Source organism: Megachile rotundata, chromosome 13, assembly GCF_050947335.1.
Source record: "Megachile rotundata isolate GNS110a chromosome 13, iyMegRotu1, whole genome shotgun sequence".
Lineage (NCBI taxonomy): Eukaryota > Metazoa > Arthropoda > Insecta > Hymenoptera > Megachilidae > Megachile > Megachile rotundata.
The window spans coordinates 2,664,408-2,736,496 of NC_134995.1; the positions used below are offsets into that span (position 1 = coordinate 2,664,408).

At 38.3% G+C, this 72,089-nt stretch overlaps 2 protein-coding genes, 2 long non-coding RNA genes and 1 other non-coding gene across 18 annotated transcripts; 3 read left to right on the plus strand and 2 right to left on the minus strand.

Moving 5' to 3' along the window:
- The first annotated feature begins 7,669 nt into the window (after positions 1-7,669).
- On the plus strand, positions 7,670-9,092 carry LOC143265707 (uncharacterized). Of its 2 annotated transcripts, none has more exons than XR_013040388.1 (4): positions 7,670-7,893; positions 7,979-8,361; positions 8,463-8,702; positions 8,831-9,092. It is a non-coding gene; the product is annotated as an uncharacterized LOC143265707 (long non-coding RNA). The 2 variants fall into 2 exon arrangements; XR_013040387.1 differs by having other exon boundaries at positions 7,675-7,903.
- Positions 9,093-11,935: 2,843 nt separating this feature from the next.
- On the minus strand, positions 11,936-17,367 carry LOC143265706 (uncharacterized). 10 transcript variants are annotated; one of them, XM_076539301.1, is made up of 7 exons: positions 16,218-17,218; positions 13,382-16,136; positions 13,194-13,318; positions 12,831-12,872; positions 12,518-12,717; positions 12,197-12,397; positions 11,936-12,086 (listed from the first exon to the last, which is right to left on the minus strand). In XM_076539301.1, the coding sequence occupies exons 1-2, from the start codon at positions 16,287-16,289 to the stop codon at positions 15,786-15,788; spliced, it is 423 nt and encodes a 140-aa protein (XP_076395416.1). In that variant the 5' UTR covers positions 16,290-17,218; the 3' UTR covers positions 11,936-12,086; positions 12,197-12,397; positions 12,518-12,717; positions 12,831-12,872; positions 13,194-13,318; positions 13,382-15,785. The 10 variants fall into 10 exon arrangements, 9 of the variants coding, with proteins under 9 accessions (XP_076395416.1, XP_076395419.1, XP_076395417.1 ...); XM_076539304.1 differs by lacking the exon at positions 13,194-13,318; XM_076539302.1 differs by lacking the exon at positions 12,831-12,872.
- A 4,913-nt stretch (positions 17,368-22,280) lies between these two features.
- Positions 22,281-47,777, plus strand: LOC143265588 (uncharacterized). 4 transcript variants are annotated; one of them, XM_076538627.1, is made up of 4 exons: positions 22,281-22,983; positions 46,792-47,009; positions 47,119-47,253; positions 47,590-47,777. In XM_076538627.1, the coding sequence occupies exons 2-4, from the start codon at positions 46,965-46,967 to the stop codon at positions 47,761-47,763; spliced, it is 354 nt and encodes a 117-aa protein (XP_076394742.1). In that variant the 5' UTR covers positions 22,281-22,983; positions 46,792-46,964; the 3' UTR covers positions 47,764-47,777. The 4 variants fall into 4 exon arrangements, with proteins under 4 accessions (XP_076394742.1, XP_076394740.1, XP_076394741.1 ...); XM_076538625.1 differs by lacking the exon at positions 22,281-22,983 and adding an exon at positions 44,977-45,110 and having other exon boundaries at positions 46,748-47,009; XM_076538626.1 differs by lacking the exon at positions 22,281-22,983 and adding an exon at positions 45,688-46,680 and having other exon boundaries at positions 46,748-47,009.
- LOC143265718 (5.8S ribosomal RNA) lies at positions 25,545-25,699 on the plus strand. Its single transcript, XR_013040400.1, has one exon. It is a non-coding gene; the product is annotated as a 5.8S ribosomal RNA (ribosomal RNA).
- On the minus strand, positions 32,414-33,525 carry LOC143265582 (uncharacterized). The gene is made up of 2 exons (XR_013040196.1): positions 33,178-33,525; positions 32,414-33,022 (listed from the first exon to the last, which is right to left on the minus strand). It is a non-coding gene; the product is annotated as an uncharacterized LOC143265582 (long non-coding RNA).
- Positions 47,778-72,089: the final 24,312 nt, after the last annotated feature.

A 72,089-nucleotide genomic window follows, 5' to 3' on the forward strand; every position in this document is an offset into this window, starting at 1 on the left:
CAAATCGAACCACATTGAGCGAGACCCTGTTCTCCTCCAATCGAACAACATTGAGCGAGACCTTGTTCTCCTCATTCAATACGCAATCAACATAACGTACACATACTCGTACACATTTTCACCGTAGAATCATTAACGAACACATATTTTTGTAAGGGGTTTTTTATGCCGCAAGGCTTTTTCCCCTAATTCGAATCGCTAGAGCCAATAAACGATCACGATTTGTCAGGCTCAATTGTATCTAAACAATTTTTATTTACCCTCTTCCTCAATCGAATTCATCTATTCCTTGAAACACGAAATTTCTCCATGTTGGACAGATTTCGACGATACATTTTTTGGTGCCTCCTGTGAGGTATGAGCGGTAAAACGGTGAAAATGTGTAAACGAGTGGGAAAAAGGGTAACTTTCCCGATTTCCTAATCGACGGCCATCAGGCCCAAACCGTTACACGGTTAATCGTTCGGCTCTCAGCCTTCAACAAATTACCATATATTAATAGACCTCAGGGTCGCATCATCCAAATAGTCCATACGCGGACTCTCACGCAACCCAATCGGGTAAGACCTAGCAATTAATGGTTCTTAACCTTTTTTGCCACGATGGTCGAACTTCAATATTTTGAAGTAACAATCCGCATCAGCACGCGGAGTGTTATCGTGACAAGCTACACATCAGTGGTCAGCTACACGTCGCACTCTTAAAACATCACCACGCCGGTGAAATCCAACACGATCATGGACAATCATCACCTGGGAATTCTCTCGCATCTGCTACCCGCTGCTGAAGACGTCCGTCAGTGAAGCTAAGTATTCTCTGCTATATTTTCCAATAGCTGTTTCAACTAGTTTCACGCGAATAGTTACGGACGCGATCGTTTACAAATTCAAATTACAAATCAGAGACGCGCATCGCTTGAGAGACGGCTACTTCGAAAACTGTCGGGCGGATAGAAAATCCGATCAAACAAGTTTAAATTCACGATTAACTCACGTTACCGAATAGTTACAAGAATTTGAAAAATTGCACGACGAGCTCGCGATTATCGACCAACCGGACGATTAAATCGAACGATTAAATGATATTGTTGAGATCGAGAATCGGTATTATACTTCATTAGATAAAAACGGATCAATGACAACCGCCGGGACGTCATCAACGTAAATTAACGATACATTCCGCAACGCGCTATTAAACACAACAATTACCGGTAATTGAATTGCCTGAATTCGACGGAAACATCGATAAATGGATTTCTTACAAAAATTCGTTCACGACTATAACCAGCGAGTATACGGATCTCTCCGATTTAGAGAAACTTTTGTATTTTACGAGCTCTCTCCAAGGCGATGCGCTAAACAAAATTTTGCCTTTTAACGCGAGCGCGGAAAACTGTCATAACGCGTGACGGCTTTAGTCGAGCCATACGAGAAACGATGTGTTCTCGTAGTTAATCATTACGACACAATCCTCAAATACAAGGATTTAACATTACTCGTTTGCGACACAAATGAGGTAATAACGTCAAGCATGTTTCGTTACACATGAGCAACCTTTGGCGATTACGACAATTCACATCATCACGATGTATCATGTTTCTCCTGCAACACATGTATCTGATTTAAGTATTCGATCTTTTCAACAAACGTCAATTCTAATTGTTCCATGGATCTAAACAAACACGCAGTTTCAAAATACAGGATAATTCGTATATCGTTGTAGGCAAAGTTATATTATTACTCTAAAAGAGTGTCCGACGGGTCCTTCGACCGCCGCTTTAGCGCACTACCTGCTTCGCACTTACCTACCCTAATGGTCATAGAACCATTGCAAATGCGTTTACACGTATTTTTCCGTAAAATGGGCTTATTATCCATTCTTCTTCTTCAACAATTGATCGTAGCAAGAATTTATCTCTGGTTTAAAGGTCATAATTTCCGGAATTAATTCTTTTTAACTGTATAACCATCGTATACATTCAAGTTAAATATTGTTTGCACGAATCACATCAGAGCATTCGCACTATCGTTATAGAATTTGGTCACATCTGTTATATCATTTTAAGATATTTCAACAAGTTATTGAGGATTCAATAATTCAAGAAAGAGTCTGCGGAAATACTCAATCTCTCGTAACTTCATGAACCAATATTCTTGCACAGGAACGAAGTGGTAGTTTAACTTCTTAGAACTGAACATAACGTTAACGTTCATTATTTTTGAAAATGAAATTAAACTCCGCATGTCTCCAAAGACAATCACGGAAGACGTTATCTTACATTCATCTTCTTACATTTATTCAGAATCCTACAATTTGCATATTACACAAATCTTCAAAAACCATTCTCACATATGGTTGAGCAATCGGATGACCGTCCATCAATCTACAGATCTTAACATCATTGGTCGTAATTACGGATTTGTACCACGAAATATGACTAATTTCATCAGACTGTCAAAACGAAAAACCTCATCTCAAAGTACATCTCATTGATACTATCTCATGTCTAACAAGAAGTTGCCGTCTTTACAATTGTAAAGATTCTGTTCAGGTCACCTCTTTAATAGAAAATGAACATTGTAAGATACTCCTTGTATCTAGTTTGCTTGGAAATTTATACTCTAGTATTTGTATAAATGAATTTCCGACATTGACTATCAATGACGTCACAATTGCTATTCTGTAAAGGATCAGCTTTGAATTCGCAAGATCTAATTTCTTATTAATAGCTTTTTCTATTTCATTACAAACGCATCGACAAATGCATTTCGATCAAGTTTCACATAATTAGGATATGTTGACATTTCAAGAGAATCTAAAATTAATGTCTTCATCATCTATGTAATAACAGATAAACCTGTTATGATTGCTCAAAAACATCTGTTCAGCGAAATCGAAGCCCTTTTACTCTTAAACGTTAACTGACAATAGTACTTTGACAGATGTTGTCATAAAATGCTCGTATCAAGGATCGCAGCATCTTACAAACAAATATTCTAATCGAATACCGTCCATATAATTCCAGTCTAATAATGTTTCAGTTTTATTAGAATCTTCAAATTCAATGTATATGACGTCACATATTCAATTTTCATGTACTTTCAAGCGAACTTCAGTGAACATCAGCACACATTGAACTCTATGACCATTCTAAGGTTTCATCTAATCTCTAAAATCAACGTATAAATATTCTATTCTTGTTATTCTTAAATATCTAAGGTTAACGAAATCTAAAAAGTTCATCTTATGTTGATCTAAATTCGTATTCCTAAACAACCAATTTGAATTGGTTCATTGGGGGGAGCTCGTCAATTCCCCAATTCATGCAAATATGTTGTACCACGTGTAATTCAATTTACTTTCTTCTGTAATGTAAACATGCTTCAATTTGAAAGGTGAAGGACGAACTAAGAGTTTAGCATTTCTAAAAGGTTTCATTTGTCCATCACGTCAAAGACTCCACGAATTCCCACTGAGATTATATTTCAAAAATCGTAATCCGATTCAACGAAACTTAATCGTTTAAATATTTCTCGAACTATTAGGGATTTTCAGTAACGTGAAATCGATTGTAAAACTCATTTGTGATTTTCTATTAAGAAAATCCAATAACGTTTCTCAAAACACGTGGAACAACTATTCATGCTGGTAAAAAGAACAAGACCGATGTCAGGTATACAGATGGTCATAAACGAACTTTTACTCAGTAAAAACTCGGTGTCGACCTACTGTCGGCTGGAGTCAAATACAGAACATGGTCGTCAATGGTACACTATTGTCATCAGGTTTCGACCCTCGATTCGAAAATTACCTGATGAGACCCTACCTATTTTAATGGGCACAGAGTCCTATTTTTCATCAATCGTACATTCTTTTGTCACGAGATTTACTTTCGTTTAGTTTCATGGAACAAAACATCAGAAATACCACTATAACGTTATTATCGAAATCTATAATACAGATTGACTTTGGTCATTGTTCATGATCAAACCTCATAGAATATTCCAATTCTGAAGATTTACGGACTTCTCGAATTGGAGATTCTATGTAACATGAAACCAATTTACAAGTACACGGAGTTTACTTGAAAGATATCAAAGCATCACAAATTCATGTTAGCAAAACATTTCAACCGATCACAGCGAAGAACTGTGCGCGCAGGAGAAACTAAACGCAGAACGTGTTATTTTACGAGCAAGTCAAAAGAGCAATTTATCGAGGAATTGCAAACGCACTTCGGCATCGGGGGGAGCAAAGGGCAGTCGACTTGCTTCTTTGAATCCTTCCCTCAATGAACACGGATTACTTCGCATCGGTGGACGGCTTCAAAATGCCGAAAACTCATTCGCAAAACCACACAATTCTTTCAACGTCATACCATTATATTAAAGATTCAATTATTCGTAAAACGCATGAACGTACGTATCATGCTGTTATTCAGTCGAAAATTTATATCATAAGACATCGTTTCTGGTTCCTCGACGGACAAAATCAAGTTCTGAAAACTGTAAGTCGGTGCGTTCGTTGCGTTCGTTTTCGACCATCTCCGTTGCAAGGCAAAATAGCAAATTGCCTAAACCGCGCGTTGAATAAACGTCAATTTTCACACACACACGAGTGTTGATTTTTTTCGGTCCGCTCTTCGTCAAAGAGAACACATCGAAATCGAAATAATATAAAGGCGTACGGTCACGTCGTCATTCGCATGTCCGTTAGAGGAGTGCACATTGAAATCGTGAATGATCTTACAACCGAAGGGTTTCTCGACGCCTTCAGACGTTTCATTGGATGTCGAGTTATACCGATTCATGTGTACTCCGATAGCGGTACAAATTTTGTAGCGAACTTCTTTGAAAAAGTTAGCACCTGCGCATATACTAGTCGCTCATCCGCTCACAATGCTGCCGAAATATAATCATCTTTTAGTTCCAGAAAATCGTCTAACTTCCTGCAAGTTATCAGTAAGGTACGACAAAATTTCTGGAACCGGTGGTATCAACACTTAACGAGTAACAAAAGCGCCAGAAATGGCACAAATCCAGCGGACAAATCAACATCGACGCAGTCGTCATCCTGATGGATGAAAATCAGTGAAGCATACGATGGAGATTGGGCAAAATAGCGGAGATACATGTCAATGACGACGGAGAGGTCGGAGTCGTCATATCCAAGACTGCCAATGGCATCACACAACTATGTTCATTAGTTGAAAACATTCGAAATCATTGTACCGTTTTATAACTAAGTAACCATGCGTACAACATTCAAATCACTACTCACCCATACACAAAAAAAACATTGCTCGCTGCACTCGCAACGGGGGGAGTATGTTCGGCCGCGAACCGAAGACTTTGTCGCGATTAAAGAACTTACAACAGGGTTCAAGTGGTTCGGCGCGCGGACCGCCGTGAACCGTTCATACCTCGAAATACGGGTCATCGAGGACCCTTTTGTCTCTCAGATCCGGCCCGAACGAATCTTACCGTAGACATGCACGTGTCATAAACCAGCTACAGCTGTACCTCTCGCTTAAACAGTTTTTGACGAACAAAAGCATAGAGTTCTTCCTAACCGTTACCTTCGGAAACGCGAGGGTATTTAGGCGATTTTTCGTACAACGAAAAACACAGTCGAACGTTGAAGCTTGCACGGTTCGGATCGAGAATCGAAGAAGTCAATCGTGACTTAGAAGTTTCCGCGTAACGCGACGTAGCATAGCCAATGCAGGGTGGTTCGGAAATCATTCACAACACCATTCGAGCGAGACCCTGCACTCCTCGAATGGGCCACGGTAGGGTGGTTAAATCATACATCGCACACTGTTCGGGGAGTCCTACACTCCTCGAATGGGCCACGGTAGGGTGGTTAAATCGTACATTACACACTGTTCGGGTGAGTCCTACACTCCTCGAACAGGCCACGGTAGGGTGGTTAAATCATACATGATTCGAGTGAGTCCTACACTCCTCGAATCGATCATCGTGAATAATCTCACGCAACGTGAATTATCACGCGAATCGAACAACGCTGAGCGAGACTCTGTTCTCCTCAAATCGAACCACATTGAGCGAGACCCTGTTCTCCTCCAATCGAACAACATTGAGCGAGACCTTGTTCTCCTCATTCAATACGCAATCAACATAACGTACACATACTCGTACACATTTTCACCGTAGAATCATTAACGAACACATATTTTTGTAAGGGGTTTTTTATGCCGCAAGGCTTTTTCCCCTAATTCGAATCGCTAGAGCCAATAAACGATCACGATTTGTCAGGCTCAATTGTGTCTAAACAATTTTTATTTACCCTCTTCCTCAATCGAATTCATCTATTCCTTGAAACACGAAATTTCTCCATGTTGGACAGATTTCGACGATACAAGATTATTATTATAAACGTCGTTGACGCGCACCACAGCAAACCGCCTCTTCATCGTGACCGTACGACACACACACACACACACATGCGCACGCAGACGCACATGCACACACACTCATTCACTCACTCCCGCGTAGCACACAAAATTACATATACAGGGCGTATAAAAAAGGTCGGAACCCTTGAATATTTTAAAAATATAAGTTTTATCAAAAAATGGTTCAGACAAAAGTTGTAGAGTTTAAAAAGTCCTATTTATTGGCAATATCATTTTGACCTTGAAGGGTCACTGGAAGGTCATGTGAAAGTCACTTCTTTTTTTTTAATGGAACACCCTTTATATTTTTGCATATTCTTGTAGCTTACCTCGAGATCTTTCTATAACACTATGATAAAGTATTTTTTGATTAAAAACTTTTTGAGTTACTAAGGTTTGTAAGTTCCAATAATTTTGACAAATTACAAAGTATCTTACAAAATATTCATTTTTCAATAATCTTACCCTAATACTTTTATGCACAGAATAATGAGATAAATTGACTGACGTAAAGAAAATATACAATTGTTTAAAAAAACATAAGTAAATAAATTTTCAAACAATTTTTTTTAAACAATTGTATATTTTCTTTACGTCAGTCAATTTATCTCATTATTCTGTGCATAAAAGTATTAGGGTAAGATTATTGAAAAATGAATATTTTGTAAGATACTTTGTAATTTGTCAAAATGATTTAAAATTTCCAACCTTAGTAACTCAAAAAGCTAATAATCAAAAAATACGTTAACCTAGTGTTTTAGAAAGCTCTCGAGGTAAGCTACAAAAATATGGAAAAATATATAGGGTGTTCCATTTAAAAAAAAAGAAGTAACTTTCACATGACCTTCCAGTGACCCTTCAAGGTCAAAATGATATTGCCAGTAAATAGAACTTTTTAAACCCTACAACTTTTGTCCGACGCATTTTTTAATAAAACTTATATTTTTAAAATATTCAAGGGTTCTGACCTTTTATATACGTCCTGTATATGTAATTTTGTGTGCTACGTGGGAGTGAGTGAATGAGTGTGTGTGCATGTGCGTGGGCGTGTGCATGTGTGTGCGTGTGCATGTGTGTGTGTGTGTGTGTGTCGTACGGTCACGATGAAGAGGCGGTTTGCTGTGGTGCGCGTCAACGACGTTTATAATAATAATCTTGAGTTATAATTAAATAAACTTCTATTATTCTTGTTCATAAAGTATTTAAGAGTTCATTAGTGTGTTTATTTCTATTGTAAAAAGAACCATTTATTTAGCAGTCTAGTCGTAAATATATGATACCGGGATAAGCCTTTAAGCGAAAATCATCCTTCACGTGTGGACGCACCCTTACGCACGACGACGCTGTGCCGCCATGCGGACACGCGTCCGGTAAACATCGTAAAAATTGTGAGATGGTATTATGTGTCGTTAGCGATAGTTTTTAATTGTTTAGTTCTGCGAATTCCGTGTTACTTCTGTGCGTATTAATTAGAAGTGAGTTAAGGTGCGCATAGTTTTTCGGTGTGTCTCAATTTTGACGTGATTCGTATTTAACTGTACTTTGTATTTCGCATTGTAGGTTATAGCGCATCGGATCTTTTTCACGGATCCTGTTCCGTATAAATGAATAGATAAACCTATCAATAAAGAAAGAGTGAAAAGTATTTTCATTATTCCGATGTGTTTCCAGAGTATTAAGTGAAATCGCGTTGTATATTATATCGTACCATGTTGACGAATTTCGCACTGCTGGTTATTTATAAATAAAGAGTGACTCCTGTTACGTGAAACTACTGCCTTAGGCCGTGTTTAACCAGTGCATGTCCAACTTCTGTGAATACTGATATATTATTTTATATTATATATTACTAATGTTTTACAAACTATTCCCATTCGCTGTTGGTTTTAGATTTTTGTGATTTTAGCATTGTAGTAACCAGCTACTGAGTTCTTTCATGTAAGGTAAGTTACATGAAAATATGTTAATGCGCACAAGCAATATAAATACATAATATGTTACCATAAAATGAGATACATTGATCCAATGCACCAATAATCAACAGAGAGATGAAGAACAGCACCGTAATCAAGATAGCCAAGGCTTTGTACACTGCTGGAATTGCCAAATAGGGACTACTTCTGTGAACAATCTCCAGTGCCAGTCCGTTCCTGTGTACGTAGCTGTCAATGGATGCCTTGATCTTGGAAGAAACAAGGATCGTTTTAATATGAACCATTGCTGCAATGTCTTGTCAATGCATTTTATCCTAATTACCATCCATTACTGAAAAAAATGAATTAAGGTAATTGATTGTCTGTTGTTGAAAACTATGATGACCTGTCAGATCCTTGTTTAACCTAATATTGTGCTTTCTTTCCTTATTTAACAACTAATTTACTCTAACAAACCCGTTTTTTTTTATAATTCCAGCTTTAAAGTGACTTGTAGCTGTTATGAGTATTCTAGTAGACACGACTATAGAGCTTCTAAGAAAAAACTCAATAAACAATAGGGTGAGTGACCAAGGTACAAGGTAAATACGTGGTATAGTATATAGTGAAAAATACATTCTGTTATGGGAATATTTAAATATACAATATGTGTAATTGAATACAATATAATTTAAAATTATAACAATGTGTAATATGTGAAAAATAGTATAATGTAATATAAATATAATATATGAAAGTAATTTTGAATTGCAATAAGATCATGATACCCAGATACTTGTATTCTAAGAACAATTCCTTCAACCTAATATAATTCTATAGAATATGAAACAATGAAAAACCATTTATTAAGCTATGAATACTTCTAGTAGAAGAATTTATATTTTCAATGAGTATTGCGACATGTTATATAGCTTACAGTATTCCTCGATATACGGATTATCTACAGAAAAATATTTTTTCATATCCGATTGAAAATTAACTCGTTTAAACAAACTTCTCTGCTTTATTATACTAGTATAGATTAATTGTATGTTATTGTTTATCGTAAATCTGTAAGTATTAAGTACGTGATATAATAAATAAATAAGTGGGAAGGTAGGCAATATGTTATTAATTTAATAAAACGGAATAAAAATGAAATGATATGTAAATACGACAAATTTGCCGCTGCATATCATACGTCGATATATCGCTGCCCTTGTCCTACTTTACCTATTGTTGATTAATTCTTTCGACTGCCGATTTAGGTGGAAAACCATAAATGGAGTTATTGACGTCAGCGTCATCACTGGGTGCTAGAAATACAGTAAATATTCGATATGTGCACCATTCTCGGGTCTGAACTGGTGCAGATATCGTACAGTTCCTACATTGATTGATGTTTTGCCGAACGTAGAAAAGGACAGCGAGCGAAGGATACCGAATGTAAACAAACGGAAACATAGTGAGGGATAATACTAATGCAAGAGTAAAACTTCTTTATTTTCCATTTTTTCGTTATCCAACTTTTACTAATAGATTCTTCATATTTTTCTGATTAAAATAAGACTAAACACTAAATAATTTAGACTATGTATAGTACATGCTCGATATGTGCACCATTCTCGGGACCGAACTGGTGCAGATATCGTACACTTCCTACATTGATTGATGTTTTGCCGAACGTCGAACTGGTGTAGATATCGTACAGTTCCTACATTTCGAGCGAAGGAGACTGAACGTAAACAAACAGTGACCTACCAGAAGGACACTCCTAATGCAAGAATGAAACTTTTATTTTGTATTTTTTTTTTTTTGTGAAATTTTTTCCATCATATTTGTAACATTTTTCTCATTAAAATGAGACCAAACACGGTATACTTCGGGACATATTTACTTGTAACTTCAAGTGTTACGCGTATATCGATGACTTTACTCTAATAAGACATTGCAAGTAAATATAACTCAAATTACGTCATGTTTGGTCTCATTTTAATCAGAAAAATGTCGCGAATATGATGGAGAAAGTTATATAAAGAAATGGATGAAAAATAAAAAAAATTAGCAATGCTCAAGTATTGCAAACAATCGAACAGACTTTTGATCTTTGCCGACTGCTACGATCGTAGCGTCTCTCTCTTTTTGACTCGCTATCCTCTTCGACGTGAGAAACTTTTATCGTCAATTACACCAGTAAATATAGTCCAAATTATGTCGTGTTTGGTCTTATTTTAATCAGAAAAATGTAAAGAATCTATTGGTAAAAGTTGGATCTCGGAAAAATCAAAAATAAACAAGTTTTATATTTGCATTGGTATTGTCTCACGGATATACTAAGGCCCGGATCACGTTACATTTCTCGGCGATCAAGCTTCTTGGCGTCTGAAGGGGTTTTCCCCCCAGTGGTGGGGATAACTTTGATGCACATATCGTACAGATCATTTGTGCACATATCGAATATTTACTGTACCGATATTTGTTCCTGTAAGAAATAAACAATATTAATCGCAGGTATATTCGCCATCTGCAAAGAAGGATTATCGACTGAATAACTGCCTACTGCCGATATTCTAAGTTACTAAACTCACATTAAGGTGAGTTTTCCTGTTATTGTTTTTCAACAATCGGTGTATGTGTGTCGAACCTTGGCTTTATATTATGATTTTTAATATCCTTCGTTTAACTAATCGCGTCATCTTTAACCAATTTCCATTTCAGGAGCCGCAATTGGAAACATTTGTAGTGGAGGTTATGGTGCCCCGAATTTGACAGCTGGAGTAACACAATATTCTACCTGCTGTATATCTCTTCTACAACTGCCTCCAGGGAATAAGCGTCTTTCATTCCTGTACACAACTTCGAGTATTCTTAAATGTAAGCAGTATCCAATATACTAATATAAATAATATACTATTTTGTAGCAAGCAACACTTATTCTGCTGCATTTCTTGATCAATGGAGAACGAGAAGAAGAAACTGAGAGCACCAGTGGATATAGAGGTACAAATTTTCTATGGAAGGTAAACATGACAGGTTGAGATTGTGTTGTGATCCTCCAGGTATGATGGTATGTCATACCTTTATCGATGATAACAATACTATCACTATAATAATATCATTTAGAATTAACAGATTGAGCAGCGCTAAGCATGCATGAAATAATAGTAGACTCTAGTTACTGTGTTTTCATATAATGTAAGTTTATATAATAATTTATCTGTCATGATAAGCACTTTTTTTTGTCAAAAAATTGAAAAGTATTTGCGCTTACATGTAAGAAGAGATGTTAAGCACGAAAATGCGTGGATCGGTAGAGTCAATTATTGATTTTTCTGCCCTTTTTTGTCTTATTCATCTTAAAAATGGAATATTCTAATGGGACTGTTGTACTGGGATGAGATGATTCTAAGTGTAAACACAGTACAAGTGATACGAAATAGATGAAAGTGAATAGTGAAATAACCATGCCTTTGTTGCACACAACTTTTTTTTACTTCTGATATTTTACTCGATAAAAGTGTTTGTTTGCAGATAGGAAAAGAATATGGGAACCATAATATTAAGTGTATATCAAGGAACTTGGAACAGGAAATTACAATTTAAGTATCTTATTTCTCTGTATCAATTTATTTACTTAAAGTATGTTAGGGTTATATTGTTTTTCAAGTTTATGATTGATGCAAGACAAATTTATTTAATTTTATAATACTCCCAACTTCTTTGTTATAATTTCTTCATCGGTGCTGGAACATGTGCTGGAAATAAAGAAAAGAAATATTATTATATATTGATACAATGTATTCAACAGCTTTAATTATAAAATAAAGGATATATTGAGAAAAATAAAGTTTAATATATCTTTTACCTTAAACATATTTCCTGATGTACCTCGACAGAAAGTAATTGCATTTGCGCTTTCACAGAATGCCTGAGTTATTTGTTCAAAATATTTCATTGAAAATTATACATTCTGTCTCAACATTGGTTCATTTCTTTATTGTATGTATTCAACTTTTTTTCCTCTATAACTTCTTTTGTAATTTCTACATCAATGTCTGAACAAATACTAAAAATGAATGGACAGAACAAAAGATCATATTATTATATATTGATACAATGTATTCAACAGCATTAATTATAAAATAAAGGATATATTGAGAAAAATAAAGTTTAATATTTCTTTTACCTTAAACATATTTCCTGATGTACCTCGACAGAAAATAATTGCATTTGCGCTTTCAGACAATGCCTGAGTTATTTGTTCAAATATTTCATTAAAAATTATACATTCTGTCTCAACATTGGTTCATTTCTTTATTGTATGTCTTCAATTTTTTTTCCTCTATAACTTCTTTTGTAATTTCTATATCAATGTCTGAACAAATGCTAAAAATGAATGGACAGAACAAAAGATCATATTATTCTATATTGATATATTGTATTTAACAGCACTTTCATTTTATTTCATGGAATATGCAGGTTCATTTTCATTGTTTTACCTTAATAAGTACTTTCAAGAAGCGATTCGCTGTAGCCTATACCTGTCAAAAATTAGATACAATTTTATCGATCAAATTTCTTTCACGAAATAAGCAATACACGAAATTAGCATGACTTTGGCCATGTTGGACCATCAGAATGTACGAAAAGAGGAAACATGCTTGAGTTCACAGCTATAGTACTTATACATGTAACGCGCAAAAGAAATTGATAAATAATAATAAACCCTTTAACACATGATTTAACTTATCCATTTATAGAGTGTTCTCTATCATATTCTACACTTCTTTATGAGAAAAAATAAATCAGTTCTACATCGCACACTTCAAAATTCCATATAGTTTTAATAAATCCAAACTAACCTATACATATGGATTACTGGACAATAATATTCTACGTGATACCATATTTCTTGCAATAACTGACATGCAGCTTCCTGCACTGTCTTAATAATCAGCTTGCAAATATTCCCCATTATAACCTGTACCTGTCAAACAATAAATACAACATTCAAACATCGCTTCTACATACAATGGACAAAATTACTTACCAATCAATGACAAATATTTACTGCTGCTGATTTTCTTCAAAATGAACATTAGCGTACATTTGCATTATGAAATCCGACGAAAAACCACTATTATATACAGGTTTAAATACGATGCTACGAAAGATGTTAAATTTCATCTATACATTGCTAAACACATATTATGTACTTCAACACACGAAACAGAAAAAAATCACCAATTTAATTTAATTCACAGCCGAATTTAATATATTCCATCACATATTTTATCACATAACGCATAATATATACGAAACTTCATACACCGAATTGCGTATACCGCTACACGAACTAAACCAGAGCGAGTTCCAATCTCTACGCAGTCCGAAAGATTCGGAGTCCAAAAGAAACCTGTCCAATCGGCACGACGTCCAATCGGCACCGCGTCGAATTGGGACGAGTCCAATCGACACCGCGTCGAATTGGAACGCGTCCAATCGGCACCGCGTCGAATTGGAACGCGTCCAATCGGCACCGCTTCGAATCGGAACGCGTCGAATCGGGACCGTCCAATCGGTCGACGTCCAAGTGGGACACCCCCACGGAAATAAAGAGTGAGGACGAAATGGCCATGGTGCAAAAGCAACAAATCGAAAAGGAAAGGCGCCTTCGAGAGGAAGCCCGAATGCTTGACAGCGAGAGACGAGAGCTGGAGGAAGCTCGCCTGCGGAACGAAGCAGTGTTAGCAAAAATCCGGAAAGCTGAAAAGAGCCAAGGGGCGATACCGAGAAAAAGTGATATTCCCGAAGAATTACCCACGGAGATGGAGGTGCCAAGTGTTGCCGTTGCCAGTGAATCCGTCAGTTATACCCTTAACGAAGCGGTAAAAATGGTGCCCGTTTTCAATGGTTCCTCACCGACTTTATTAACATTTACACGGGCGTGTAAAAGAGCCAAGCAGTTAATTCCCGCTCACGCCGAGGGAACACTGGTTAAGCTCATTATTGGACACTTGAGTGGGCACGCCGCTGCCGCTGTGGAGGACGAAGAGATCTACACCGTCGCTGAGCTGTGCAACACCCTAAAGGACATCTTCGGACCACAACGCACCGTCGACTACTACCGCGGCGAATTAGCCAGTATCTACATGAAGAACGGTGAGCACGTTCTAGATTTTATAACCCGGGTAAAAGACTTGCGTGATGCGATCCTCGATTGCGACCGAGGCGCGCCTAATATCGATGAAATTAACAATTTCGCGAAAAGCTGTTTTATTGATGGGTTGATGTCACCCATGCGCTTGGAAGTGAAAGTGGTCGCGGCCGAACCTTTAAAATGCGTATTTCGAGAAGCCATCTCGGTGTTCAAGAGACTAGAGTTGGAAAAGTCGAGACAGGGCCGTACCGAAGTGCGCCGCGTGAATTTCGAACAGCGTGACGGAACTCTCGACTGGCGATCAAGTAGAGACTTTAGAAGAAACGAATCTCCGCGTCGCGTTGATTTCGGAAGGCGTGATCAAAACTCGGAATGGCGCGAACGCCGTTTTGACAGTCCGCCGCGTCGCGACTCGTGGAAACCAACGTCGCCCGTTCCGCCGCGGAACTACCAGGCGAATCGGGGATTCACGCGATACCCCCGCGGAGATGATAGGAGAGATCCGCCGCTGCCTGATAGATTCTGCCGATACTGCAACATTCCAGGTCACGACCTGCACGAATGCAGAAAGCGTCGATATAACGAACAAATGCGAAATTCGGGAAACGAGCAAGCCCTCCCGCCCGCGACGAACAAAGGACGGGAGGGCCCAAGCACGAAAACAGTGCACGCGGTAACGTTGGATCACGCAGAATCAACTGTGTCGATTGCTGGGGAGGAACAACAATCCCCCAAATTAGAATAAGCGCGCCGGAGTTAAAATCAATATCAGTCATGATGGTCGACACTGGTGCCGAACCGAATTTAATAAAACTCGGCGCTCTGAAACCTCACACGCAAGTAAACGCCAAGGAGGAAACAAAATTTTCGGGAGTCACATCGGACACTATCACGACCCTTGGCACAACAAACGTTACATTATTCGGGGAACGATTCGAATTCTACGTAGTCCCCGATTCCTTCCCTATACCCATGTGCGGAATACTGGGACGCCCTTTCCTAGAAGATGCTGACGTTTCGATGAGGGACCGATGCGTCCGGTGGAGGAACTTAGTTCTGCGATTTGACCAGACTAAACCCGATTCGAGGCCGGCACGTCTAAGGGAGATGTTCAGTAAAATAAAACTAGAAAAGACTGCTGAGCCGGCCACCAAAGGCAGCAGTGGCCCCACTCTAGAAATCGGTCGTACTCTTCCCGTGCATTCAGGCGCGACAGAACCAGACGCAAGAAGTTCACGCGATCAGTCCCCACTGCCATCAACGTCCGCGCAAATACCAGATCGGGATGATAGAATTAACGACTCTGACACGGACTTATCGGAGTCTGAGACCGAACAGAATAATAACCGCAGAATTCGTCTACCGAGGGCGGACACGACCACTCGTTCTCGCGGAACGCCCGGAAAAGGTCCACCAATACTTTGTCTGGCACTTCCCTGTGGTTATACACTTTTATGGCACTTCTTGTGTCCAAAATGTCGTAGCTGAGTAACGGCACTTCGCGTGACGTCGTCCCAGTGTCCGATTCACTATCCAAGGTCACAATTTCTGGCCCAAACACTTGTTGTAGAAACTTCTCTTCGAGGAGCTTGAGCTTCCTCGCCTTTACTCGCCGGCCCGCACGGCAGCTACGCTTCCTTTTCCCCTATTTTCAAACGATGATTACTAAAAATTTATTATTTACGAAAGAAAAGTACAATTCCTGTACTCAGTCTCAATGACTTACCGGCATGCTGTTGGCTCGCGTATTCAGCAGCGTTCGTGGACGCGCAAAAATCCGATTACCAACAGCGGTCATCGGCTCGTAATTGAGCTACTCACTTAATCGTACGCGAAGAATTCGCAGTCTCTTTCGATACTGTGGCAACACCTTCGCTTTTACGCGCAAGTGTGACACGAATATCTACGGAAAACTAGCGAATCTTGTAGACAGAATGCCCTAAGCCTCTTCCAGGCAAGAGGTAGTACAGCCCTGAAGCGCACGTACCGCTTGCAAAGTCAAGAACGTTAGGGATCTGCTCTTGTCGAAAAACTCTGTAGCGCGAACTCGACGTCTTCACTGTATCAAGGAGCGTAACTGAATGAGCGCGTTACTGCGGCGGCAGTGGATGCGTCACCCGCGCTGGTGTGAGACCCGGCGCGTCGTGGGAACTGGCGCGCTCAGGAATGCAGCGCGCTTATCTCCCGCTCGGTACGGTCGAGCGTCCGGCCGGTGTCGTCTAACGTCTGGCGCGCTTCTTATCTCGAGACCTCCTTGTCCGCTTTGTTCTTTCACACGCTTCGTAATCTTGACTTGCTGAATGTCACGTAGGCAGCTATCTCTCCACGGTGCTGAGTCAATCCCACCGCTGTCACCAATTTTGTTACGGCCAGGGGTGTCCAGTGAAATAATACGCTATTTCACTCGCCTCGCTGACTGTATCTTTTAATTATTTCGCTCAGCTTTCGGGTTAGCGTAGCTCGCCGGCTTACGTCGTGGCCCTGGGTCCCGTGGAAGCAGCTGTCGTTGGAGACGTTGAAGTATTTCTATGTCCTCGTCGTAGCCGTTAGGCTCGTCTTGCGTGATTTATCACGGAAGCTCGGAGGTTGCGATAGTATAATTCAAGTCGTGGAGGTATTAAAGATTGAAGACAACAGTATAATTATATAATTGTATATTCTCCAATAATAAATCCTCGATTGTATATAGGTAGATATGTGTATTGTTCCTTTATAATATATTCTTATGCTTACTCGCTCGACGAAATGGGTAGTCGTTTACGACTCCCTAGGAATCAGGCTGGGCTGATGTGATACTGGATGACTGGACGGGCCTCAGGCAGGATTACCTAGCACTGAGGTTACCGGTATGCAGACTAGGGCGGACTGGCGCCAACTGACTCTGGGTGATAAGGAATGAGCTGGGTTTTATAGTGGTTGAGGACAAAGGAAATCATTCTAGAAGGTTCTGGCTGATGTAAGAGGATGTTATGGCTAGGTGTCGATAAGGATATTCTGATTAGTTTATCTTGAAGGATGTTTGTAAGACGAGATGTAGGAGTTGTCGTGAGAGGATGTTATGGTCTGTTGTCGATAAGGGTATCATGATTAATTTAGAGGATGTTTATGAGTTGGATTATCGGGAGGATGTTTATGGGATTGAGTTCGAGGAAAGGACTTATCTTGTGGGAAAGGAATGTCGAGCGGTTCCTACGCTACTTGCTTACATATTGTTCCCTATCTCTATATGATTAACTATGGTTAAACATGGCGTGAATAATGTCTTACGGCTAAGGTTACATACATGTCTTACACTCTATGGTTACATTCATATCTTATATTCTATGGCTACATACGTGTCTTATATTCTATGTCAACGTCGGAGGCCCGACGTCACACGGACTCGGCACCGAACCGACTATGCGGAGAGATTTTTGCTCAATTTTTTGAAAAAATATAAATATTTTCTCGATTCTTGTATGTTATTTGGACGTATATTGTTGTTTGTTACTCGTTTATTACGTTAGAAATTCGTTTTTAATCGAAAATTTTTTTTCGATTAATTTTGTCATTAAATTTCGTAAAATAATTGTTAAAACATCGTCCGTATACTTTTTAGCGTGTTTGACAACTTTTTGAAAAATCGATTTTTTCGCGCTGTTTTACCGCACTTTCGAATTGGCACGTTCGGATCGCGCGTTAGCATCGTAAGCGCCCGTGCGTAACGGCCGGCGTCGCCGACCATCCGGCCGGCCGTTCGGTACCTATAAGGAGACGTTCGGTCCGATCGTACCAGACGGAACAGAGTCGGGCGCGTGGCTATTCTATGACCTCGGTTGAGAACTAGTCCACCGCTCCTCGTGCGTAACTTCGTGTTGCCTCGACTGTTCGTGTTCTCGGTATCGATGCAGGATTTTCTCCACACTGCATTGTCGCGTGTCGGCGTCTAAGACCAAATGGCACATATGCGACGAACCTTTAACATGAGGCTGGTGACTCGTATGCACTTTGGTGTGTACGTTGTACTGACTCAAGCGGCACAGGCTACTAAAAATAAAAAGGGATAGAAAAAAACCGACCGTTCTAAAACGGGCCAAAAAAGGTTTTATAAAATTTATTTTAAAAATGAATTAGATAGTGGTGTTGAACGAACTTGTTCGTTACAACGCCTTCAGTCGAGAGGCTAAAAAATTTTGAAACGGAATATTTATTCCGAAATTCAGAAATGATATTACGTCCCCTTAATGTTTTGTGCGTCTCGAACGCCTAAATATTTTCTCGATGCGCGAGAAAACTTCTTCTTCGCGGAGAGTTTTTCGGTACGATGAAGTAAAATATTAAATAAATGCTTCACTATACGTACAGCGCAGAGATATTGAAACGAAATAATATGTAACTATGACTCGTAAAAACGGTTTCTGAAATGGAAACTTCTTCCAAAGTGAAGAGTTTTCGGTACGGGTGATTTCTCGATATTACATCGAGTTTTCGCTTATACGTACAAAAAATATTATTACGGTGTATCGTAACTATGACACGAAATTTTGAGAGAGAGAAAATAAAAATTTGGGTGGATTTGTAAGAATCGATGTGCCCAGCGCGAGCTAAAATTCTCTGTGTACGTGCTTGCTCCGATTTGTTTTTTTCGAACAGCTATCACGGTACGTTCAGCACGCCACTGTACGCGCTAACCTTTATCGGTGTGTCTTAAATAAAATACCAAAGAGAGTTGAAAGGAGAGAATAGAGAGAGTTTGGAGGAACAAAAATTTAATATGACTGAAAAACACATGAGAGAAGAACCAAATAAAAAAAGGGAACGTTTAAGCCGATATTGGTTCATCACAAAAAAATGGTATTTATGAAAAAGGCGAAAGAACACCGATATTGTGGAGGTTCAATACGAGCGTGTGTGGTTTACGTGCTTATACCGTTTCGATGCAAAGCGTGAAAGCGGGTGTTACGTGCTTCTAAAACTTTTCAACGAGAAATCTTTCTGGCACGAAAGGATTTGCATTTTTTTACGCGCTTTATCGATACAAAATAAGAGAAAGAGACCCCCGTGGAGGAACGAAACGTTTATATCGACACGGTTTCGATTCGTTTCGACGAACAGCATGTCCGCTGTACGCGCCATTAGCGTATTGTCCAGCGTGCTCCGCTATACGCGCTATTTCGGTGTTGTGTCGTTAAACGAAATATTGTATATCAAAGACTTATATAACTTCACGTAATATAAATAATATTACGAACCAGAAAAGGAAACGGGCAAAAAGAGAGCTGCAAATTGGTTCGTGTACAAAAAGTTGTACAAAAATAATCATAAAAGAAAAGGGAACGTTTAAGCTGAAAAACTGAAATAAACGAACACAACGTCCAGCGTGCTTGTTACGCGCTTACACCGAATGGGGATCGATTAATTCGTTCCGAGCGTGTGCGGTTTACGCGCTTCTTACGTTTCGACGAACGGCGTGAAAGCGGTGTGTACGTGCTTTCAAAACTTTTTTGAACCGGAGAATATTATTCTTCGGCATTACTACGTCGATATGCGTTTCTTCGAATCTCCGGCATTGAGGTTGTGGAGGATTCGTAATAAAATCGAAACGAGAGAGAGAGAGAGAAAAGGAGGAGGAGAATTGTGAGTCTTAACGTCGATCGGTCGTTGTTAAATTGTAAAGGCGCCGTCGAACGTAGAAAGACCCAATTTTAATGTTAAATAAAATTGGCTTAAGAAAATGAAATAATTCTTTAAGCTCCCTGGTTGATCCTGCCAGTAGTCATATGCTTGTCTCAAAGATTAAGCCATGCATGTCTAAGTACATACCGAATTAAGGTGAAACCGCGAATGGCTCATTAAATCAGTTTTGGTTTCTTAGATCGTACAACAATTTACTTGGATAACTGTGGTAATTCTAGAGCTAATGCATGCAAACCAGAATTCCACCCAGAGATGGGAGGAATGCTTTTATTAGATCAAAACCAATCGATGCGGCGGACGGTTCGTCCGTCTTCCCATCGGCGGCTATGATGACTCTGAATAACTTTGTGCTGATCGTACGGTCTTCTACGGACAGATGGGGGCATTCGTATTGCGACGTTAGAGGTGAAATTCTTGGATCGTCACAAGACGGACAGAAGCGAAAGCATTTGCCAAAAATGTTTTCATTAATCAAGAACGAAAGTTAGAGGTTCGAAGGCGATCAGATACCGCCCTAGTTCTAACCATTAACGATGCCAGCTAGCGATCCGCCGAAGTTCCTCCGATGACTCGGCGGGCAGCTTCCGGGAAACCAAAGCTTTTGGGTTCCGGGAGAAGTATGGTTGCAAAGCTGAAACTTAAAGGAATTGACGGAAGGGCACCACCAGGAGTGGAGCCTGCGGTTTAATTTGACTCAACACGGGAAACCTCACCAGGCCCGGACACCGGAAGGATTGACAGATTGATAGCTTTTTCTTGATTCGGTGGGTGGTGGTGTATGGCCGTTCTTAGTTGGTGGAGCGATTTGTCTGGTTAATTCCGATAACGAACGAGACTCTAGCCTGTTAAATAGACGTAAATTATGGTATCTCGAAGGCCCCCGGCTTCGGTCGGTGTGGTTTTTACTACCAACGTACAAACAAATCTTCTTAGAGGGACAAGCGGCTTCTAGTCGCACGAGATTGAGCAATAACAGGTCTGTGATGCCCTTAGATGTTCTGGGCCGCACGCACGCTACACTGAAGGAATCAACGTGTTTTCCCTGGCCGAAAGGTCCGGGTAACCCGCTGAACCTCCTTCGTGCTAGGGATTGGGGCTTGAAATTATTCCCCATGAACGAGGAATTCCCAGTAAACGCGAGTCATAAGCTCGCGTTGATTACGTCCCTGCCCTTTGTACACACCGCCCGTCGCTACTACCGATTGAATGATTTAGTGAGGTCTTCGGACTGGTGCGCGGCAATGTCTAGGCATTGCCGATGTTACCGGAAAGATGACCAAACTTGATTATTTAGAGGAAGTAAAAGTCGTAACAAGGTTTCCGTAGGTGAACCTGCGGAAGGATCATTAACGAAAGTTTTAAACAAACTTACAAAGTTTGAAAGAGAGAAAACTCTATCACTACGTGAGCTCTTGACATTAAAACACATGATACGCAAAGACACTAAACACATGATAATAATATACAGGGTGTTCGGCTACTGGTGGGCATAATTTTAGGGGGTGGTAGCTGGGGTGATTCTGAACAACTTTTTCCTTTACCAAAATGTTGGTTAAAGCTTAGTTTTTGAATTATTAATGAAAAACATTGACCAATCAGAGCGCGAGAATAGCGCGCGCTCAGATGCGAGAGCGACGGGTGCAAGCGTGACGATTGACCCTGGTCGTGAACAAACAAGGCGCGCGATATCGGTAACATAGTTACCATCATCGGTAATACGTCAGCCGGTAAGTAGTTATAAAATTCACAACTATTAATAAGTATAAATTTATTAACGGAACTAATTGTACGGATTAAGCGAAAATAAAGGTAAAGATCAAGCGCAGTTTCTTTAGGTAATTCAAAAAAATGATTATTTGTTTAACGACATAAAATGAAAGAATACTCGGACGCTTACCTCATGAGTGAATTTACGATGCGAGAATTCCTCATTAATTTTGAAGTACATCGTCGTATGACAAGAAACCTATTTACTCGCTAAAATCCACAAGAGCATATCGATACCCGCTCTATGGGATTGTCAAGTAAAAAGGGTGACTGTCATATTTGATGTTTTCCGTATAATAATAGTTCAATTTTCGGAACCCACACTAAACAAACACACAATCACACAAGCACCACGATTGTCCAGTCCTTAGTATCGAAACGTTAAAAATATCCACCTTTTTTCCACATCAATTCGTTTACGAAAGTTCCTCACCATGTACACATGACACATTATGCGCGATGAGTAATTCAAAGAAAAGAATCAGTTATTGCAAGATGTATTATTGCGATCGCACAACACGTATTACCGACAATATTAAATTTACTTTATTTATTTTTATGCGTCGCAAAATTTATCTTTACGACACGAATTACTTTTAACGAATATGCACAGATGCGTATTTTGACCGAACGTTTTACAATAGTCTCAGAACGAACAAACATCAACAAAAGAAAAGCGAAACAGTGACCCCCTCTCAACGGGAAAAAGATTCCACAATAACCTAAGAAGCTCGCTCGTCGAGAAATGTAACATGATCAGCCTGAGGGGGGTGCGGGGTATAGTGGGAAGACAATACCAATGCAAGTTCTTTGTTTCTAAAATTCTGCACAAAACGTCAGTTGGTTGTCGATAATCGAACGGGTGCGCTTAGAAGAGAATGGTGCACATTTCAAACATTATAGTAAATTTAATATTATCGATACGTGTTGTGCGATCGCAATAATACATCTTGCAATAACTGATTCTTTTCTTTGAATTACTCATCGCGCATAATGTGTCATGTGTACATGGTGAGGAACTTTCGTAAACGAATTGATGTGGAAAAAAGGTAGATATTTTTAACGTTTCGATACTAAGGACTGGACAATCGTGGTGCTTGTGTGATTGTGTGTTTGTTTAGTGTGGGTTCCGAAAATTGAACTATTATTATACGGAAAACATCAAATATGACAGTCACCCTTTTTACTTGACAATCCCATAGAGCGGGTATCGATATGCTCTTGTGGATTTTAGCGAGTAAATAGGTTTCTTGTCATACGACGATGTACTTCAAAATTAATGAGGAATTCTCGCATCGTAAATTCACTCATGAGGTAAGCGTCCGAGTATTCTTTCATTTTATGTCGTTAAACAAATAATCATTTTTTTGAATTACCTAAAGAAACTGCGCTTGATCTTTACCTTTATTTTCGCTTAATCCGTACAATTAGTTTCGTTAATAAATTTATACTTATTAATAGTTGTGAATTTTATAACTACTTACTGGCTGACGTATTACCGATGATGGTAACTATGTTACCGATATCGCGCGCCTTGTTTGTTCACGACCAGGGTCAATCGTCACGCTTGCACCCGTCGCTCTCGCATCTGAGCGCGCGCTATTCTCGCGCTCTGATTGGTCAATGTTTTTCATTAATAATTCAAAAACTAAGCTTTAACCAACATTTTGGTAAAGGAAAAAGTTGTTCAGAATCACCCCAGCTACCACCCCCTAAAATTATGCCCACCAGTAGCCGAACACCCTGTATACAGTACGTGCCAAAGAAAAACTTAACAAAATCTATGACTCTCAATATGAATACACGCAAAAACTGTGAAAAGCAGCCAAAAGTATATGACTATAACACATGATACGCAAAAATGAGGATGAAAAGTGCAGCGCCTCGCGTATAATAAACAAATAATAAATATATTGGCCGTACACAACAAAAATGCGTATAAACGAGCCACGATAGATGATTGAGAGAGAAAGGGAGAGAAATATTTGGAGGTAGTAGCAAACAAACGAAAGAAAAAACAGATACCAAAAATGTTAAATGACAATTCGTCGTTACGGCAGTCGTGATGCGGAGAGATATTACGGTTACGTGTAGGAGGTCGCTTTGGTTCTCATCGTCGATACTCCCGTCCGTATTTCGTATCCGCCGACGCGTTTCGTACGAACAAGCGCTAACGTTAAATAAAGTTTAAAAAATGAGAGAGCAACGCCGTTTCATGTCGAACGCTGTAAATAGAAAGAACGAAAGTTTACCGACGAAAGAAAATCGAGAGTTTCCTCTCTATCTTCTCGGCTCTTCTTTCCGTAGCGTATAAGAAAGGTTTTCGACTCTCCCGGGACGTCGTTTACATCTTATTAACGGGTACCGCACGATCCTTCGATAAATACAAAAAGTCGTCGTAACAAGAATGTTCAACTTGAACACGAAGGAAAATCCGAACATTGTCATATAAAAATATATCTATACATAAATGAATCTGTCGCGAATTTTACCGGCAGAAGGTTCGTTATGTAAAAATGGATCGTATGCATGGTGTACCCGTTCGTTGCGACGTCTGAGTTAAAAGGAGGAGAGAATCGAAATTGTTAAATAGATACGCGCCAGGAAAGCGAGAGATTTCGGAGAAGTAAGAAGAGGTGAAGGTTATAAGAATCTCGAAATATTCTTATCGGACTTTCCTTTCTATAATTTTTATTCTTGATTCGTGTTGCGTACTCTCTCGACCCCGTGTGAAAACACGAGAGAGAATATAAAGAAATATTTTGGGACGTTTGGTAACGAAATGCATGGGTTTGCGAAAAAAAATTGTTAAATTTCTTGTTTTTTTTTTTTTCGCCCGCTTCGTGAGAGACTCTCATTTTATTTTCTTTCTCTCTATAAATTTTGTCTTTGGACAAAGGGAACACCCCCTTTTAGCCTCTCTCTATTTCGTGTTAAACGAGAAACGAAATTTAGAGTGTGACACGGAGGCTTTCACGCGGGGGGTGTCCGGGTAACCGATGGAAATCGAACCACGAAACCGCTTCGACGAACGAAGTCGCAACTTCACGAGAGTCCGCCTGCTTACGACGGACGATATGGTAACGTATCGCTTTACGGACCGGCTGAGAAGCGAAAACGATAGCGTAGTCTCCTTCGTTGGTAGACCGATCTGACGCCGGCCATGGAGTCCGTATCGAATCTCGCGATACCGCCAAGACGTCCAATATATGTAAGCAGCGAACAGGAGACTCTGTGTTACGCGCGACAGCGCGTTTCGTATTTTCCACGGTTTTTGAATGACTTTACCACCCGGAACGGACTGAAAACTCGCCGCACGAAGAGAAATGCGCCACAGAGCGTTGTTTCATCGGCGGTTCTGTAGTTTTATACGGTCCTTTACCCGTCCATGGACATTATCGTGTTGTCTTAATCATCAATCAGCTCGGGTAAATCTGTGAACAGAGCTATGACGGGACGACGTCCGAATACCGATACTCGATCTTGCGCTTGGATTGGAGTTAGTATTCTATGGACAATCGAACGAATTTATAAACCAGGTTAAATCACGTACATAATACTGGTTTTCAGACGCTGAGTTGTTAAATATGAACAAAAATTTTTATACGATTACCCTGAACGGTGGATCACTTGGCTCGTGGGTCGATGAAGAACGCAGCTAATTGCGCGTCAACGTGTGAACTGCAGGACACATGAACATTGACATTTCGAACGCACATTGCGGTCCACGGATACAATTCCTGGACCACGCCTGGCTGAGGGTCGTTTATATAACTAAAGACTGCTTGCGTTTGCCTTTAGCAGCAAAAGGTTTTCTCTTCATTGTTAAATTTTTTTCGGTCCCGCTCGTCGTTCGACTAGATAAAACGAAACTGTTAAACGCCGAAAAGTCGAACGTTTCGGAGCGGGATCCGATGGTCGAACGCGAGAGAGAGAACAACTTGCGAAATTGGCGAAAACGTACGAGCGATGGTTGGACATTTCGTCGGCGTTTGACGCGGAGAATGTTAAATGGAACGTTCGTGTCTCGCCCTCTCTTTGCTAGTGTTCATTTTTTTCACAGGCGACAGAAGAACATTTTCGTATATCTCGCAATTCCTAGTTTTAGGATCTTCTCGGCGGAATGCGCTTATCTCGGCTTGCGTGAGTCGTGGTTTCTAGTTAAACCCCTAAAAGAGACCATATACGACCGCCCGTGAAAGAGCGCTCCCGAGTCGAAAACACCTAACTACAGAAGGATATTTAGACGAGAGAGAAAATGATTCTTCGCCCTGCGAGAGAATTGTTAGACACCAATTGAAGGAAGCAAGCCGAGAGTAGAGCGTGTTTACGGCGTTTCTCCGCGCTCCCGACGTTGTTTGAAATGATTGTCGAATTTTTTTTTCGACGGTGCGAAAGTTTATACAACGAGGAAAAAAGTTAAAAATAAACGTGCGACGGAAGCTCTTTCACGGTTAAATTATTACGAGATCGTAGCTTCGCCACGTTTTTTTAACATTTACAAGCGCAGATCGCTTCGTTGTCGTTGATTAGAAGCGGAAGACCGCGCGATCCCAATACGGGTTCCGGTCGTCCAGTCCTCGAAGTGCATAATTGTGCCGGACGGACGTTGAAAAACCCGGACCGATCGAACGATAAACGCTTATTTGGTGATCGTCTTGCGAGAGTCTCCCTTCATTGTTGTTCGTGTGTTAAATTTCTTTTATCGAACAACGGTCGAACGCAAATGAACAATAACATTTACACCGAAGATCGATCTCGAAACGCTTTTGTTCCTCCTTTTGTGCGCTCGTGGTTTCATCGAACGATATATACACGACGAAGGTGTACCACGCACGTTAAAAATGGGATTTTTTTTTTCCTTTAACCCTTTATTCTCTGGACCATGATAAGTCACCGATGGTTTACATGGCTGTCTCTGGCATTCTCGCACCTTTTCTTTGGGATTTTGCGTCGGAACGCGACAGCAAAAGAAAAAACGTATCGGACGATGCGTCTTTACGGTTTATCGACCGTCGAGTGTATATTCGAACGTAAATATGTAACGGTATATGTATCCTTTAGGGGACAAAAGAAACATGAAACGATCGTGTGCGAGAGCGCGCCGAGGGTAAGAAGAAAAGGTCCGACCTTTATCTCCTCGTTGTCGTAGTCTCTCCTCGTCGTTTGTTTTAACGCGCTCTGGATAGATAAAAAGATATATCCGATTATACAGGGTGTCCCGTAACTAGTGTTACTCCCTGAAAGGGGTGGTAGAGGACGTCATTCTGAACAAGATTTTCCTTTGCGAAAATGGGGTTTGAAGCTTCGTTTTTGAATTATTAAGGAAAAACACGGACCAATCAGAGCGCGAGGATTTCGCGCGTCGAGAAGCGGGAGCGACAGCTTGAAGTCCAGCGGCTAAACGCGAACGCGATCAAGAGTCTTTGCCTCGGAACAGTCTAAACATCCAACGCGAAGTCTTTACATCGAAACTCAGTTAAATAACGAACAGAATAATTAAAAGTATTGTTTATTTATTCATTCATCATGAGGGAGGAACGAAATTAATTATGCGTAATTAATGCAAGTTATGCAAATGAAATTTATTGAATATTGCCATTCGTTATCGATGAAGAATGTGAAATTAAATATTGAAAATTTTTTATTTTACTTCTAACAATAATATTAGTCAATGAATTTACTCATTTTAATGAAAAATAATTATTCAGTTCGCAAAAAAAGAGTTTCAATTTAATATCTAATAAATGTATTAACCGGTCTACCTTACATTCACAGGAAATTTATTAAAATAGCACTCACCCATTGTTTGAAAATAATCCTGTTTGAAAATAATCCTTCAATGAAAGCGTTGGGGGTCCTGAGTCGTCCCGCTGATCATGACCTGCCGTAACATCGGCACCGTATACCACAGCTGACAGCACTCAGAGGTCACTGCACTGACTTCAGTTCACAATACGATCATTTTCACTGTCATTTTTCAGCAAATCTTTTCAGCTACTTTCTTCACGCCGCGGTTCGCGTTTGTAAAGCGAAAATTCACTCACGGTTCCCGAGTCAGTCTATCGAAACAACCCATTTTTTAATAAACGAGAAACATTATCCGCGTTATATCGCGTTTGGTCTCATTTTAATCGGGAAAACGTCACCAATATGTTTAAAAGATTTTAACACGCTTCTGCCCAAACGGTAAAGCGGCACTACTTTTCGCGACCATTCTCGTGCGGAACGCGAAACACAACTGCCGAACAGAATATGCAGGCGTTTTTCTAAAACAGTTGAACGTTCTTGACGCGGCGACGAGCCGTGCTATTGCGAACGTTTCTGGAAAAATACTACACAACTGAATATCTACGACACGATATTACCGATGTATTGTTATGGGTGTAGTATTTTTCCCGAAACGATCGCAATAGCACGGCTCATCGCCGCGTCAAGAACGTTCAACTGTTTTAGAAAAACGCCTGCATATTCTGTTCGGCAGTTGTGTTTCGCGTTCCGCACGAGAATGGTCGCGAAAAGTAGTGCCGCTTTACCGTTTGGGCAGAAGCGTGTTAAAATCTTTTAAACATATTGGTGACGTTTTCCCGATTAAAATGAGACCAAACGCGATATAACGCGGATAATGTTTCTCGTTTATTAAAAAATGGGTTGTTTCGATAGACTGACTCGGGAACCGTGAGTGAATTTTCGCTTTACAAACGCGAACCGCGGCGTGAAGAAAGTAGCTGAAAAGATTTGCTGAAAAATGACAGTGAAAATGATCGTATTGTGAACTGAAGTCAGTGCAGTGACCTCTGAGTGCTGTCAGCTGTGGTATACGGTGCCGATGTTACGGCAGGTCATGATCAGCGGGACGACTCAGGACCCCCAACGCTTTCATTGAAGGATTATTTTCAAACAGGATTATTTTCAAACAATGGGTGAGTGCTATTTTAATAAATTTCCTGTGAATGTAAGGTAGACCGGTTAATACATTTATTAGATATTAAATTGAAACTCTTTTTTTGCGAACTGAATAATTATTTTTCATTAAAATGAGTAAATTCATTGACTAATATTATTGTTAGAAGTAAAATAAAAAATTTTCAATATTTAATTTCACATTCTTCATCGATAACGAATGGCAATATTCAATAAATTTCATTTGCATAACTTGCATTAATTACGCATAATTAATTTCGTTCCTCCCTCATGATGAATGAATAAATAAACAATACTTTTAATTATTCTGTTCGTTATTTAACTGAGTTTCGATGTAAAGACTTCGCGTTGGATGTTTAGACTGTTCCGAGGCAAAGACTCTTGATCGCGTTCGCGTTTAGCCGCTGGACTTCAAGCTGTCGCTCCCGCTTCTCGACGCGCGAAATCCTCGCGCTCTGATTGGTCCGTGTTTTTCCTTAATAATTCAAAAACGAAGCTTCAAACCCCATTTTCGCAAAGGAAAATCTTGTTCAGAATGACGTCCTCTACCACCCCTTTCAGGGAGTAACACTAGTTACGGGACACCCTGTATATATACATATATACTCCGACGCGAGTCGAGAACAACCGGACGTCGTCGTCGTCGTTTTTTTTTTGTCGTTGTCCCGCCTGCCCGAATATGCGGCGTTTTAAATGCCTTTTTTCTTTTGTCGAACAAAAGAGAGAGAGGAGACACCGAGCTTTCATTTTGGCTCGTACGTACCTTCGAGTAGTTGACGATCGTGTTGATCCGAAAAGAGAAAAATAGTTGGTTATCGAACGATACAAGGAAAAAATCGAACGACATAATCCCTGTGCGTCGTTGGTATTAATATACCTTTCGTATTACGTGTCGAAACCCCGAAAAGAGCGTACAGTTTATGGTATAACTTTGAAAAGAAATAATAAAATTTCGACGACCTCAGAGCAGGCGAGATTACCCGCTGAATTTAAGCATATTAATAAGCGGAGGAAAAGAAACTAACAAGGATTTCCTTAGTAGCGGCGAGCGAACAGGAATGAGCCCAGCACTGAATCCCGCGGTTAACGCCGCTGGGAAATGTAGTGTTCAGGAGGATCCGTTTATCCCGAGACATCGAATCGCGTCCAAGTCCATCTTGAATGGGGCCACTTACCCGTAGAGGGTGCCAGGCCCGTAGCGACCGGTACGCGTCTCGGGTGGATCTCTCCTTAGAGTCGGGTTGCTTGAGAGTGCAGCCCTAAGTGGGTAGTAAACTCCATCTAAGGCTAAATATGACCACGAGACCGATAGCGAACAAGTACCGTGAGGGAAAGTTGAAAAGAACTTTGAAGAGAGAGTTCAAGAGTACGTGAAACCGTTCAGGGGTAAACCCGAGAAACCCAAAAGATCGAATGGGGAGATTCATCGTCAACGAAGCTGGCTCCCGTGTTGGTGCGATAGTGCCCCGGATGGTCCCGTTACGGCGGGTTTCCCATCGGCGTGGGCACACCACCCGCGGCGAATGTTCCGGCTATGTAGTCGTGCACTTCTCCCCTAGTAGAACGTCGCGACCCGTTGCGTGTCGGTCTAAGGCCCGAGGCGAAGACTGTCCGTCGCTTTTAGCGTACGATGACAGCCCCTTGGATGCCCGGCCGACTGCGCGACGGTACTCAGACGGTATCGGGCCGCAAAATTCTCGAACGCACTGCGTCCAGGACCGCCGCAAGCTCGTTCCAGTCTAGATACCGGATGTACGGACTTAGCGCCGTAACCGGGCCTGGCGGGCTGTTGGCAGGCGGAGTCCTTGGACTGGCCAAACTTTGAATTACCGGTCGGCGACGCTATTGCTTTGGGTACTCTCGGGACCCGTCTTGAAACACGGACCAAGGAGTCTAACATGTACGCGAGTCATTGGGATTTGATAAACCTAAAGGCGAAATGAAAGTGAAAGTCGTCCGTGAAGTCGACTAAGGGAGGATGGGCCTCGTTACGATTAGGCCTCGCACTCCCGGGGCGTCTCGTTCTCATTGCGAGAAGAGGCGCACCTAGAGCGTACACGTTGGGACCCGAAAGATGGTGAACTATGCCTGGTCAGGACGAAGTCAGGGGAAACCCTGATGGAGGTCCGTAGCGATTCTGACGTGCAAATCGATCGTCGGAACTGGGTATAGGGGTGAAAGACTAATCGAACCATCTAGTAGCTGGTTCCCTCCGAAGTTTCCCTCAGGATAGCTGGCACTCGACTCGAACGCATAACGAGTCTCATCTGGTAAAGCGAAAGATTAGAGGCCTTGGAGCCGAAACGACCTCAACCTATTCTCAAACTTTAAATGGGTGAGATCTCTGGCTTGCTTGAATTTTCATGAAGCCACGAGATATAAATTGATAAAATTTTTCTTGGATCAGAGTGCCAAGTGGGCCAATTTTAGTAAGCAGAACTGGCGCTGTGGGATGAACCAAACGCAGAGCTAAGGGCAGGGCCTCGATTTTGTTTACCTCCGAATCGATCGAAGAGACAATGTCTATGAGCGGAGAAAACTGGAAATAATGTAGACAACTCACGTTGCGTCCTCTATCGACTAGATCTAGAAATATACCTAAACTCTATTACCCACCCATTCCTACTCCTATTACCCACCTATTTCTATTCCTATTACCGACCAATTTTTTGGTGAAGGAACGACGCGAAGGCATCGTTGCCGGATTGTAACGCTGTTGCCATATCTATCAATCTATTTTTAGACGTCAAGCGACTTGTAGGGATACGGGCTCGAGCCAAGTTTCCTAATCCTAGCGAGTGCAACTCGAGGAAAGAGAGAGGGGATAATCAAAAATGCACTTGAGCCAAATGAAATATCCAATACGTCAGTCGATAGCATATCAAAAAAAGACATCTTACACCAAGTTTAAACCCCCCTATCTCGACCACGGGGGTAGTAAAAAGGGAAAAACAAAATTTCGGTTTTTGGCCTGTTTTGCCTATTTTTCAGATTTTTATATTGCAAAGTGTAGTTGTAAGAAATGAAAAACCGCATTTAATAATTTTATGTCCTATCTGGTTATATTCAGAAACGTAAAGTGATACTGCAACAAAATTATTAGCAGCTTGGAGATAAGAAAGAGTATAAAAACAGAAGCTGGTAGGCGCGTGCGAGACAGATATAATAAGACATTAGAGTCAGATCGTATTGCGAGCCGGACGGATCATCGATTATACCGCGGAGTCGGATATCGTGGTTCAGTCATTCGAGATTGTTCGATTAACACTTTTGTAACAATAATCAATAACATTGTAACGTAGTACGGGTTAAGAAATAAAGTTTTTTTTTAAAACCCAAACTGAGTGATTTCGTGCGTAACGATAATTATTGATAATTATTTAAAACACGTTATTACTATATTTATCAATGTATTTTTACACATCAAGAAACTTGTAGGACTAAGGGCTCGAGCAGAGAGGGATAGTAACGTGAATGGATTAGAATGAATAATAGGGAAGTATTGGAATGTGGAATTTGTTAAAATAAAGTTTGTAAATAAATTGAAATTATAAATTATTAAAAATTCTTTAGGTTAGATTTATTCTGACGATGCAATAAAGCTTATTAGAAATTACATTCAGTTATTGTTCATTTATATGTACGTACAAATTAATCATATTGTAGGATAGTAAACACAGTAATAGCGTTCGGCATTTGGTGATAGCGTCACCAGTAATTTACCTAATTCAAACCGGACGTGCGTTCTATTTCATTACACTCAAAACATCATACAATATTTTTTACAATACTTGTTCTCTCATTACAGAATACAATGCAGTACAATGAAATTGATAACAAATTACATTTATTTACTGTTCATTGATACGCACGTAGAAATCAATTACACGTTTTAAAATAATATCTCTTCTTTCGCGTTTTTCTTCATTTCTCTTCGCTGTTATACCTGCCTTACCGCACTGACCTCTTTCAGCGTCGCGTGCCCAAGCAGGTGGTGGGAGAACCTGCCTCTTTCCGTGTCACTGATGTCCTTTGGTGTTTGCGCCGCACGGGTAACAGGTAGTCCTTTCAAAGTAAACAAAATCTCCGATCTCAGGGCGTTGACCGCAGAAGATGAATCAGCTGTTAGACGTCGCTGCTTGGCATTCTTTATTTACGAAGTATCTGCAACAGATGAAATGATATAAATACATGATTATTATTGCTCGTATTATATCGACTATTGTGCAAAATTTTCTGGAATCTCCAGCTTATTTTTCACCAAATAACTGTAATAATTCAAATTAAATACTACATTTTGTTTGAAAAGCATACATTACCTGCAACGCAATACCCTGTCAATGCACAAAGTGATCTTTTTCTTCTCTTTCGTAATGAGGAATTATACGGTGCATTGCGCGAGATTCGCCCGATGTAGTGTGCCGCCATACTCACGAAAATTCATTTCCTCTCTAATTTTTCCTTCTAAAATCTGTAACAAATTATTAGTACGCAAAGAAATTATGATAGGAACCCACTCTTAGCCAATAATACTTCTTTTATGATATTTAAATTTCAACAACTTTTTTTCACTTTATTATTACTTAAAAAAAAATATTTGTTAATGTTTATATTTAATATTGTTTGAAAAGAAGTATTATCGCACGATGGAAACCACGAGAAGGTGGTGGGCTTCTTCCATCAGGATGGGATAAACTGGGACAGGATGGATGATATTGGATAAGATAATTTGGACAAGATAATTATAATTTCAACCCACAACAAGTAAGTAGCAACACGCCAAGCAAGGGCATGTGTAACGGCGTCCGCAACTGCACTTCACAGCGCAGTCCGACGCCGGTTGGTTGCAACATTTTTTATTTTTATAATTTCTATTCACCAACAAGTTAGTAGGCACACGCCAAGCAACGGCATGTGTAACGGCGTCCGCAACTGCACTTCACAGCGCAGTCCGACGCCGGTTGGTTGCAACATTTTTTATTTTTATAATTTCTATTCACCAACAAGTCAGTAGGCACACGCCAAGCAACGGCATGTGTAACGGCGTCCGCAACTGCACTTCACAGCGCAGTCCGACGCCGGTTGGTTGCAACATTTTTTATTTTTATAATTTCTATTCACCAACAAGTCAGTAGGCACACGCCAAGCAACGGCATGTGTAACGGCGTCCGCAACTGCACTTCACAGCGCAGTCCGACGCCGGTTGGTTGCAACATTTTTTATTTTTATAATTTCTACTCACCAACAAGTCAGTAGGCACATGCCAAGCAAGGGCATGTGTAACGGCGTCCGCAACTGCACTTCACAGCGCAGTCCGACGCCGGTTGGTTGCAACATTTTTTATTTTTATAATTTCTACTCACCAACAAGTCAGTAGGCACACGCCAAGCAAGGGCATGCGGATCGCCGTCCGCAACTGCTTCACAGCGCAGTCCGACGCCGGGTTTTTCGAACGTTTGCCTGGCCTTCGGTCACCGATCTTTTCCGTTTTTCCAAGCGCTTCCTTTCTTCTGTAATATATTCGGGTTCCCTAATAGGCATACCCCTGTTGTACCGGCTATCTATGTATTCCGGTAGCATGCACTCCATATAAAATTTAATCAATTTTGGTTCCATTTCAGTTTGCCAAAACCTGTCCTCTTTTTCAACGGTTGTGCATTTTATCCCTTTCCGCGTCCAAATGCAAAATATGCAGTACGATCTACCCGTTACGTGCAATTGTCCTTGCACTTGGTAAAAGTACTGGTGGGTTCTGCTTAGCGTAGTACCTTCTTCATCTTCATAAATGCGTCGGATAGACGGAATCGTTTTAATAGCTTCATCCGGAAACAAAGGGTATAGCCGGATAAGATGGTCAAATGTGCCCTTGAGTCGAATTTGAGACCCAACTCGTCAGTCGGTAGCATATCCCAAAAAAACACCTCACACCAAGTTTCAACCCCCTATCTCATCCGTGGGGGTAGTAAAAGGGAAAAAACGAAATTCCGGTTTTTGGCCCTTTTTGCCTATTTAATTTCGTACAAAAATTCTGAAAAAATTCTAAAACATTGAGGTCCAGATAGCGCATCTTACAGAATTTTTTCAGATTTTTTGATCGCAAACTGTAGTCGTGAAAAATCAAAAACCGAAAAAAAATCCGAAAAAATGCAATTTTTTAGTGAAGATGTCGGAGCACTACTTTTATATTAATGTGGTAGTTAGATATTAGTACAACTATTATTCTCTAATTTTTTCAGATTTTTCAGTGAGGTGCGCCGTAGTTAAAAAAATCAAAAACCGATTTTTTCGCGCGAAAAACTAACTTCTGCTTTGAATTTTTATGCCATTTTCCCATAAAAGATGCATTAAGTAATTTTAAGAGGATTCACGTTCACACAATTGATCTATGGATTCCAACAATGCAATTAACTTAATTAATTAGTTTTATGGTACGCTCGGTATATACCTAAATGTTTGAAGGTTATTCAACGGTGTCGGTGGCGCAGCGGTTAAGGCGTCTGATTCGTAAACTGCTGCATACTCTTTTTGGCGCGAGTTCGATCCCACCTGAACTTATATTTTTTTTTTCTTTAAATTGTTAATTTTTTTAATTCTAATTATAGAACAATGGATATTACTTATTTAAAAACATTTCTAACGCACTTCAGAAATATTTCAAGGTTTGTTTTTTTTTAACTTGAAAAACTTTGACAACTTTAAATTCGTATAAAAATAATTATGGAACATTTTGACTATATATCTTAATTGTGCTACAAGTTTATAAATTTTCAGTTGAGTGCATATATCAGTGCAATTTTTATATACTGCATTTCTGGTAACTAAGTAATAGAATTATGTCTATTACTTGTTGTTATAAGCATTTTGTTAATCTTGAATAGTTGAAGATTAGGTTTTTTCCTACTCAGGTATCCGACCGTTGTACGTCGGGATGTTGTAAACTTGATGTTTGAAAAATGGTTAATTCAATTCATCCTTGAAATAATCACGATGTACAATATTAAGCAAAATATGTCAAACAGAGCAAGTGATACCTGTTACAAATGAAGACAGCAATGACGACGAATACATTTGACATAGTATTTCTTCAACAATGGAAAGCGATAAGTTACGAGAAATAAAATGTTTAAAAATAAAAATATATAAAATCGTAGCACAATTAAGACATGTAATCAAAATACTTAAAATTATTTTTATTTCAACAGGTAGTTGGGGCTTTACTGGGTAGTCTGCGATTAACGTAGGAGTCCCACACTAGTCTAAGAACGTATAGACTGCGTAAATAAATCCCTTTCCCCAATGAAAAAAAAAACAAACCTTGAAATATTTCTAAAGTGCGTTAGAAATGTTTTTAAATAAGTAATATCCATTGTTCTATAATTAGAATTAAAAAAATTAACAATTTAAAGAAAAAAAAAAATATAAGTTCAGGTGGGATCGAACTCGCGCCAAAAAGAGTATGCAGCAGTTTACGAATCAGACGCCTTAACCGCTGCGCCACCGACACCGTTGAAAAACCTTCAAACATTTAGGTATATATCGAGCGTACCATAAAACTAATTAATTAAGTTAATTGCATTGTTGGAATCCATAGATCAATTGTGTGAACGTGAATCCTCTTAAAATTACTTAATGCATCTTTTATGGGAAAATGGCATAAAAATTCAAAGCAGAAGTTAGTTTTTCGCGCGAAAAAATCGGTTTTTGATTTTTTTAACTACGGCGCACCTCACTGAAAAATCTGAAAAAATTAGAGAATAATAGTTGTACTAATATCTAACTACCACATTAATATAAAAGTAGTGCTTCGACATCTTCACTAAAAAATTGCATTTTTTCGGATTTTTTTTCGGTTTTTGATTTTTCACGACTACAGTTTGCGATCAAAAAATCTGAAAAAATTCTGTAAGATGCGCTATCTAGACCTCAATGTTTCAGAATTTTTTCAGAATTTTTGTACGAAATTAAATAGGCAAAAAGGGCCAAAAACCGGAATTTCGTTTTATCCCTTTTACTACCCCCACGGATGAGATAGGGGGTTGAAACTTGGTGTGAGATGTTTTTTTGGGATATGCTACCGACTGACGAGTTGGGTCTCAAATTCGACTCAAGGGCACATTTGACCACCTTATCCGGCTATACCCTTTTCAGCTGTTTTGGGGCATTTTATTTCTACGATGCCCTCTTCATCGATGACACGATCCGGCGATGCTCCTATAAACGGATGAGAACTATCGATGAAGATCCCGCATTCTTTAATATCTCTCCCTGTATATTTCTTCAATTCTTCACGGGCAATTTCTTCGCACTCTTGCCCGTATTTAATTGCAGGTACATTAATGATTTTCGGATATATCAATCTTTTCACCAAGTTACCACACAATGTTCCACTTCTTCGGCGGCACACACTTGCGAAATTCGATGCCGTTAGAAGTTTCGATTTGTACGTGTACCATCGCGGATTTTTTGATTGTCCGATTGTTTCTATTTGAATGGCATCCTTCTTTTGTTGCCAATTACGGAGCATCTCCATATGTTTTTCTTGCTGCAACTTATAAATATTTATATCCATATCGGGTTTTGCAGCGTTTTCTCCATAATCAGCATCTTTTTTAGAGTGGAATTGTTTCCGTACGCGTGTCGCGATTTCTGTTTCCTTCCTTTTCTCAATATTTTTTTCATTTTTCTTCTTTCTTCTTATTTCTATGTCTGATAAAATTGGGGGCGGTTTCTTCTTCATCGCTCTATTCAATTGCGACAATACTTCCTTGGTGTTGTACTGTAACACGGCAGCAGCACATCTTGCCGTGTACGATCCTCTTTGGTCGAAATTTAATCTTTTTCCACCAATGTATTTGGCAAGGACGTTGTTGAAACTCTCTACGGGATTGTTGTTACAATTGTATAATAAACTTTCCGCATGAGATGTTAGTGGCTGAAGTATTTCCTTTATCAGCTGATATACTCCCATACTCTTAAACTGTGGAACGATGTTTGTTTCATTCTCTTTGCTTTTTCCATCGCAGAAGTAATTTATTTTATTACATTCTGCATGTTCGCCAAACACGTGGCTTGGCACATTATAAATGTCACAGTACAAATTTCTAATTTTTGTAGAGGTCGATACACTTTCGTTGCTTCTATATTGTGCGGCTTTTACAATTGCCGTTCGCATTCGCCGAATGCTGTTTTCCACAGCTTTCCTCAATGTACCTGCTGTTGTTTTTTTAACGATTTCCTTCATTTTTCTGCAGAAATTCCGTAATAAGTGATTTGTGCATTCAATTTTCTTTACACGAATCTCTGTGTTATACGGATCTGCATCTATGTATAATCTTTTTGTATACGCTGCTATCTCCGTCAGCGGTTAGCGTGGAATAAATTAATCCACGTTTTTCGACGCTGGTTTGAAATCCTTCTACAATGGCATCGCTTTCCATAGCGGTGGATGCTCGGCTCTTGCTCCAATTTTTAAAACATACGTGTCTTCGTGGTTCTTTCTGCTCTCTTGCAGCACATTCGCAAATTTTGCATCTCTTATTGCGTACTCCAATGAATAAAACTTTTCGGGTGTGATATCCAACTATTACACCAACGCCCGACGCAGAGTTATATGCACCGGTGCGATAAGATCTCTTCATCCAACTCCCATCGGCAATGACGGGAATGTGCGGGATTCCAGATTCTGGAACAACATCGCCTCTTTCCATAGCTAATCGTTTTTCTTCTGCAGCCGCTGCTATCATTTCTTCTTCCGCAGCGACAATCAACGAATTTGCTATTTCATCGTGGTATTTTATAAATTGGGTTTTCGGCATACATTTTATGTTCATTGCTGTCAAAAATTGTTCCATCTGCATATAGCTGCCTCCAGTAAGCATTGTTCCAGCCACGGCACTACGGTTTACGTCCATTTCTTCAATTTCGTCGGGTTGACTGTGAATTTCCCCTTCATAGTGGCACATAGTGCACACTACCTTGAGGGTAGTCTTCAAGCCCGACTGTTGCATGCCAGTTATCTGTAAGTATTTTATCCCGCAGTCTTCTCTATTGTCGGCATGATGGCTCATTTTCTTCATCTCTTCAAACATGTGCTGCATGTTTACGATGTTTAATCCCTTTGAAAAAGACGGCGTTTCTTCTGGCCGGGTTGAAGAGACTTCTTCTACGGTCCAGGTACCGTTTTCGCCATCTGAGGTGTGTGCTGATATCGTATCTTCTGAAGTTTCTTCATTTTGTGCTATTCGTATTGCCTTGCATGTCGAAAACATGGAGGTCCTTCCGTCGGATGTTGACGGCTGATTTCCGTACTCCTCAGCAAGTCCTGTATTTCTTGTCGGAGCATCTAAACCACATCGCCCTTTATGAATCCTTCTTTTCTTGGAATACCTCTTCGTTGAGGCGTATAATTTTCTTCTTATATTCCGTGCACTCACTTTCGATGCACTCACTTCCGTTGCACTCACTTTCTGTGCACTCACTTTCGGTGCACTCACTTCCGTTGCACTCACTTTCGGTGCACTCACTTTCGATGCACTCATTTTCGATGCACTCACTTTCATTTCACTCGTTTCACTTTCGAAAAAAAAAAAATAATAAAAGTTCTAAAAAAAATACTAATAAACTAAATAAAATTTGTTGGATTGGTGTTTCGAAGTTCGCGCTTTGGAACATGCGATCAGGCGTTTTTGTAGAATCCTTCTTCCGGCAACTACCGATCTGGGCGAACGCGAGTGTGTTCCATTGATTTCCCTCAACAGGTTATGGGCCCAGATATAGACGCAGAAAAAAAGTAAGGTTAGGTACGCTTTGCGACCACGTGTTTTTTTATATATAAAGTAAAACAAAGTATAAAACGCAAATACATTTCTAAAATGAACGGCCCGAGTCTGCAGGCAATTGAAAAATTGAATAATACGAATTATGAATCGTGGAAAGTGCAGATGAAGAGTGTATTGCGCTTTAATGATCTATGGGAATTCGTAGAAGAAACACTGGAGAAGCAACCTGAAAATGAAGCCCAATGGAAAGCCAAAGATAGTAAGGCCCTTGATTTAATAATATTAAGTTTAAATAAAAATCAGTATAATCACATCAAACAAGCAGAGACGTCAAAGCAGGCATGGGATTCACTTAGAAGAATTTATGAATCACAAGCTCCAATGAGGCAATGTACATTATTTACTCGATTGTACAGATTAAGAAAAGAAGCAAATCAGAGCATGCCTCAATACATAGATGAGTTTGACACAAGTGTACAGCAATTGGAAGAAGCTGGAGTAAAACTACCCCCAGAAGTATATACGATGATGCTACTTTTATCCATGCCAGATGAATACGAATCTTTTTGCATAGCTATACAGTCTAGAGATAAGTTACCAACTTTGGATGAATTAAAAGCGAAACTGTTAGAAGAAGACATAAGGAAGAAAGGTCACCAGCGAAGAATAAACCATGACACAGAGCAGTCTACCCATGACGAAGAGGCACTACTGTCATCCAAGAGAAATCAGTGGCATAAAAGGTCAAGTGGCAGGTATGATCACAAGAAATTTGAAAAAAGTCCAAATACAAAACAGCATGTAAAATGTTTTGAGTGTGGGAAAGTCGGTCACGTAGCCAAGTATTGTAGAAATAAGCAAAGACCATCACATCAAAGAGGAGGTTCAGAGACCACAATGATAGCCTATGCATTAAACACTAATCGTTTGAGATCAGATATATGGTATTTAGACAGTGGAGCAACCATGCACATGTGCAACGATGAAGGGAAATTTCAAAACCTCAAGAAGACACAAGGAGAAGAAATCTACACAGCAACTGACAACAGTACGAAGTCACAAGGAAAAGGAGAAATTAAGATGAGTATAAATTTATTTAATAACAAATATTCAAAAAGTAATATAAAACTCAAGGAAGTAATGTGGCTACCAGATTTTAGGAATAACTTATTATCAGTATCAAACATAACAGAAAACGGTTTTACTGTAACATTTGATAACAAGCATGCAGTTGTAAAGGACAGACAAGGCAAAATCAGATTAACAGCAGAAAAGAAAAATGGACTATATGCAGTTATACCAGAGAGAGACCAAGCCCTGATAGCAGAGACTGCTAGTGATAGATTTGTTAGATGGCATGAAAGATTGGGTCATTTAAATTTCAATGATATTAAAAAGTTACAGAATGGAGACATGGCTAAAGGAATGAAATTGTCAAATCAAGACACAATTAGTATACCAAAATGCCGAACGTGCGATTTAAGCAAGATACACCAGCTACCATACAAGGAGTCAAATAAAATGGAAGAAGAGGTACTGGGATTGGTACACACTGACATTTGCGGTCCAATAGATGTGCAATCTTTGGGGGGAGCAAAATACTTTGCAACCTTCATAGATGATAAAACAAGGTATATTGAAATTGCTATTTTGAAAGAAAAATCTGAGATATTTTCAGCATTTAAGGAATACAAAGCTCGCGTTGAAAAGAAAACTGGAAAACAAATAAAGAAATTACGAAGCGACAATGCCAAAGAATATCTATCTAAACAGTTTACTGAGTATCTTAAAGCGGAAGGGATAACAAGGCAGTTGTCGACGCCATATACTCCGCAACAAAACGGAATTGCAGAAAGAGCGAATAGAACATTAGTAGAAATGGCACGCACGATGTTGATCGATTCAAAATTACCTAAAGGGTTGTGGGCAGAAGCAATAAATACGGCCGCATACATAAGAAACAGATGCCTCACAAAGAAATTAACAGGAATGACACCATATGAGGCTTGGATGGGCGAAAAACCGTACATTGGATTTTTAAGAATCTTTGGTAGTAAGGCAATAGCACTAGAAAAGGGAAGAAACAGAGGTAAATTTATGTCAAGAGGAAAAGAGTATATTCTAGTCGGTTATTCGGAAGAATCAAAGGCATATAGATTATGGGAGCGTGGATCAAGGACAATAATCAAAAGAAGGGATGTAAGATTCCACGAATACATAAATAATGATGAAGCAGCTTCATTAAAAATCATAAATGATGAAGATAATACAATTAATCTACCTCTTTCCTGCAGAAGAGAAACAAATGTAAGATTGCAAGAAGTAAGAGAAGAAGTGGAAGAAGAAGAGGAACGAGAAGTAGAGGAAGAAGAAGCTGATGAAGCTGAAATAATAGAAAGCAACAGTAATTCTGATACAGAAAGTGATGATATGAATGAGAAATCTAACATAAAGATATCAAGAGGAAGGCCAAAATTATTACGAACAGGAAAACCCGGCCGACCGAAGAAGATATACCAACACACAGCAAATGTAGCCCAGTATACGGAACCAAGAACAGTTGCAGAAGCGATGAAAAGCACCGAAAAAACGTTATGACTGGAAGCCATGAAAAAGGAATATCAGTCGTTAATGCAGAACAAAACCTGGAAATTGGTAGACAAGCCAAAAGACGCAAAGATACTTACAAATAGATGGGTTTTCAAAATAAAGAATAATCAAGATGGCACAGTAAATAAATTCAAAGCAAGACTAGTAGCACGGGGAAACGAACAGAGGAAAGGTATTGACTTCAACGAGGTATTTGCACCCGTTGCTCGATACGACATAATCCGCACACTCCTAGCAAGCGCCGTGGAAAATAAAATGCATGTACATCACATGGATGTGATCACCGCATACGTACAAGGTAAATTGACGGATACTGTGTATATGCGACAACCCGAAATGTTTATCGAACCCGGTAAGGAGAATAAAGTATGTAAATTAAAGAAACCATTGTACGGGTTACGACAGGCAGGTAGGGAGTGGTACCGAACTTTAAATAATTACTTAAATAGTATAGGGATGAAAAATTCTCAAGTTAACCCATGCGTATATGTTAGAAGTATAAACAATGTAAGTATTATTTTAATTATATATGTAGATGATATATTAATAGCATGTCAAAGTTTGCAGGAATTAACGGAATTGAAGCGGAAATTGAAAGAGAAGTTTTTAATAAAAGATTTAGGTAGGGTTACAGATATATTAGGAATGTCTGTCGAAAGAAAAACGGACACGGGACCGATTAAAATAAATCAACGCAAGTATATACAGGAAACATTAGACAGATTTGGAGTAGCAGATTGTAAACCAACGAGCACACCATTGGTGCCGAACGAAAAATTCAATCATCTATCTAATACGGAGGAGGAAGATATGACAAAAGTTCCATACAGAGAACTGATAGGTGCTCTAATATATATTTCAAATGCAACACGTCCGGATATAGCTTATGCTGCTAATGTACTCAGTCAATTCAATAACAATCCTACAAAATATCATTGGAGAGCAGCAAAACATGTCTTACGTTACTTAAAGGGTACTATGAATTATGAAATAAATTATGTAGCTACAGGTAAACCAATTGAGGTATACGTCGATTCCGACTGGGCAGGTGATGAAAATGACAGAAAATCCCGTACAGGATACGTAAGCATACTGGCGGGAGGACCTGTGAGTTGGGAGTCGAAAAAACAAAAATCAGTCGCCTTATCAACAATGGAGGCAGAATACATGGCCTTATCAGAAGCTACGAAGGAAACAATGTATTTAAAAGGGTTATTAACACAGTTAAATTTGTTCAACTTAGCGCCAAAGACTATTAGTATTTACTGCGATAACCAAAGCGCGATAGAGTTAAGTAAAAATAGTACGTATCATCACAGAAGTAAACATATAGATATACGTTATCATTACTCTAGAGAGATGCAAGAAAATGGAAACATAAATGTACAATATATAAGCACAGATAATATGATAGCGGACGTGTTAACTAAATCTTTGCCAAAGAAAAAACTTGTCAGATGCGTAGGTTTACTAAATATAAGCGAACATACGTGTATATATATAAATGAAATATAAGCGCGAGCGAAATTAAAAGCGTACTTCGAAAGGGGGAGTGTTGGATTGGTGTTTCGAAGTTCGCGCTTTGGAACATGCGATCAGGCGTTTTTTAACCGACTTCGAAAAAGGAGGAGGTTACTCAATTCGACCAGTATATTTTTTTTTTTTTTTTTTTTTTTTTTTTTCTATGTATGTTCGCCGATTACGCCTAACTGGGTGGACCGATCGGAATGAAACCTTTTGCATATGGAAGGTGCTGACTCCCCATTGGTACCATTATCAAAAAATTTTTCATTTTTTAATTGCAAAGTGTTGTTATTGCAAAAAAACCGGCAACATTTTCCTTTTTTCTATGTATGTTCGCGCATTGCGCCTAGCTGGATGGACCGATCGGAATGAAACCTTTTGCATATGGTAGGCGCTGACTCCCTATTGGTACTATTATCAAAGAATTTTTCATTTTTTAATTGCAAAGTGTTGTTATTGCAAAACAACCGGCAACTTTTTTCTTTTTCTATATATGTTCACCGATTACGCCTAACTGGGTTGACCGATCGGAACGAAGCCTTTAGCATCTGATGGGTTCAGACTCCCCATTGGTACCATAATCAAAAAATTTTTCATTTTTTAATTGCAAAGTGTTGTTATTGCAGAAAAACCGGCAACTTTTAAAATAAACTTTTCTCGATTTTAGTGCGCTTTCAATATCTTATCGCGGACATGATTCTGTACAATTTTGTTCATATACAAATTTCGCGGAAATGTTTAGTTTTCGAGATATTAGCGAAAAAAATTGTTATTAACTTTTGAAATCAACTTCGAACGATTTTAATGTCCTTTTAATATGTTGTCAGGGGCATGGTTCTGAACAATTTTGTTCATATACAAATTTCGCCGAAATGTTTAGTTTTCGAGATATTAGCAAGAATTGTTGTTAACTTTTGAAATCAACTTCGAACGATTTTAATGTCCTTTGAATATGTTTTTAGGGGCGTGGTTCTGGACAACTTTTTCCTCTTGCAAAATTGACGGAAAGCTTTTGTTTTCGAGATATTACAGAAATTGTTGTTAACTTTTGAAGCCAACTTCGAACGATTTTTATGTCCTTCTAATACGTTATTAGTAGCATGATTCTAAACGAGTTTTTCCTTATGCATAATTGACGGAAAACTTTAGTTTTCGTGATATTAGCGAATAACTATTATTATTATGATTAGTGGAACGCCCCGTGCTATGCACGGGAAAGACAAGAAAGTGCAATTACAATGCACTGTACCAAAACACTAACTAAGCTTTGCCGCTTTGACACACAACTTATGCAGCAAGATGAGTTCACGTTGACGTTGGTGTATTATTCCCATTGCTTGGTACAGTCTCCCTACCGTTCTAACAAACATTTTTTTTATTTTTTAGTTGCAAGGATTATTTTTTCTATGCATGTTCGGCGGTTTTTCCTAGGTGGGTGGTCCGATCGGAACAAAGCCTTTCGCATCTTGTGGAGTCAAACTCCCCATTGATACGATTATTAAAAATTTTTTCATTTTTTAGTTGCAAAGGATTATTATTGCAAAAAAAGTTGAAAAACGAATATCCATGTTGTCTTTTACTTAATTATGTTCATGGCATTTACGCAGACAAAAAAAAAGCCCGGAAGAACTGCCTCACAGTATCCTATACAATTCTTCCCATTCCACTAAAAAGCGTGAAATAAAATAATTTTCAGAAAAAAAATACACCGACTTCGAAATGCACTAAAAAGTATAAAATAATTTCTATTTCCTAATGAAGTAATTTCTATTTCTTTGAATCATACAATTACGTCACAGATATGAATTAAACCTATTTACTCGTTAGGCAGTATATTAAATACATTTCAACTTTTTCGGAGGCGGCGCAAAATTAAAAATACCTCAGTAAACGTTGCTGCCAATAACCAGTTGATTGTGGTATGGCGTATTGGAAATTAATAAATCCCGAGAAAGAATACGAACCATTATAGATATATCTGGTAATATACGTAAATGTAATGACTGCATCTCCATTTGATCAACGTTTCTGATATAAATGAAATTGAATCGACTTCGTTCGCGTGTAGAAGCCATGGATCTAAGAACCTATAAACGGAGCCCACGACGCGGGAATTACCAAATTTGCGACAGATGGGCTCTAGCTTTATAGTATATGCGGCGATCAAGTCTTTCCGTCGCATACTCTATGAATATAGCCCTTTGCGGACTACCGCCGCATATATGCGTTCTACGTAAATCATCAAATTGGCCGAAGAACTCATATATGCGTTTGGCGAAAACAGTTGATTGAGCCGAGAAACGCGTACATGTGTTCATGCACGTAAATCTGTGCATGTACATATAATATGTCCAGAATTTGACTTGGAATGCTATGAACGAAAACCGCGTTTAGGCAGAAATATACGCCGGCAATTTTTAATGACTATCGCGGCAGGAGCTCGGCCCCACGGTTCACTTCGAACCGTCCCGTCCGCAAAGGGCTAGATAGACCATAGTTACATTTTATACGCATTAACACCTACTTCGCGGCGTGCTGTCGAGTTATATGTATAGAAAAAAAAATGGCTATACAAGCTTTGCCTATGTTCGGCTGTCCAAAGGTTGACATGCTCAAAAAAATCTTTTAATTTTGCGCCGCCTCCGAAAAGGTTGAAATGTATTTAATATACTGCCTAACGAGTAAATAGGTTTAATTCATATCTGTGACGTAATTGTATGATTCAAAGAAATAGAAATTACTTCATTAGGAAATAGAAATTATTTTATACTTTTTAGTGCATTTCGAAGTCGGTGTATTTTTTTTCTGAAAATTATTTTTGTAGAATCCTTCTTCCGGCAACTACCGATCTGGGCGAACGCGAATGTGTTCCATTGATTTCCCTCAACAAAATTAATACTAGAAAAAAAAGTAAATAACTAAATAATTTAAAAACTAAATCTACTTAAAAAAATGTTAAATACTACTTTATGCGTAGACGTAATGCAAAAAATTCCGAGACGTTGCATTCGGATGTTGCAGAACGTAATGTGATGTAATATTCGTACCCATTTCGAGAGTCGGTGGTGGAAATGAGGGATAGTGGTGGAAATGAGTGACGTGGGTGAAACAAGGGACAGTGGTGGAAGTAAGGGACAGTGGTGGGGTGCATAGCTTCGAACCCCGGCATCGATCGACGATCCAGCAATTGAAAAATGACCATGGACAATATCACAACTGTGCAGACAGGAATTGAAAAAGTAAGTAGTTTGCGTATAATGTCACGCGTACGGTGTCTTGCCCGTCAGTGTTAATTACAAATGTTAGTGTTAATTACAAATTTACAATATGTAAATTTTTTATTTCTAGATGGACATAGTTGCAAATCAAGAAAATGAAGAAGATAAAGAACAGGAGGAAAGAGTGGAGGAGCCAAAAACAGACAGTGTAAAAGAAGAGCCATCCCCACCTCCGCAAAACACACCAGTAATGTCTGGAAGAAAAGTAAGTAATGTGTTTCACATTTATTTATTCCGATTTATTTCCCTACGGTAAATTATGTATTTGCAAAAAAATTATTATAACTAGCCCGGAACCCGTACTCCTCAATCGTTTCGAACTGCTTTAATTCATTATGGATATTATTTACATCAAAGCTTTGAGCAACCGCGGATTTTATCAATAAAATTAATTCTTCGACAGTCTTCAAAACCTTGTCCCCCACTACACTCCTATAAACCCGGTGCTCCATACGATTACTAATTATTAGGGGTGTCTTCGTTTCTTATAAAAAAAATATATATATATAAAGTATTTTACATTTTTATTTTTCTGTTTCAGATGCAGAAAATTATTAAGCGGTTGCTACGTCACTGGACATCGGGAAGAGGCAGAGGAGGCTTCCGCGGAAGAGGAGGCTTCCGCGGAAGAGGAGGATTACGCGGAAGAGGAGGCTACCGCGGAAGCGGTATTCAAATATCCGGATGTAATATATACGGTAGCATAAATAATTGAAAATAAAAACTGAAATAAATACTATATAAATATAAATGATGTACTGTTTCCTTTGCGGACCTCATTCCCTTTCGATCGCGATATTCATTTCGGGTTAATTGTTAACAATGTTAATGCGTTGCTTTTCCGGTTTAAAATTTTTCACACGTACAAAAATATATTGCGTTATTAAGATATTCATAAATCAGGTTTAATTAAAATATTCCTTCCAAATCGTTTGTTTCAAATAATACATTTATTTAACTCTTTTCAAAACTACTGTGTTTCAGTTTCATTTTAAATATTATTACCTCTACATATCCCATCAAGTATTATTTGATAGTTTTATCGGAAAACCATTTGAATTATATATTAATATTATTGCAAAAGATGGAAAAAAATCAAGTAAAAAGAAATAGAAATAGATGTATAGATCACAAGGCAGGGCACCTAACCTTTTCGCTAATCCTTCCGTTGAAGTAATTTTTTATGTTTCGGAATTTAAATATTAATGTAAAATTAGTGAATACAGTAGGGTCATTCCACCCTGAATCGATCACTTTTGATAGGTTCTGACTCCCCATTGGTACCATTATCAAAAAATTTTTAATTTTTTAATTGCAAAGTATTGTTATTGCAAGACAACCGGCAACTTTTGCAATAAACTTTTCTCGATTTTAATGTCCTTTTAATATGTTGCCCGGGGCATGGTTCTGGACAATCTTTTCCTTATGCATAATTGACGGAAAGCTTTTGTTTTCGAGATATTAGCGAAAAAAAAATTGAAAAACGAATATCCATGTTGTCTTTTACTTAATTATGCTCATGGCATTTACGCAGACAAAAAAAAAGCCCGGAAGAACTGTCTCACAGTATCCTATACAATTCTCCCCATTTCACTAAAAAGCGTGAAATAAAATAATTTTCAGAAAAAAAATACACCGACTTCGAAATGCACTAAAAAGTATAAAATAATTTCTATTTCCTAATGAAGTAATTTCTATTTCATTCAATCATACAATTACGTAACAGATATGAATGAAACCTATTTACCCGTTAGGTAGTATATTAAATACATTTCAACCTTTTCGGAGGCGGCACAAAATTAAAAGATTATTTTGCGCCGCCGTTATTTAATTTTGCGCTGCCTCCGAAAAGGTTGAAATGTATTTAATATACTACCTAACGGGTAAATAGGTTTCATTCATATCTGTTACGTAATTGTATGATTGAATGAAATAGAAATTACTTCATTAGGAAATAGAAATTATTTTATACTTTTTAGTGCATTTCGAAGTCGGCGTATTTTTTTTCTTAAAATTATTTTATGTCCGTTTCCAATTTGTTCAGGAATGGCAAGCCTTCAAAGTTTGTAATTTCTGCCCATTTCGGCGAAAATGGGGTCCACTTAGGAATTTTTTTCTCACAAACTACTCAACCGAATTAGCTACATTTTTTTTTCCATTCATGAAGGAGTTTTTTTTTACATATGCTACCGACTGATGTATTTGGCAACACTAGACGCAACACTAGAAGAATCTGTCCTAAGTTATCCTTTTATTTGATTTTTTATTTTCGTTTGGTTGCGCGAAATTCTTGTACATTTTCGAACATATACGACATGCAAATTTTACAGTTACTTTAAATTATGAAATATATTTTGTGTTTCTTGTAATTACTTGACGAAACATAACATAATTTAGAAAAATGAAACGGACTTTATTGAAGACTTTCTTTTCGAGGGACAAAAGAACATTTATGCTCTCTGAAAAATGTACAATAAAAATTGGAAAGTCTACAAGTGCTCGTGAAAAGTCTGGCGTCCAGACCTGGACGAGTTCATAGCCTAGGCGTGTAAAAGTGAACAATCAGGACTACGAACAATGTCACGAATTTTTTCAAAAGAATAAATTTCAGCGGCCAGGAAAGTTTCCTGGTTCTAAGCGAAAACTGAAGGGTCAATTTATGGCCACTCTAACATCGCATGATTGGACCTCGTTGTCGTGATGGTCGTTGTATCGTGACCATGTGCGTCCCACCCGGGGTACATATCTGGCAAAAATTTGGGATTTCTCAACGTGCTAAACAGTGTTTCTCATCACGATTCATTTTTGACGAATTAACAATTGTCAAGACATAATATACTATATTATTTCCTGTTCTAATATGAATCCGATGCAATGCGATTAAGTTATTATGACTATTAAACAGCAAAATTGTAAAAATTTGCGGGGATAAATGCGTATAGTCACAACTATGATGCGGGGGGGGGTTCGATTCCCGGCAACCAAGGTTGCATTTTTCATACATTATATCTACATAAAATCCGATGATTCTGAATTATTGAGATAATACCATTGGATGCATGTGAGCACACGCTAAATGTAGGCTAGTTGCTTGTTATGAATCAGGTGAGTATAGTAGACGGCTTGCCTTTATTCCCGAGATGACGGGGGCGGGGAGAGATCCCCGTGACGATGCGACGGAGACCACATAGAAAAAACAACAGGGAGTTTGGTGTAGCGATAAAGTATAAAGTGAAATCGGCCGTGCAGCGATATTATTCTTTCGGGAAGGACAGAACATAACATGCTTTTGTAACGTCCCCGGGAAGAATTTTTTTTTTTCAACATCACGACAATCTGGGACCCACTGACTAGAATAATCAATTATCGACTGTAGTTGCCAATTACCGACAGTATGTCAGATATCGATTATCGATCTATCAAATTCGACAGTCGGTAATCATAATATATATATATTATCATTTATATTAATTCTTATAATTTTGATTTAGAATAGGTAATATTTTTATACCAATAATTGAATATTAAGTTTGAATCGTTAAAACAAGATTATGTATTATTTTATTTTATTTTTCTAATAAATAGTTTGTATAAGAAATTTCCGTTACACTATGATGTGCCTACGTGCCGCGATACTCGCCCGAAATCCTTGAGATCAGCGCTAATCCTAGAAAAGGATAGCGATACTATTTCTATTTTCGGCATTTTTGGACATTAAATGAATTAATTAACTGAATCAATTTATATACGTAAAATCAACCAGTGTTAAACTACTCATGGCCGAAACCAAAATTATTTCCTTGAACTAGAAAGCTGTAAATCGAAATAGACTCGCCTCTGATAGAGAAGGACAGAAAATGTATTTTTCGTTAAAACACCATTAGAGTACCATCTTAATATCAAATTGTTAGCCAGAAATTAAAGAGCGACATTTAAAATATAATTAAACCGTTCAATTTTATAATTAATGTATAATAACGAATTTATATGAAAATTTAGATATTCTGACGTCACAGAAATTCCAGGAATTCGGCGAACTTGCGAGTATAAAAGGGCGAGCGAGACCCGTCTAGAAGGAGAACAGTTTTCGAAATCGATCTATTCACAAGTCTCAGTAATAAGTATACTCGGAACAATTTTCGCTGTACGAACCAAAAAGATTCTAAGTTCTCGATTGGCAAGCGGGCATATGCCATTTGGATACTCGATCGCTGGGTTGTTTTAGCAGCTAGCGAACAGCGGGCTCCCCGTTCAAGCGGTCTTGTATCCGAAACTCCGTCAGGAGAGTGCTATGCTTAGCCCCAAGAAAGGCTAAGACATCAAACCGAATGTTCTCAGCTACTCATACTTAATTTTCTGTCGAATTACTAACTTGCCTTCAGATTCTCGGAGCTCGCTCTGGGTAGTATCGTAGCTAGCTAACGCAGGCTCCCCATTTGAGCGGCTTGGTCTCTGAAGCCCGTGTTTTTTGGGTGGCAGTTAAGTAATCACGACTTACAAGTAGAGTCACTTTAATTTGCTACCCTGTTGGACGTATATTGTTCATCTGACTCTGGATCGTTGGGTTGTTTAGCAGCTAGTGAACAACGGGCTCCCCAATTAAGCGATCTGGTTTTGGGTGTCAGTATGCGCTCTGACAAAAAGGGTCATGAACAATTAGTTGTCGAGTCAAATCATAAGAGTAATCGTTCCGAATAAAAATTCAATTAGATTCAGATAAATTTTGGTCACTTGAATTAATACGAAAATACTGTTCTCACTTAGCGTCATTTCCGTAATCGATTACACCGCGTTAGATAATAGATAAATCTGTCTAATTTTTGCGAAAGCGTATTTAGGTGCGTTTAGAGAATCTCACTTAGGTCGAATTCCTCGCAGCGGTAGATTATAAAGCGCTAGTATTAATTAATTTCGTCAAAGAACATTTATACAAATCAATCGTACAAACTGAGATAAACTTTGTCACTGCGATACCTTCGAACACGAAAATCAAATATATATAAGGAATATCAAATTTAGTTAATATCACAAATGCGAAGTTAAATTAGATACGGTCCAACATAAAGTACTGACCAGCGAGTCTCATATTACATACTGTTTAATTTATCAATTTCTATTATTTCTATCATTATTATTATTTCAAGATCTATTTAGTTCTTTATACTAATCAATCATTTATAATTTATATACTTTCTTTATTTTGTTGTTATTGTTGTTTGTTAGTTTCATTTCTTATCGTTTATTGAATAAATCTAATTGTTGAAAGATTTTGACCTGTGGATTTCAATCCTTAACCGCACACCACACGAATCCCACAATCTATATTCACGAAATCGAGTCGTTTAGAGGTAAAAGCCGCTCTTTACCTTTTAGCGCTTGTAACTAACTAAACTTAGGTTCTAGGGACGTTACAACTGCTCGACCGATTATTTTATAGTTTACCGTTACCGTCGCACAGTGGAGTATTTGCACCGAAAAAGCGGACATAGCAGAATTTAAAAAATTTTGGAATAAGCGTAGAATTTCTGGTGCTTGAGTTAGTTAAATATATGAGGAACAATGTATCAATATCCTTTTTATGATTTATGCAATCATAAAGCGATGTTCTTCAATGAAACTGAAGGATTTTATGACGCGCTTTCCTTCCTTGACAATTGTCCAAAACGCGGCGCTTATATATTCAAAATTTTTCATCATTTTGAAAACATTGAATACATTGTTATTATATGCAAACTTTTCAGACAAATATAACCTTCACTTTCCAACAGGTTTTACTTTTTTATCATACATATTTGTCTAATAATTAATGTTTGAATATGATCGATAATTTAATCATCTTTTTTTACGATTTTAAAATTTCATTAATGATTTTGTTATACTTCCGGGTGTGCTCCGATGCTCTATTTGGTGTCATTTTATTCTGTAACATGTCCCGATTGCAATGCAAAAAAATTTGGTTCCGACCGCGTCCGACTGCAGTCTAGACTCTAGACAATTCTTTCGAAGAATTTATGAGCGTCCCGTGCATGGTCAATGAACGCGGGCGTGCAAGCCTACGAGTAAAATCCGGTGACAATTAAGTTTCAAATTGCTATAAAATCTGCAGTCGGACGCGGTCGGAACCAAATTTTTTTGCATTGCAATCGGGACATGTTACAGAATAAAATGACACCAAATAGAGCATCGGAGCACACCCGGAAGTATAACAAAATCATTAATGAAATTTTAAAATCGTAAAAAAAGATGATTAAATTATCGATCATATTCAAACATTAATTATTAGACAAATATGTATGATAAAAAAGTAAAACCTGTTGGAAAGTGAAGGTTATATTTGTCTGAAAAGTTTGCATATAATAACAATGTATTCAATGTTTTCAAAATGATGAAAAATTTTGAATATATAAGCGCCGCGTTTTGGACAATTGTCAAGGAAGGAAAGCGCGTCATAAAATCCTTCAGTTTCATTGAAGAACATCGCTTTATGATTGCATAAATCATAAAAAGGATATTGATACATTGTTCCTCATATATTTAACTAACTCAAGCACCAGAAATTCTACGCTTATTCCAAAATTTTTTAAATTCTGCTATGTCCGCTTTTTCGGTGCAAATACTCCACTGTGCGACGGTAACGGTAAACTATAAAATAATCGGTCGAGCAGTTGTAACGTCCCTAGAACCTAAGTTTAGTTAGTTACAAGCGCTAAAAGGTAAAGAGCGGCTTTTACCTCTAAACGACTCGATTTCGTGAATATAGATTGTGGGATTCGTGTGGTGTGCGGTTAAGGATTGAAATCCACAGGTCAAAATCTTTCAACAATTAGATTTATTCAATAAACGATAAGAAATGAAACTAACAAACAACAATAACAACAAAATAAAGAAAGTATATAAATTATAAATGATTGATTAGTATAAAGAACTAAATAGATCTTGAAATAATAATAATGATAGAAATAATAGAAATTGATAAATTAAACAGTATGTAATATGAGACTCGCTGGTCAGTACTTTATGTTGGACCGTATCTAATTTAACTTCGCATTTGTGATATTAACTAAATTTGATATTCCTTATATATATTTGATTTTCGTGTTCGAAGGTATCGCAGTGACAAAGTTTATCTCAGTTTGTACGATTGATTTGTATAAATGTTCTTTGACGAAATTAATTAATACTAGCGCTTTATAATCTACCGCTGCGAGGAATTCGACCTAAGTGAGATTCTCTAAACGCACCTAAATACGCTTTCGCAAAAATTAGACAGATTTATCTATTATCTAACGCGGTGTAATCGATTACGGAAATGACGCTAAGTGAGAACAGTATTTTCGTATTAATTCAAGTGACCAAAATTTATCTGAATCTAATTGAATTTTTATTCGGAACGATTACTCTTATGATTTGACTCGACAACTAATTGTTCATGACCCTTTTTGTCAGAGCGCATACTGACACCCAAAACCAGATCGCTTAATTGGGGAGCCCGTTGTTCACTAGCTGCTAAACAACCCAACGATCCAGAGTCAGATGAACAATATACGTCCAACAGGGTAGCAAATTAAAGTGACTCTACTTGTAAGTCGTGATTACTTAACTGCCACCCAAAAAACACGGGCTTCAGAGACCAAGCCGCTCAAATGGGGAGCCTGCGTTAGCTAGCTACGATACTACCCAGAGCGAGCTCCGAGAATCTGAAGGCAAGTTAGTAATTCGACAGAAAATTAAGTATGAGTAGCTGAGAACATTCGGTTTGATGTCTTAGCCTTTCTTGGGGCTAAGCATAGCACTCTCCTGACGGAGTTTCGGATACAAGACCGCTTGAACGGGGAGCCCGCTGTTCGCTAGCTGCTAAAACAACCCAGCGATCGAGTATCCAAATGGCATATGCCCGCTTGCCAATCGAGAACTTAGAATCTTTTTGGTTCGTACAGCGAAAATTGTTCCGAGTATACTTATTACTGAGACTTGTGAATAGATCGATTTCGAAAACTGTTCTCCTTCTAGACGGGTCTCGCTCGCCCTTTTATACTCGCAAGTTCGCCGAATTCCTGGAATTTCTGTGACGTCAGAATATCTAAATTTTCATATAAATTCGTTATTATACATTAATTATAAAATTGAACGGTTTAATTATATTTTAAATGTCGCTCTTTAATTTCTGGCTAACAATTTGATATTAAGATGGTACTCTAATGGTGTTTTAACGAAAAATACATTTTCTGTCCTTCTCTATCAGAGGCGAGTCTATTTCGATTTACAGCTTTCTAGTTCAAGGAAATAATTTTGGTTTCGGCCATGAGTAGTTTAACACTGGTTGATTTTACGTATATAAATTGATTCAGTTAATTAATTCATTTAATGTCCAAAAATGCCGAAAATAGAAATAGTATCGCTATCCTTTTCTAGGATTAGCGCTGATCTCAAGGATTTCGGGCGAGTATCGCGGCACGTAGGCACATCATAGTGTAACGGAAATTTCTTATACAAACTATTTATTAGAAAAATAAAATAAAATAATACATAATCTTGTTTTAACGATTCAAACTTAATATTCAATTATTGGTATAAAAATATTACCTATTCTAAATCAAAATTATAAGAATTAATATAAATGATAATATATATATATTATGATTACCGACTGTCGAATTTGATAGATCGATAATCGATATCTGACATACTGTCGGTAATTGGCAACTACAGTCGATAATTGATTATTCTAGTCAGTGGGTCCCAGATTGTCGTGATGTTGAAAAAAAAAAAAATTTCTTGCCGGGGACGTTACACAGTGATGTTATTCTTTAGACGAGGACAGAACATAACATGCTTTCCCTTTTTAATACTCGTAAAAGTTCATGAATGGAACATGTACATAATACATATTGCCTCGAAACAGGCAACAGTTTCGAGCTTCGAAATTAGCAACTGGCCGGTCCCGAGCGAGTTGCTTGTTAATTCATATAGTATTATTATATTGTATATTCTATATACTGTATTACACTTAAATAATGTTTCGTTTGATTGTTAAATAGATTTATTAAAATTATTAACTAGCCATTAAAATTAAAAAAAAAAAAAACCAGCCCTATAATTTCAGAAAATATATTTTTCGTAATACTCCAAAATCGAGTACTGAGATCTTCGCACGCACAGCGGGGTTAGTTGACATGACCGACTCAGCCCATAAGATTGTCTTCGTCGTGCCGACGAAGACCAGCACACGCGTCACCCTGGGGGGGGGGGGGGGGAACAATACCCGGTGACGTCGGCGGATCATCGGGGGAACCTCCCCGATAACTACCACATACCCGAATACGACGTGGACAACGCCATCTCGAGTACTGTGAGGAGGGTGCTCGGGAGTGATAACTCACTAAGGGAGGCCTTCTCCAACTACACGACCAGCTACTTCCCAAAGGGTATTAACTGGCTGGAGATAAACAGCCTCACAGTTGAGCTCACGGTCAGGTGGCACAACCCGGTGGAGTCATTCAGGGACGAGGGGGGCAGGAAGCACAGTGTCGGGGCTCCTGGGCGTATTCTCACGGCCCTCGGGCCCGAGCCTCGTCTGTTGCATGGGGGTTTGGACTACCCTTACTACGGCGCACACTGGGCGGTCACCAGCCTCGACAGACGGGTGGCCCCCCGTAGGATAGCAAGACAGTGCCCGGTGGCCAGGGTCGGGTACTGGGGCAACATGGCGTCCCTTGCGGTGGGCACCGGGTACGCTACCTTCAACACCTTCAACGCGGAGGACCCGGCCCAGGTAAGGATCCGCTTGGAGAGCGGAGGTGTGGATAGATTGGTCCGCGCACGATACTTGCGCAAGAGCGTGGAACAATGGAAGAGGGCGGCGGGGCAGCAGGATAGGGTAGCCTTTCCGGCCGCTGACGCCGCCGCGGCCAGATACTGGCCTCACCTTATCGGTAAGGGAGGGGCTAAGCCTTTTTTTTTTTTTTTTTTTTTTGTTTAAGGAAGACAGAAATCCAGTAACGGACATCTGGGAAGATAGCCCAGATAGTGTGAGACGCCCGCTTCCGGCGCCCCTAGAAAAGGGGCGGTTTCCACGTCCTACTCACTAAAACTGTCTCCCGCCCCCGCCCCGAGGGACGGAGGGTGGCGGCAACCCGCCAAGGCTTCCGTACCGGAAACGACATAGTCCCCTTGGTCTAGGCCATCGCTCGCAGTTGTGAAAGAAAGACTACCCCCCTCCCCCCTCGCCCCCCACCCCTCGCGTATGTGTTCCATGTGTGGGGAATGGATGCTCTCAACCAAAGGGTTTTGGTCCTAGGGGCTGCGTCAAGATCTAGGGGAGGCTCCCGGGCAAAATGCGCTGACCTCCAGCTGACCTTGTAACGCCCCCTCGGCACCGCCTCCCGGTGGGCTCGAACATACGGCAAAACCGCGACCTCCTCCACCATTTCCCACCTAAGTGTCGATCTGTAGTCTATTTTCTACTGCCTATCCCCTGCGTGTTGCCTGTCGCTCATATTTCGTTTCCGTATTTCCGCACCCGCCCCAGCCCCCCGCCCCCGCGGTCGTCGATTAATAGGTAGATATCTCCGCGCTTTACAATCTTTCCTTCCCTATGCCTAATTAACGCTATTCGTTTCTACACTTGCCTCTGTTTCGCCCCCCCCCCCCCCACCGCGCTGTTTCTTTCCTGCTCCCCCTATTTGTTCATATGCGATTCCCTGTGTGCGTCATCAATACTAATACCGTCGCTGTTAGACCTAATGAAGTAATATAATGAATAAGTATGTAAATAACAGCAGATAGATAAATATGTAATAAGTGACACGTAAAATGTCCATATAGAGTATAAATATATAGTATGACATAATATATGTGTAACGTATTCTAATATTCCTCTCATCCCCGCCCCCTGCGCAAATTCGTTGATATTCGCTCGCATGATTGCGTTTCCGCCCCGTGCCTAATTTCGACTTCCGCTTCTCGCTTAGGACTCCGCTTATCTCTTTTTCCCCTTTTCGCTGCCCGCTTTTCCCCTTTTGTTCCTACTTCGCCCCAGTCTTTCTCCACAACGCTACATGAGCCCATTGCTCTCGGTATTTATTTCTTTTCTCTCTTCCAGCACTTTCCCTCGGTTCTCAATCCGTCCCCTAATGGTGCTGTGACCAGGCTGACGTTCAAGTTCCTCGTTCCAGTACTTTCCGATTAAAAAGTCTGCCAAGCTTTCGGGTCGCTCATAGCGTTGCCCGCCATTGTTGATACTTTCATTTGTTGCCGCCGTTTAGGCGCCAGCCAAATTTCCTTATGTTTCCTCCTTCTTCTCTCCCGCCGATCCCCTCGGTCCCCATTGTCGCCCCCTAATGGTGCTATGACCAGGCTGACGACTGGGTCCCTAATTGAATCAGCAGTTGATCAGAAGGATCCTCTGCTCAGTTTAACCTCTCTCCCTCCTCTCCCCCGCTCCGTCGGTCCCCGTTTTGTGCCCCCTAATGGTGCTATGACCAGGCTGACACCGGTTTCCTCCTTTGCAAGTTTGAGTAGTTCGATCGACCGTGTCTTGTTTTCTCCTTCTTCTCTCCCGCCGATCCCCTCGGTCCCCATTGTCGCCCCCTAATGGTGCCATGACCAGGCTGACGACTGGGTCCCTAGTTGAATTAACAGTTGATCAGAAGGGTGCTTTGCTCAACTGACCTCTCTCCCTCCTCTCCCCCGTTCAGTCGGTCCCCGTTTTGTGCCCCCTAATGGTGCTATGACCAGGCTGACACCGGTTTCCTCCCTTGCGGGTTTGAGTCGTTTGATCGGTCGTGTCTATTTTGTTTCGCCGCCTCTTCTACTCCTGCTCTTCCTCTTCTCCCTCTCGCTGTCCTCTTGCTTCTTCCCCTCTTCTTGCCGTTTGAAAAGCGCGCCGTGCCTCCGCCGTCTTGCTTATTGCTGCATCCTTTTGCTTCACCCTTTAGGGCCGCTCTCCAAGTGTTTGCAGCGTTCCTTCCCTCGCCATGCTGGATATTCTGGATATTCTTAATGCGGCCCCTTTTCTCCACCATCGTTGTGTCTTCGGAGTTTTCAGAGTGCTGGGGCGTTTCCACAGTTCTTCCAACACTTTTCCGTCATTTTCCCGCTTTGCACTGTTCCTCTGTACTCGCGCACGTGATCACGTATACTCCCCTGTACCCGCAACACTCCTAGCACTTCACTGCACTCTCACAACACTTTCCTAACACTACACCGAGTTAGTTGCCTATCTGTTAATTATTTATTATTTATTATTTATTATTTATTAATTTATTAACCTACTAATCACTTCACTATTTATAATAATTTATTCGTTAATTATGAACTAATTAATATTATTATTATTATTATTATTATTATTATTATTATTAATCTCATTCACTTCACTTCATTTATTTATTAATTAATTAATCAATTTATTTCTTCCTCTTTTCCTCCTCCCTGTCTTCTTGCTTCAGCCAATCCGCTTACTATTTGAAAAACGCGCCATGTCTCCGCCATCTTGCTTGTTGCCGCGTGCCTCCGCTTCGCCCCTGAAGGCAGCTCTCCAAGCGCTTGCGGCGATCCTTCCTCCGCCATCTTACTTGTTGCCACGTGCCTTCGCTTCGCCTTTAGGCTTCGTCCTTAAGGGCCGCTCTCCATGCGCCTGCAGCGACCCTTCCCCGGCCATGCTGGATATTTGCGAACCGGCCTTTACGCTCTACACTTTCCCTCGCGCGGAGATGCCCACGTGTTCGTACGATATATCGAAGCATGCTTGACCGACGCCATTATTTATTTACTATCAAGAAAATACAAAATTAGCCAAAACCAATCACCGCGTGCATTCAGTATGCCTCATTCGCCCCTTCCCGCACTCTAAATCCCTAATGACATTTGCATTATAATTAATTAATCTAATTTTTACGACTTTCTCTCGCAACTTCTACATGTCGCACGACCACGTGTTCACGCAAGTCCTTCTTCGAGGGCAGCTTTCACCCTTAAATTGCACTATTTCACTCGCGATATATAAAAATAATCGTATTTAAGCCGCGCACATATTTATTTTATTCCGCGGTCGGTCCGAACACTCGTTTCCTCGCTTTCGATTACTCATGGGTTTGCACCCCATGCTTTTCCTCGCGTCGCGTGGAGGTCGCCATTATCGAAATTTCGTTTTTTATTTATAATTTCACTATTCCACTTCCGATTTTCACGAAATTTCACCGCCCACTTCCCCCACGGTCTCCCCTCACTTCACAACATTATTTATCACACTTAAACCACTTTTTCCCACCAAAAATTGTAATTTATCGCGGAGCGACCCCCGAACACGTGCGCTCGCCACGACAGCCAACGCGCGCCTACGTTTAATACGAATCTGCAACCCGTTTTTCTCCAGCATGTACAGTTTTTGAGAAATTTGAATTTGAAAAAAAAAACACATTTTTAAAATTTGAACCAATTTTGTGAGGTAACTATAAAAGATAATAAGATTTTGTTTGTATCAAAAGATTCTATAGACTTTTCTGAATACAACGATATCTGCGTTTTATGCATTCTGAATGTTTAAACATATTTAAAAGGTCATTGAACGCCGAAAGGCACGGATTTTGCACCAATTTTTACGTATATTTTTCATTTTATCTTAAAAAGTAAGGATCTAGTGGAAAATTGATCTATACCACGCGATATATCAGATTTTCACCTTTAAAATGCACTCATAGAAAGTCGCAAAATTACAGGTACTCTGGCGCGGAGTACCACCGCCTTTGCTACGTCTCGCGCGTTGCTATTTTACTTTCTGGCATCGTAAAAAAAACGACGTTGCAATTTCCTATGGGTGTTAAATGTGACTTTTTCCTATTCAGAAAAGTCTATAGAATCTTTTAATGCAAACAAAATCTTAGCGTCTTTTATAGTTACCTCACAAAATTGGTTCAAATTTTAAAAATGTGTTATTTTTCAAACCTAAGTTTCTCAAAAACTGTACGTGCTGGAGAAAAACGGGTTGCGGATTCATAATTAGCACGAAAAAAGCTATAAGAATCACTGAACGAAATTAGAAACGCGAATTGGCTATTGGACAGTGTTATCGACAGTGGATTAGCGGCTTCTAAAAGCTAACACGAGGCGCGCTGGTAGTGCCTTCTCGCGAACCTGCATTCTTCATTTTTGCCCTACTTACAAGGAAACGCACGCAAGTGTCCCCTTTCGATTTTGATGAAACTTCGTAGATTTATTAGCAGGCAAAAATAAGGGACGCGTATTTTTTTTATCGGCTGAGACGCGGGTTTAAGGGGTGAATTTAGTATCGGACGATATTACACTATCAGTCAACGTCATTTTTAAGCATAAATGAGAAACAATTACATTTGCGTTATACATAACTGTTAATTTTATTAAATTTGTATCACAAAACATTTATTGTTAAAGTACATAGGTATTCTACGTATATGCCAATTTTATAGATAACGAATAGTTTGAATAAGTTAGGGAACATAATCGTGGCAATAATGGTATTCTTCGAAAAAATGTTTCAAACACAACGGACATTAAGTATATGTAATAATTGCTACGTCACCGCATATGTATATGGCATAGTGGTTCATTATGTAATGCATAGCAAAATTCTACTGTATTTGGAAAATGAGGTGGTCTTGACGATATGTATCCACTTTTATATCATGAAATGAAATTTTCAAACCGCGGTAAAGAAAACTGATTATGAACAAGTTATTGTAGTTTTAGAATGCTATCTCGTGTGTGGAGATTAATGTCAAATTGCAATATAACAACTATGTCCGAAAAGCGACGAACAAACTTTTCCGTACGCGAAATCTGTACACGTATAATGGTTGCAAATATTTTGTAGTTCCAGCTAGATAACGTTCCAATAGAACGTTATTTCTTTATTTATCGGAATAGCTTCGTCAACCCTACGACAACAATGCGCGCTCCAAGAATCTAATAATAGAGCTGTTTTGTTGTTTGTATTTGGAGAATAAACTTCTGTTAACCAAGTTTTAAAATTTTCTTTTTTAAGTTCTCTGGATGTCGATGCCATAACAAAAATATTCATCGCCTTGAACATGGTCTGCTGTAATCGAGGTTCAAATACTTCATGGTATAAAGTGGATACATATCGTCAAAACCTCATTTTCAAAATCCCGTATTTTGGTATGTATCACACAATGAACCATTATTCCGCATATGTAGTGACGCAGCAATTATTTCATGTGCATGGTGCATCGAAAACCGTTTGAATTATTTCTTCGAGCAATACCACCATTGCCGTGATTATGTTCCCTAACTTATTCAAACAATTCATTACCTAATAAAATTAACATATAGAATACCTCTGTACTTTAACGATAAATGTTAATTATAACGCAAATGTAATTGTTTCTCATTTATGCTTATAACTAATGTTGACTGACAGTGTAATATCGTCCGACTTCATCCGATTTAGTATAGTGTGGAGCGTCAGCGGGCGCACGCACGAATCTTTATGATAAAAATCTGAGGAATTGTAAGAGGCAATATCGTATATACATATATATACCAATGGATTTGTAGTAAAATTCTCTACACTTTTTGTCTTTATACAAATTTGAATAAATTGTAAAATAAGATAATGTCACGTTCTCAGGTACAAGGTACCATAAATAGTTGAAAAATTTGCGTATCGCTATTCTGGCAACATTATTATCAGCTGTACAATACAAGTATAAATTTTAGATGTTGTAATGGAACTTTTACGGGAATTGATGCATTAATTCAGGACTGAATGTATAAATTAGTTAAAAAAGTACATGTATCACTTATCCCTAATATATAATTTTAATAACTTACCAATGCTGTGGTACTTTATTCTGGTAAGAACGTGTGCTTTATCCCAGAAAACTTCCGCTTCCTTTATTACATATTTCTAATACTGGAATTTTCGTTTTATTTTATATAGGATCTCTAAAGGTTAACTGAATGGGAGATAAATTTTCGTATTTGGGATGACAGTATCAGCAACTACAGAATGAGACTCATACTAACATTAGCGATAAGATTCAGTAATTGTTAGTATATTTTTGAAAATCATACACCAGTACTAAAATTATATATGTAAAAGATTACATTTTCATTATAAAATTTTCACTGATACTTTTAAAATAAAAGGCCATTAACGTATCCAACGATAACCTGAAATCGTGCAAATTTCAAAACTTCAACTCGCTTGCGGCACGGGTTCCTGTTATCCAGTCATGTTGAAACTTTGACATTATCATTTTTTCACCAAATATCAAAATTTTAGGGGGCGAGACCATGAAAAAGTCGAAAAAAAAAATCGACCTCTATAACTAAGGGCCACCCTAATGTGCATAGTGTAGATGCATACATGTTATCCCAAGATTAATACTAGGGCCAAAAAATGGTGATAGTTGAAATGAATTTGAATAACTTTTTCCTTTGCGAAAATTTTGGTTAAGCATTCGTTTTGGAATTATATTATTAGGGAAAACAACACCATCAATGGGTTCAAACGTGACGGCCGATTATAGTCATATAGACATTAATAAAGAACACGATGAGAACCTATAATACATTTTAAAACAATTGATTTGTTTCAGCGATGTATGATGACTATGACGAAATCGCCATTGTATCATATTCTTTTGTGATTTAAGCCTCGTAATCGATAACGAAACCAAAGCATATGGAGACACATACAACAATGTAAAAGAGATAAATACGGTAAGTGTAAGAAATCTTGCTGTATAGTTACTTTCTTTACTTGCTATATATTTGTCCTATCTTCGAAGGTAATAAATGATTAGTGACAATATGCGAATGTACGCACATAGTTTGTAGGCCGCAGGTCATCGGAGGTACGTAGGGTCAGTGACCATTAAAAAGACCTGGGGTTTTCCCGAACAATTTACTGATGGGGATTCTCAATTTTTCTGGAAATTCCCACTTTTTTCAAGGGCTTTGCTGCGTTTTTAGGCGCTAGATGTCTTTGCCTTTTTCTGGTATATTTAAGCTGATGGAAGGGCAGAAAAAAAAGATTCGCTCTGACCCGCCGCATTGAACGTTACTCTGTGACTTACTACACGTTAACCGCGCGTATAATCAACTAACTCCGGGTAGATTGTGATAATTATTTATTCCTACCGTCAACCGCTAAAAGCTATTGTAAGCGTTAATTTGTATGCGTGCGTGTGGAGTGTGCGCGTCCGTCGCGGGGTGCACCGTTAACGAGCATCGAGAAGGATTAAGAAAATTTTAGAAGCGTGGCGCAACCGGAAAACGGGAATGTTCTGGAACTCGTCCCAAAGAAACATTAGATATCTAGAACTTCCAGAACATTCCATATGAGAAACAATAAAAGACGCAAAGACGCCCACCTCGGGGCATTGCATCGTGTACCGTAATCGGAAACGCTCCCGTCCGCTGGCACTATTTAATTTAAATTTAAATTTGCTCGTGTAAAACTATCTTTATTTCCGTAATTTTTTAAAATAACAATATTTTCTATTCCTTGCTCAAAAAATCAATTGCATTAAAATGAAAGTAAATCTCATAAATGTTATTAAAATTCTAATGGATTCATTTAATTATGAAAATAGTAGTGCACACACGCCGGTAAACACAAAAGAAGTTGAGTTAGCTGAAACTATTAATGACTTGATTGACAGATATATGCAGGTAGGCTACACAGAAATTGAAACTCAATGAGAATGACTATTCGAAGATCATATACACGAGGACCAATTTTCATCGTCGATACACGAGTTACCATCAAGTCCGTTGCGAACCAGTGGTAGTCCATCCAGTTCACCCGACACAACTCTAAATGAGAAAAGTGCTATGGACTTTTGGAAAAGGGGAAAAGAAAGGAAATTATCCTTCGCGACAGTACAGAAAAGGTATAAGAAATTAAAGAGTCATAAACAGTTATATCAATGGGAAAAACAAATTGGCTCTGGGGGATCACAATTAGATAAATTGCAGTTAATTACGGGAAAAGTATTAGAAAAATTTATTTTAGCGCGAAATAGAAAAATTGTAATTCATGACATCGACTTAAAACGTTGGGCATTACAAGAACAACAAAAACTTAACGTGGCTGGATTTAAAGCACCTTAAAAGTGGTTATGGAAATTTAAGCAGTCTAATAATATCGTTTCTAGAAAAACAAGAAAATTCATTACGAGAAATTATAGTGAACATTTAGCTGATATACGCGAAAACGCTAATGAATTCGTAACTCATGTTCGTCAATATTTTCAAAATTGTGGGGGAGAAAATATGTTCAATTCTGATCAGAGCGGGTTTCAACTAGAAATGCACAGTGACCGTACCCTTTTTTGGAAAGGAGAAAAACGTACTGAATCAATTATACAGTCATCATCAACTATAACACACAGTTATACATACAATGCAGCCGACAATATCAGCAGATGGACAACTCTTGTCTTCACTGTATACATACAAGTACTGAGGGAAACAAGTGGCCGAATTGGTCCTCGTGTGCAACGATCAATATTCACAGCGACTAATATTCTTATTGGGGCATCAACATTCGGTAAGTTAAATAGAGAGTTATTGAAACAATGGTTGGGACTGGTGTGCTTTCTGAATATGACAGAAAATAGCATTTTACTATTAGATTCATGGTCCGGAAACGACGAAAATTTAATACAAAATATCACACCGCAAAATAAAACTGTTACAATTTTAACCATTCCAAAAAACACCACGGGTGTTATTCATCCTTTAGATGCGTACGGCTTTAGAATTCGGAAAAATTTTGCTCGGAAACTTTCAGATCTAGTAATCATATTAGATTTACAAATTAATTTACATACGCGTGATACGATTATGAAAATGCAGTCTTTAATATACAATTAGTTATTTGCACCTAGATATAGAGTTGTTAAATATGCCTGGTTTCGATGTAGTTACACGGATATCAGGCCACAACATTTTGAAAACTCAGTAGCCTTTATTTTAATCAACTCGAATTCATGAATTGTTCAGATTGCGTGGAACTTGTACCCAAATGTTCGTGGTGTCGACGACATGTATGTTTCATACATTTCTTCGAGAGTTTCCATTATTGTGACAATTATATAAATTAGTATTGAATTGCATGGATATATAAAATCTTTATTTTTATTTACTTTCACATTTTTTCTACCTCAAAAAATTTAGAATATACTGTTTCAATTACCGCTTCCTTATGATTGCAACTTTTCAAACACTTTTTTCAGCGCTTTTTAAAATTACAAAACCAATCCCTCTACAGAGTACCAAAATCAGTTCTTTTTAGAACTAATAACATCAGCTCTTTTCAGAGCTACCATATCTTTCTGAGCAAAGAACAATTTTGGAGGAACAACTATTCCTATTTCAACAAACTGCATTCCTCGCGCCTATCGCATTTACCTCTTTTACGATGGAGATTCACGGTACTTTTTATTTGCCTGGCTGTTTTCCTCTACTTATGAAGCGACTAAGAAAGCACCGAGTAAAATAATTGAATAATATTACAAAAAATTATATCAAAATAGAACGTAAACATCGCTATAGAGGGCCAGCAGAGTCAAGATGCGCGTACAATTTGTAGTTTAATTTGTAGTTTAACAATGACGAATTTAAAAATCCCAATTTATCCGTATTCTTCGCCAAGATGTATAGTTTATTTGTACCAATTTTTATTAAAATCGATCAACATTTTACCAAAAAAAAATTACAAAAATTTATTATTTTTAATATATTTTTTAAACAAATAAATTTTTCAAAAATCCACTTACGCCATATTATTGGTCGTCTAAAGTAGAAAGATTTGCATTTTGAATATTTTGTCTAGGTCTAATAGTTCCTGAGATATTCGAGAAAATTTTTTTGCAATCCCAACTTTGAGGGCTATTTTCACCCCTTTAACATGGACGATGGCCGATAAAGAAAATACGTGTCAAATATTTTTTTTCGTTCTACATCATACTCAAAGGGCATCAAAATCGGCGTTTGTCAATTGGGTAATGTCCCTTGTAAGTTCTCCAAAGGTGTGACACACAACTGAGTTTCATTTTTTAAAAGTTAAGAACTTTATCACGCGAAATCAGTTTGATACGAATATAATTTGTTTTCACTATGAAAGATTTCCGGAAAACCGTATCACTGTAATTGATCCAACAGTCAGAAGTTAGATGGCACCGTGTTGTACCTGAGAGGTGCTGCCACCGCAGTGGAGTTACTGAGAACTAGAGTCTCAAACAATTTACAGAAGTGAAAATGTGAAGTAAAAGACAGGAATATTACGTGATGGAAGGCGACATACATTTTGAACATGTAATTAAATAAAGTGTATTTTTCTTTCATTCTAGTCGCTTGTTTAGATTCAGTAATCTCTTTGGAATCAAATAATGGTTACACTACCAAAGCCAAAAGCTAAGTACTTCACATTTCCTCTTCTGTAAAACGAGTAATATGTTAATAAAAATACCATGTAATATGTGTTTTGAATTCGTCTCGATATCCTCTAAAGCTGTGAATAAAAAAAAAAATGTATGTTCCTATTTAAAAAACCCAAGATGACCTTGACTTTGCCAAGAAAACAAACTGTTTTCAAAATTTGCTTTACCAATATCTATTGTGCACTTCATACCCTCCAAATATTGTTCTAAACTTTTTTTCGTAAGGTGGTTGCAAGTGGGAGGAAAATCGTGAGTAGCGTTACAGGTAACACCCTGTATAACATTCTTGAATTTATTAAATGTTGGCATGCTTTGTTTATTTTTTGATAAAAGAAAAGGAAAATCAATTTATACGTATTATTCAATATACGATTATAACTATAACTATTATGAAAAAGACTACATAAATTTTACACGGATAAATAATTAATGCTGAACGTTAGTAAATAAAAATAGACGACAAATTAATTAACTGGTAAATTTAATTAATTTGTTAACTTCCACGTTGTCAAATTTTTTAGAATTCGTAACCCACTGCCGTCTAAATGAATATTTTGGTTTTAAAATATAGATATAGATTTGGTTTCAAATATAGATATAAATTATTATATTAACCTCATATAAAGTATGATAATTATTTCATCTTAATGAAAATTATGAAGATATATGGCTTCGTTATTTAAACAAACATTCCACAAATACCTATTTTCAGAGTACAATTTTCGAATTGCACAGTTTCAAGAACATTATCAGTTGAATAATACAATCTTTTATGCAGTTTCTAATACTTTCTCCCCTTGCTAATAATGAAACATTGCTAAATTATGTATAATATAAGTTAGATTTATTTAGTTGCTGCGAAAATTAAGCGGCTCTTTCATTCTGGAAATCCAGCACCATTAATACTATTATGTGCTAAACGACAATTATAAATTATCAATAAAAAACTACAATATTTCGATGAAAAAAATTAATTATGATTTGAAATCAAATATAACATTAAGTCTAATAATTAGCATTTTCACTCGTTAAGTAACCACCAGTTTATTGACTTCGAAATGCCATTGACAAATCACTTTAGGTCAATGGAAAAAAGAAAAAAAATGAAAGTTCGAAAAACGTCTTTGGTCAGAATGTAATATTGTATGAAATAATGGTAATGAGTATAGTAACAATGATAATGGTTCAGCATAATGTAGAATATACAATAAATCAATCTAGTTATAGCGAATTTTATGTAAATCTGTCCAAGTATTGCTTTAATCTTTAAAGTGAACCTTGCGTATTTGACCCAAGGAGATTGTTCTTAATTAATTGAAATTCAGTAAATCTCTGTGACTCATTTATTATTAAAATAGACGTATTAACCTTCGTTCAGTTAGATTTTTGTAAAAAAAAGCAGCCAATACAAGCTGTATAATACAAATTGTGTACTGGTTGCGTAGAGGTCGTCAAACAACCTGTGTGCAATTTACGTAATTCTATGGAAGTGTGCACTTTAAGGATTAGTATACTGATTTATACTGGTATTACTAAGTTTATACCAATTGATGCCCCCTTATATGAAACAAATTTTGTAGAGAAATTTCCTTGATCGATTCACTAGCTCACGGGAAATTCCAATTTTGCAAGATAAGGAAAATATCTGGTCCATGTTATATACATTCTTATTCAGTTTATGGATCTATACCTTATACATAAAAGCAATGCAGACCTGACCATTTTTGCTTGACCATGCTAATTTATTAGAATGTTTATAGATGAAACAGTGAAGTGACATCAATTACTCTACACAGCAAATTTCAAGAAATAGCATAATAATTTCATCCGATTTTTAAAAATAGGACCTAGACGTTAAATTTGCAAAACAAAAATTTATTTATAATTTTCAGCAATATAAAAATCACTTTTAACTTAATGAAAATATTTTGAAGAAACAATCTTTCGATTAAAATGCAAAAATAGTTCAATGCAATTAACAATTTTCAAGATTAAAAATAAAAGATATTTAAGGATATCCTATTATTAAGGTATAAATGTGTTAACACTCATTTTATTAATACTTCAACACAATTTTGTAACTTATTTCTTTAAAAACTAATACTGTTTCAAGTTATTACTCAAATTTATATACAGTCGGTCACGAAAATATTCGGACACCACTATAGTTTTGACTATTATAGTCCGCACTTCAGAAGTGTATACAATAGGAATAAAAAAAGGGTTCGCATATGTTACTATGCAGTGTGTAGTTAACAAAAATATAAGAGATATTTATTTACGATTAGTATTTACACAAATAATTAAACAAAAATGGTAAGTATGCTTATTTTCATGTCACGAAAATATTCGGACACCATGAAAACTATGTTTATAATACTATTTATAAATCTTGTTTTTAAAAATTAATATTTTGTTGGATATCCCATGCGCTTTATGACATGCCGTAATCGCATTGGCATATTACAAATTATTTTTTTTAAATAGTCTTGCCCAATACGTAGCCATTCTTCTTGCAGCCGTCTTTTTAGTTCATCCTTTGTGTTTATGGGAGTTGTTCGAATTCGACGATCTAATTCATCCCATAAATTTTCAATGGGATTTAAGTCTGGCGATTGCGGTGGTGGGTGGAGGACATTCTTGCAAGTATATAATAAGAATTCTTGCACAATACGTGATGTATGCTTTGGATCGTTATCCTGATAAAATTTTGTCCCACTTTGTAGTCCCATATTATAAGCACTTTTTTTTAAATTGTTTTGCAAAATGTGCAGATATCTATTTTTATCGAGGATGTCATCGATAAAAACTAATTCTCCTACTCCATGGGCCGAAATACAGCCCCACACCATCTCAGAACCACCACCGTGTTTCGTAGTCGGCTGCAAATGTCTCGGATTTAATTCTTCTTTTGACTTCCGGCATACTCTAATCCTTCCATCGCTTCCAAAAATATTAAACTTGGACTCATCCGCAAAAATTACATCTTCCCACCACTGACTTTCTTTTGAAATATAGTTTTTTGCAAAAGTCAGTCTCTTCTTTCGGTTGTTCGCGTTAATATACGGCTTTTTTCGAGCTATTCTTCCATTATAGCCCTCTGATCGTAATACTCTTCTTATGTTTTCCGGATGCACTGATATTCCACGGTCATTATTTAATTCAGCTGCTAACTTTGGAGCACTTATCCGAGGATCACATTTGATTCTTCTAATTATCGATCGTTTGTCCCGAGTATTGAGGATCAGTTTGCGTCCACTTTGAGGGATAGATTCAATTTTATTTTCATTTTTATAACGTCGCACAATATCCCATACCGTGCTCTTACTAATATTTAATAAATCCGCAATTTTCCGAATTGATTTCCCCTTTTCTCGATGAAAAATTACTAATTGTCGCATATTAAACGACGTATTCCCACTTTTGCGACCCATTTCGCATAAATTTTGAACAAGACTGACAAATATTCGATCTATAACGTACTCTGTACATAGTATGAACGATATGTTTACAAACATTATTTCAGTCAGTTCTTAGAACCGGGAAACATCAGAAGTACGGCAAGTGTCCGAATATTTTCGTGACATGAAAATAAGCATACTTACCATTTTTGTTTAATTATTTGTGTAAATACTAATTGTAAATAAATATCTCTTATATTTTTGTTAACTACACTCTGCATAGTAACATATGCGAACCCTTTTTTTATTCCTATTGTATACACTTCTGAAATGCGGACTATAATAGTCAAAACTATAGTGGTGTCCGAATATTTTCGTGACCGACTGTATGTCCAATTTTACTTCTATATCTTCTGTATAATTAAAAATAATGTGTTGAAATCCAAGAAAATTTTGTTTTTGTTTTTCAATTTTTAGTATAAGAGAACACGGTTTTTGCAGTTCAAAATCTAAAATAGAAGTGGAAAGAAGGAAAAATATTAAAAATCACAATTAAAATATTAATATATTACCATTTTCGACGATTAAGGTGATTATGTCGTGACAGCCAAATTCAGAAGTTGAGACATTGATAATGATATTGATGAATGTAATGTAAAAACAATGTACAGCAAATTATATAATGCACATAAAATAAATATTTTTTCTCCCAATTTTTGAATATAAACTGTGATTAAAGCAGCATTTTTCCGCTTTTTTGACTATTTCTGTAATTGTACAGTAAGTTACGTATATTTTCTTTAGAGTAATTACTATGTCTTTTTATGATCCTTTCATAATTCAAAATGTACTGTTAGCAGATTTTGTTAACAACGCAGTCATTTTTATTTTATTATGACTAACCTTTTTAAAATTTTGTTAATGCTTAACCATTACTATTATTTATGTACATACAGTTAAATTTTAAAGAAATTTTATATTGAAGTACGCTTGTGATACAACCACTTTATATTAGAAACGTGTATTCCTATGCTCTTCAAATATTCGTAATACTTCTGTACCTCTAGCATTAGAAACTATTTTACAATATCCTTTTATGATAATTAATGATGTCCGATGTTTGTGTGCCTTTACTTAATTTGCGAGTGACTTGTCAATGAGTGCCGAGAAAAAAGACAAGTAAAATGGAA

Bases quoted from the DNA above. Each gene is read 5' to 3' on its own strand.
- LOC143265588 (XM_076538627.1), top strand. From the start codon at position 46,965: ATGACCATGGACAATATCACAACTGTGCAGACAGGAATTGAAAAA. The intron at 47,010-47,118 runs GTAAGTAGTTTG...TTTTATTTCTAG, and splicing joins TGCAGACAGGAATTGAAAAA to ATGGACATAGTTGCAAATCA. The intron at 47,254-47,589 runs GTAAGTAATGTG...TTTCTGTTTCAG, and splicing joins CAGTAATGTCTGGAAGAAAA to ATGCAGAAAATTATTAAGCG.
- LOC143265706 (XM_076539304.1), bottom strand. From the start codon at position 16,289: ATGACCGCTGTTGGTAATCGGATTTTTGCGCGTCCACGAACGCTGCTG. The intron at 16,137-16,217 runs GTAAGTCATTGA...GTTTGAAAATAG, and splicing joins CGCGAGCCAACAGCATGCCG to GGGAAAAGGAAGCGTAGCTG.